Here is a 64,892-nt window from a genome sequence, read left to right on the forward strand (position 1 = left end):
AACTTTGTCTGAGCCTTATACATTCTAAGAATCGAAGGGTGGGTGAGCTTACATCAGGTATAAGCCTGCAGCAAAGCATCTCTTGTCCAAAGCATAAAAACTAACCTAAGGTGTTACGACATGAACTAAAAGCCATGGAGTACTTTGAACAGTCAATCACTTATTTTTTCTAAAAAGAACCGTCAAATATCTGGTGAATTAGTAAATTTTCTCCCCTGAACAACTTTCCTGACCTTCTCGTGAAAACCCAAAATCCTTTGGTTAAAATAAACTTTTTGTACAGCAGAACTATGACCTTAACATGTATATTTTAGGGTGCTAGACACTTCGAAAGAGTGACTTAATCAATTCAAACACAATATGTAATCAGTTGATAATAAAACTACAAACTGGACCATGTCATGCCCAATTGAATCATATCATTTATGTTTGACACGTACAAATCATCCAATTTTTTATTTTTTTTTTGTTTATTTTATTTTATTTCATAGTCGTCCAAAATGGAGACCATGAACTTGGACAAAGAATCCATTTATCAACAAATTAACATAATATTTATCATAATATTTTATAACGCAACATTATATACTACGACATGTGTTTGAAAACTACTTAATAGGGAGTAAATTGTACATGTCTCCCTGTGCATGCTCCACAAAATCGAGATTCCATTGAGTTACTCTCTGCATTGCGGCGTATCCTCCAATTGCAAAGGCTCTAAGGAGATTCAAAGTCGCAACAGATTGGCAGTATGCCACCAACCTATGAGGATCTGGGGTCCTATCCTTCTCAGTAAAAGCATCCCCATTTATATTATCCCCTCTGTAACTTGGTAGCTTAACTCCATCCCTGTCCTCAAAATTATCTGATCTCGGCATCGCAAATTGCCCAACCATTCTCCCAACCTAAAATAGAATTACCTCAAATTACAAAACATCTTCCATCTAAAACGATCAATGAAATTTGTAAACGTAACATTTAAGTCAACCTTAATTAAAGTTTCACTTGAACAATGTACTAAATATGGTAAAAATTCAACTCTTAATTGAATAAACATAAGGTAAACATCAACCTATACTCTTACAAAAAGAATTGAGATTAACTATCTAGTAAGACTCAAACTTAAATGCAACCGAATAATATATCATATCGGTAATTAAGGTGAATGATCCGGAAGTAAAATCATTTATAGAGAAGTATTTACTCCCTGCAAATTCGAGTTCACCAACATGCAAAGTTCTTGAGCGTTTGAAGCTTAGTGAGATACTGAGATCTATCATGCTGATATTGATAGAAAAAAGGAACCACTTGCGATCATTTTAGTTAGGTAATCAGAGAAAAGCACCACCGTGGAGATGAGAGGGAGGGAGTGAAGAAATATGGGTTTTTAGTATGTGGGGTTTCTCTGTTTCATTCTGTCCGCAGAGAGGACTCTTAGTCTTGCGTTCTTCAACTATATCCCTAAGTTTCGGAGTTTTGGAGTTTTTGTTGGAGACATGTATCGCAGACGCAGACTCGTAGTTTTTCTCTCCTGATTTTCTGTAATCCCCCTATCGACGTGGACACCCTCAGAGCGCTCTAAAGGGGACTGCTATTATATATATATAAAGATTTGCAACTATTAAATGGTAGAGTACAGAGTGGAACTCTTTTGACTGGTAATATCCTTATGCAACATGAGAGGACAATTTCTGCATACAATTAGATAAATAGCTATTGGCGAGCAGTAGGGCAAACAGTGAGCCTATAAGTCGTATATTATCGTTTATAAAGACAATTTGGAATTCCATTCTACGCTAATTTGTGTTGGGATTCTTCCAATGTGAGTTTTGAGCATATCTATTATAGCCAAACCTGGGGAATATCATTTAAAAGGGAACTGGATTAAGAGGTTCTTTTTTATATTCTAAAGAACTCAAAAACTTGTAGCACGATTTCGTACCTTGCTCAAAAATTTGTAGGCTTGGTCCATTGATTCTATATCACCTCTCTTTGAACCTTCTATGCTTAGGAGAGTCTATGCTGGCTACGTGAAGAAAAAAAAAACCATCACTGTCATCGAATGGGGTTGGGTAATTGGAGTTGGCGGTTAGTGTTTTGAGGTTTTGTGGATTATGATAATATGAAGAGACATTTTTTAGAATTGGCAGAGATATCTCGTACGAACATAAGGGTTCGGAGACGAAAGGGAAGAGAGGGTGTAAACCCAAAATATAGTTTCGGTGGGGTTAAATTTTGTGGGACTCTTTAGTTTCGCAGTTTTTTTCTGCCCCTTTCTCGTAATCCCCCTGTCGACATGGATACCCTCACAGCGCTCCAAAAGGGAATGCTATCATATCAGAATAGATTATTGATGTACTACCACCTGATGCTATGAGAATACTTAATCGAATCCTTAAGTAAGTCTTTAAGAAATAAAAATCATCAAAAGATGAACAGGAAGAAATCCATGGCAAAAAAAAAATTGATGTATCTATCAATGAGGTTGGCAGAGTCATAATAATCTAAGATTTCATTGTTGTAATGAGAAAAACATGGCCCATTGGCAAATCAAGACCTACTATCACTACCTGATGATCAATCGCCCGCATCACAAATTTTTCATGTGTGTTGTTCACGATTATGATTATCCAACCACTAGAATATTAACAGGAGTAGAGTATATCATATCAGAATAGATTATTGATGTACTACCACCTGATGCTATGGGAATACTTAATTGAATCCTTAAGTAAGTCTTTAAGAAATAAAAATCATCAAAAGATGAATAGAAAGAAATCCATGGCAATAAAAAAAAAAATAATGTATCCATAGCAAGTAGAATCCTTGATTTGCAGTTATTCTAGAATCAAACAACTCAATTCATGAAATTGTAATACCACCAATAAATAACATTAGAAACCTTTATCAATAGACAACATTGACTATATTATTACAATTGTACCAGTCTTTGATTGCTTCTCGCCATTTGCATTCCTTAGTAATGACATTAATGCTGGATTTTCCATCGATTTCCCTTGGGGAAAAAATGAGGGATTTTTTCAACAAAAGAAACCTGTGATCAGGAACTTTTTATCAATGATTTGCTGAATTTTGAAGAATGCAAAGAGGGCACAAAAAAGTAAATGGATATAAGTATGGGAGCGTTTAATGACTTTGCTATAAATGAGTAGATAGGAAACTTCAGTTATTTCAGGTTTGTATTGTACTTAACTCCGATTTGGAAGAATAGAGCTAGAAGCATAAATGAATTACCGGGGAAGGGACGAATTCATGAAATTGCAAACCGCCTCGGAAGAAAACAGCATGACTGGCAGAGCAACTAACAGAAGTGGAAGAGAAGAATATCTTAGCGCTTCCATTATGAGAGAACATTGATTGTCTGGTTCCTTAACCAAGCAGAATAAGGCAATAGTTCATGCTTAAGAGTTCTACATACCCGAACTGTGTAATCCATTGGCTTAGCCAATATATCAACATTTGTCTAAGTAAGTCTATATTAGCTCAGTGGACCTCTGGTACAATTGGAATGGTCACCAATAGAATATTAATAGTGTAATACCTCACATTTGGGATAAGATGTGAATTTGCTGTACATTGTACTTCAACAGTACAATAGAAATGAATATTTTGAATACTAAAATATGGTCTTGTTTAGAGAGCATCTTTACTTAAAGTCAAAATCATTATCCCGGTGAACAAAAAGCATTTGCCATAGAAAGATACCATGTCAATTAGACAATTAGTCAAATGCGTCTTAGAAATAAAAGTATTAACATTTGAACTAATGATTTCATACTAACTCCGAGATAAAATCAAACAGTAAAACCCCAAATGACAAAACAAACAAAGAACGATTCAATAAAAGCAATACAACATTAATCTAGAGATTAGAATCATGTTTTTTTTAATCATTAATAGAACATTTGAAAATAAGAAGATGGCACAAACTATATAGGAATCTATATTGTCTAAAGTATTAAACCACTAAAAAAAAAAAAAAATCCTTGTACCTTGATCGATATTGATTTCATCTCAATGGGTGAGGATGAAGAATCTTCGCAATATCAAAGAACACGTGGAATTAATGTACTTGGGGATAAGAAAAGATAAAACCAAACACACTATATTGCATTTTAAAATGGTAACTTATAATTAAAAATAGCATCGAAATCCCGAGGAGATCAAAGGAACTTCAGCAAGAAAGGATTGAGTCCGAGGAGATTGTTTTCTAAATAATTTTCTCGGTGTTGTGAGAATGAGAGAAGGGAAGCTTTTGGGTTTCGAGTGAAATGAAATCAACATGCGATAGAAGCTTTATTGTTTCATGGAGGTGATTGCTTTGCCAAAAAAAATTTGGTGTTTTGAAAAGCTAAAATTTGGAGAAGAAAGTACGAAAATTTTACAATTGTTATCAAATGAACTAAAATGGATTAAAACAAAAAGTGAAAACTAAAAACCAAATGAAGAACCAACATACCTCAGCTTCTAGTGATGTTCCAGAATCCCCCTTGGTGCCACATAAATCAGCAAAAAGAGTAGCCCACTTGACTGCCTTCCTCAGTCTACCAATAAGGTGCCTTGGCGTGCATTTGGCCCATCTGGCAACTGTCTTTTCTCCATGGCATGACTCCAAGCCCTCTCTGACGATGGATATACCTATTTCAAAACTTAAAAGATTAAGTACATCAAGATCAAGCATTGTGACAAAGAAAGCACATGACCACTGAAGAACCATGACTTTAAACGAATGACTGACTTTCCATAATACTATTGCAATTTTGTGTTGAACTATCTAGCAATAATGTAAACGCGTTCAATGTATGTAAGCTTTCCACTTCAAAAAAACAAAGATGAACATGGAATAAACCAACCCATTATCTGAAGATGGATTTCACTGGGAAAAAAATGAAAAATAAAAAATAAAAATAAAAAATAACAATAAAAATTCGGCTAACCTGCCTGTGTTTGTCCAAAGAAGAGAGAGAAAGTTATGGGAAGAGAATCCAAGCAATGGATAAGAATCGCAGAGGTTCTTATGTCAGAAAAACTGACTTATAAATATTCATCACAATTAGATTTCCCTTAAATCCAACTCTAATAGGTACAAACCACACTGGTGCATAAACCCTTGAACAGGACGACATATGACGATTCGGGCTTCTGGCGATTTGTGGGAGGAAGATACAAAACATAGGGTTCCACACGTCTCAGATTAACAGTTTGGTTCGTCTGGGTAGAGAATCTCAAGAGTTGTTTTTAATTTTAGTCGTGGGTTTTTCTTTTTTTTTTGGGAACAGTCGTGGGTTTTTGAGGTGGGGTTTCCATTTTAAGTGGGAGACATCTATCGCAGTTTTTTTCTCCACTTTTCTCGTAATCCCCCTGTCGACGTGGATAGCCTAAAAAACCTTGAAAAGGGACAGTCCCTTTTTCTGGTATGTGAGGGTGTCCACGTCGACAAATTTTAAGTACCCTCTTTACTCACTAGAAATCAGGAGCAACCCCGCAATTTAAACCCCGCGATTTAAAGTTCGAAAAATCAGGATAACTAAATAACCCCACGAGTCCCCCAAATCCTTCTTTTCTCCACCTCTAAAGAGAAGTTGAGTACTTCTAAAATCTCCACCTCTAAGGAGAAGTTGAGTACTTCTGAAAGACATTTCAGAACGGGCTGCAGGCAAGGGAAGCTTTAGCTATAGCCGTTTCTTTGCAATTGGCCTGTTCCATTTTCTTGAGTTGGCAAATGCAACAGAGCCTACCGTCTTAGAAAAGGTTAGATCTCTTGCTTTCTTCTAAGCAATTTGAACGACTTATGGTTTTGATGCTATTGATTAAACTTACACTTATTCTCCTAGAAAATAACTTTATCAGTTATCACTCTGATATCTTAGTTTTAACTTCATGGCACATATTTATCAGGTGAGCCAGTGAAAGTCTCATTAATTTCCTGAAAGGCAACACATTTTTGGTGTTTATTCTTCCTGCTTTTTGTTTTGTTCTCTCACATGCATCAGTGTGGAAAAAAAAATGTTCGTTGATGGCCACATAAAATGAATTTTGAACTTCATGGCAATCCGTTGATGCTTCTCTGAGGTGATGTCCATGTTGGACTGGGATGTCAGGAGGTTATCCCGTGAAATTACTGTACAAAGAAATAATTGATCAAACAAAAAGGCTTTAATTGAGAAGAGTTGACTGAGTGATTTTAACTTACTGATATTCATCCTTGTGAGATGAGTCCTCAAGCAACATAGATAAAGGTTGCAGATTTTCACTTTTATTGCATGTTTCTTTCACCCGTATCTCAGTTTCTTCAACAATACATTCTATTTGCATAGCGTCAGTAATTTCTATGCATGTAGCTTCATGTTCAAGACCTATAAAGTGCCGCAGATGTCAGTATTAGATCGTAATGTGTTCAGGCGTAACAAGACATGGAATGCAAAAGACATTTAGAAATCTTTATATATATATATATATATATAATAGCAGTCCCATAGGCAAATTTTAAGTACCCACTTTACTCACGCGAAATCAGGAGAGGGAAAACTAGTCACGGGAAATAAGGAGAGAAAAAATAAATTATACCCCGCAAATAAGATTCTAAACCCCACGAGTCCCCCAAAACCTTCTTTCTCCGCCTCCTTCCCTAGGAACAAAAACGCTAAATGCATATTTAATCACCCTGTTTATGGTGATGCCTATACCATGAACATCCCGGAACTAGCAGGTGCATTTATCCGCGATGCCAAACATGGGTGGTTGGTAATGTCACAGCCTAAGCTTTTAGATGAGAAACAAACTACTATATATAAGAGAGCGGTTGACAAGAACTATCACTTAAAGATGAAAGCTTCAAAATTTATCTTTAGCGAAATAAGTTAGAAATTCCCCATCATGCCATTTATTGCAAGGTTAGCAAACTTCTTATTAATTTTGTGGTAGAGTTATTCTTGCTGTGTTTTGATTTTTGTATTCTTTTCCTTGACCAAGGTTTTGCAATTTCCAATCAGGGCTTTGGAAGAGAAGCGAGCTCGCTTGGGATTGGTTGAATGTGTGAACCATGACCTTTTGCAGCCATATCCTATTCTTCAAGAGAAACCTGGTAAGCATGAAAAGATAGATTGAGGTGATGGCATGAAAAGATAGATTGAGGTGATAAACATGGTTCTGCACAACTATTATACATTTCAAACACACTTGAAGCTTTTTGTGTCTTCTTTCAGGTGACTTTGTTGCCCATATAAAATTCAGTGTTGTTAATGCCAAATGGGTCAGATCATATTACATCTCATGCTCTGCAGGAGTTCTGACCACTAAAAGCAATGACGAATGACCCGTAAATCAAGGCAAGGCCATCTCTGGGGACAAAAATCAAGAAGAAAGGTGGTGGCAAGAAGAAGAAAGGTGAGATAAAACTCTAAACCTTTCAAAGAACTGAAATTTCTAGCATTCAAAAGAGCTAGCAGTGTTTCCTCGATCCACTCCACCAAATTTAGGATATAATTATGGTGGAAATGGATAAAGGGATAATTGTGTAGCTTTTCATCATGTTCAGCCTATGAATTCTCATAATTTTTTGCATCAGTCAAGTCCCAATAACAATTTCAAAAAGTGTTTGTGTGGCAGGTAAGAAGGGTGACAAGGCTGACGAGATTGCTGACACTATCCATGTTTTATAGGGTTAACATTGTAGGTTCATAGAACACTTTGTTAGACTTGAGTGGAGCACATTACCTCTACCAGTGTTACATTCAAGGATCAATTAATTTCATTTTTGGTAATGCAAAATCACTCTATGAGGTAAGGTCCCAAACCTTCATATGACTGAAAAATTTAAATGCATATCTCATATCTCAGTGTTGTATTATCCCAAATCCTTTTCCAATGCTCATCATCAATGTTGGTAATGGTTTTAGGTTTATCCGACATTGCAAGTGGATAGATATAGTTGAAATGGGTAAGAAGTATGGAGAATATTAAGCATTAATTACTGTGACAATGGCTATTGGATGCTTCTTACACGAACAATTCAAGCAATTAGTTAATTGCTTATCGATAGCTTAGATCGAAACCGGTTAGTAAAGAATGCACATCACTCCTGTAAGTGAGTTTTTATTTAAATTTCTTATCAGTATTTGTATATCTATACAGTAGGTTATTCAACTTCGATTTATTTTTTACTATGCCTTGGAATGATTTCTTTAGGTATTACAGAAGTTGGAAACCTACCATTACCAAATATTTTTATACAAAACACATATCATTTTAACACCAAATCGTTTGATTTATGGTGTCTAGGTCTAGGAAAGTATGTGCGTCATTATTATATATTATTGAATTGGTTTCCACGTTACATGTTAGCCTGAGGTGGCACCATTGGACTCTTCTCTTTAACTGAATGTTGGTTTTAATGCTTAAGCATCACAAGTAGTTTTACCGAGTACTTGCCTGATTTACTTGAGAAATCAGCAATTTTAGGACATTATGAACAAATTTTTTTTGTATTTCGTTCTTATGTAAGTGAGGCTTCGAGAAGAGGTGTTAAAGTTGTTCATAAGTACATGGGAATTTCTGCAAATTGGTGCATAGACGCACTTAAATGCTTAGCACTCTAACTTAAATCATTCATTTTGAATAGATTTAATGCCTTTTGTGATTTCCTTGAGTTGGAGCTGGACAATTGTTTGATAAGTTACAAGGCTTGGATCTTTTATTTATCTTAAGTGATTGTAAATCATCAAAACTCATATCCATTTTTTGCTGATTTGTGTGCTTCATATTGGTCTTTTTAACTACAAATAAGAACTACACGTAGTTTTCATTATCTATTACCCTAGTAAACTTTCCTCCAGTTTTGTTTTTTTGATAAGACCGACAACAACTAGAACATGAGCAAGATGGCCATGTACAGTGGCAGCACTTTGGGTTCCACTTAAAACAAGAGCAAGATAGACAAGTACAGTGGCACGCTCGAGTATGCTTAGAGTAAGAGCAGGATAGCCATGTACAATAGGAGCGGATGCTCGGCAAGAACTAGAACAATTCTGGATTGCCGTGAACGCCTCTCCTTTCGGCAAAACACAAAGGTATTTTCCTCTTGGTTGAAGCTCTGTTGGAGTTAGACCAACTTTAAAACTATGTTGGAGTTAGACCGACTTGGTTGAAGCTTTGATAGATCACCTAATGTAGCTAGCTGCAAAAAACCCTTTAGCATAGCTCACGTTATATCGAGTTTAAACACAATACTATGCAAGCGGGGGAATCGAATCAACCCGAACTTATAATAGGCGTGAGTAGTGGGGGTGTAAACAATTTGGTTTTTTATGAACAGGGGAAAAGTCTACGGGGGACGGTTGGAAGTCCATTTTATATAGCCCCGAGGTATTAGCTGGGGCTACAACCAAGCTGGCCTGATGTCCGGAGTCTTTGGGGTTATTCTTTACATTCTTTCGGTGGGATGCCACCATTTTGGGGAAGACTAAGTTGAGGATTTTCGATTCTATCGGGGCTGCCAATTTGCGGTTTCCATCGATAACATATCTGCATCCGCCAAGGACTTGATCACTGGAATGCTCAGATCGATCCCACCCAACGCCTCACCGCTTCGAAAGTTCTAGGTATGTCATGTCTTAACTGCCTATTACGATGTAGTATCTGTTATAGTGGATTCATATCTTAGATTCTGAAATTCTACTTTGGATTCCAAGAGAATTGAACTTGCTTACCTGTATTTAGTTTTTCACCTCTTGCACGAAGTAATCAAATGAATATCTATCTGTAAGAACTTCACTTGGACTATAGTGAATTAGTGATTGTTTGATTGGCCTTCATTTTGGTATCTTCTCTCCTATGTGTTAGGCCGATTGGTCCTTTATTTAGTCATTTTTAATCAATACTAAAAAATATACTTTGCCTTCTTATACTCAAAAATAGATGAACAAATTAAAGAGAAACAACCAATTACTACGGTATAAGACAATTTGACATCTTATTCGTTCGAACTTATATTTCCATTGGTTTTGTGTTTTTAAACATAGTGTTTGCTTCTTGGATTATCAAGTTCTTATACACTTGCGTTTTCGATATCACATTTTTTATTCATAGACCGTTTTAATTTTATTTCATTTGTCAATGATGATATTGTAGCGAGGATTGAGGACCGTATTTCTGGGTGGATTTTTCTTCCTAAAGGTATTGTGCTTTTGTCAGTCTCTTCAGATTCTAGGCCTCAATTTCATTTTGTTATACCGTTGTTGCCTTTGATCGTGTACATGTACATATGAAAAGATGTTTGTACACTTTACAGAGAATAGTGAGGCTGTGCAAATTATGCATTATGTTCATGAAGATACTAGAGAGTGTCTTGATTACTATTGTGATAAAGCTAGACTGGGATTTGACGAGTCATTGATGGCAACAGTAGTGTTGTATCTATCAAATGTCTCTCATGGTGGCGAGACTCTCTTCCGTAAACCAGAGGTATGTGATTGGAAGGATATTCCTCAACACTACTATTTACTTATTGGCTATTATTCCAATTATAATTTCTAAATGGCACAATCAGTATATTCTCTTTGTCGGCCTAAAAATAGCCAACTGAAGGAAGATACATGGTCTGAGTGTGCAAGGACAGGTTATGCCATCAAACCACTTAAAGGGAATGCTCTTCTCGATGTGCCACTAAATACTTCTACCTAAGGGCTATTGACAGAATGAAGATCTCATTGAAATCAGACAGGGACGAATGCACTGATGAAGAAGATAGTTGTCCAGATTGGGCTGCCTAGGAGAATGCAATAGGAATCCCATATACATGATAGGTACTCCTCATTATTACGGAACCTTTCTTCTGCGTCCAAAACCTTTGTCTCATGTTTTTAAGAGTGAACTTTTTTTTGTAATTGCACTATTAGTAAATTAAGTATTTATTTGCCTTCTATCACAGACCACATTCCACATTTGTCTATGATGGTTTTCAAATATTAAACCATGAAGAGGAGTACCTGATTATCATGCTCATTCTTTCAAAACCCATATCAGACTTATTGAATATCTGATTTCCTATTTCTGTTTGTTTGTGTGATTGCCCTCATTCGTCTGGAACGTGGATACCAATTATTATTATCCTCTTCGAAAGAACGATGATGCTAGAGACAACTAAAGAATTTGGAAGGTCAACTTGCCTTATGAGTGGAGAGTTTTCCTATGGCAATTCAAGGCTAGAGTTGTGTCTATAACTGACCGCTTTACTTCTCATAGCTATCATCGATAATGCTTGCTACTGAGAAATTCAGAAGGTACATTCATCATTTCAACCACTATTTATGGATATTAAAGAGATTTGTAGTCAATCAAGAGAGTTAACATTAACTATTTTATTCTAATCTCCTTCTTAAGCATCTTCTATTTTTCTGCCTTTGCTGATGATGGCAAGGTAACACTTTGCTTTGTCCTCCACTCCTCCCTAATAAGCCATTTGGTTTTTCCTTTTTTATTGACACACTTGGTGAGAGGCTATATGAAGGGTGCGACCAGGCTTACATCCTCGAATTCAATAGGGAGACAACCATCTGTAGACTGCCTAGTGAACCACAATTGTTAGAAGGGAAAATTGCTGCAGATTAGAAGACTGTAGCAGTTGTAAGAGGTGTCATTGTTGATAGTACTTACACGTCAATAGGGGTATTACAAAAAAAGAGGAGAAAAAATGAGAAAAAAATGAGAAAAACTTGCCGAGAGAAAAACTGCTTCAACTCAAAATGGAAGCCCAACAAAACCCACGACTAAAAACTTAAAAACTAAAAAAACCCTACTTATTCAAACCCAGACGAAACTCTATTATCTCAAATCCAAACCCTGCGCTAATTGATTCCTCACCTGAAATCAAAACTCTATTCATTGTTGATCAACACAATACATACGTTTTTTATCGTTTAAAGAGTAATTTTTATTTTTTTAGGTCTTTGTACGGGTTTTATTTATATGAAAATCGCCATTCTAAAATTTTGTTTGTATGGGTTTTCTTTATATGAAAGTACACTTCTGAATTCATTTTTTTATTACATTCGGGTGTATTTGGGGCTTTCTAGCTTCCCATCTTCGCATTGCTCGGTGTTTGAGAATATCTCGACAACACTATTTATTTTGATGGATTTTAGAAAATGGTTGTTAGGATATTGTCATTATTGTTGAGAGTCATAGTTTGTTTGATCTGTAACAGGTCTAATATTCTTCTCCAATACTATCGATGTTTATCATTTGAAATTTGGTTATACTGCTACGTTGTTTAATTTACCGTTTTACCACTGGCGAGAATAGTTGATGAACACGGATGGAAATTTATTTCAGGCAATATTCTTACAAATCATGGAATCCTATGGGATCTTATACAAGGAGGACTGGAGCATGCTCAAATATCATAGGAAGCTTAAACTCATTCAACGTGGAATCCTATGGGATCTTATAGAAAGGTGTTGTTCCTCTGGCAGCAGTAGTGTGTAGTTTTAAGCAGCAGTAATCAGAAATATGTCAGTAGCAGTTTTTTTTTGGTTGAAAATGTAATATGACTTTAGAAACTTTTGTTGCAAGTCTTCAGGATTGCATAATTTTTTTTTGTCAGTTGAACAAAGAATTGTCTATCTAATGGTGATCATATTGTAATGCTTCTTATTTCAAAGTCTTAAGGTTCTGAGTCATTCTACTTATTATATAAATTCGATTTTGAAAATTAGCGATATTGGACCATCATAGATAATACGTACAAACATTTTCCACGCTATTTCATTAATTAAAAAGGTAATGGCCTTCATCCTCCTATTCCACTCACAGGTATTTGCATTTTATTTATTTTACTCTACAGTACGACATACTTCACACATTGCAGTCAAGTTTTCTGAGTTCCTGAAAAATTGATAGGCGTTCTGGAAAGGAGTTGGAGAATGAGTTCAAGTTTTTGAACAATGGTGATGCAGGGTTTGTGGAGATAGCGCAGGCTATGCTCACCTCTCACCTATTCTCCTGACTCATTATTCTTCTTTATAGGTTTCGTTACTTTTAGGTAGTTGTTGCCGGAAATTCTTAGCATTTTTTCGATAACCTAGAGCGCATATTTATCTCGCGGATCGGGCTGTATCAAATCTTATTCATTAGGCAAGGAAGTAGAGTAAATGCAAGATCAAGAACACTAAGATTGAATGAAGCATTATTAAATAAGCAGAACTGGGATCAACAAATATAGATAGCATAATAAAGCCATTGGCCGAGTACATAACTCATGGTTAATGTGTAAATTAGCATTTAAAATTTTTATGTCCACTCAAAATTTGACATGACTGATCATCTGGAAGTATTCTTCCCACTTTAGCATCCATATTCCATAATATTAAGATACAAAGAAAAAATATCCAAAATTATAGAAGAACCATACCGTGAAGGACAACCGTATCATCGCGAAATAAACATGTAGAAGATGATATCAACCAAAACTATAAATCATATATAGAAGCAACCATTCATATAATTTCAAATAACAGGAGGTAGCCAGAACATATCTATACAACTCCAATTTAAGATGGGAGTTCTCCTTATCAGAATGCATTACTAGCCCAGACAGTCTTTCCAATTCAAGCTCTTCTCTTGGGAAAAATCCTCTCCTACCAGGTAAATGAGAAACAACCTTTGATCCAAATGAGAAGTTTCCCTTCCAAAATTTAAACCTTGAAATGTGTAAGAGCAGAGTTCCCATCAAGTCCTTTTGTATCGTAGTATGCAACAAAGTCTTTCAATGTAGTTTCTCTATAGATTGCAGGATTCTCTTGCGATAATAACTCTTTGATTGGCCCATACGTTTTTGTTAATGGACCAAGATTTGTGATGAAACAAGCCGCAGATACCCTTGGACCTATATGATTCGCCAACACTCTGTGCTCAACACTAACGAACTTATCATTGGATATAAGCTGCAAGATTCAGAGAAACAAGTTTAGAAGACAAGTAAATTAGTTTTGTGGAAATGCACACACCTATAGAAGTTCAATGTGCTATGGTCTTGCCTGCAGAAGGTCTCCAATATTAACTACTAGAGCTCCAGGGTCCCAATTAATTATGTTTCTTTGAAGAGTTTTAATTTAGTTTCCTAATCTATACACAATTTGAAGAGTCATAATTTAGCTTTCTAATTTATTATGATAAATATTACAGACACAAATTAGGAGAAAAAAACTGCGAGCAATTCTTGAACTTCTAAATATCCCATATTATCGAGTTATTTCTACAAGTCTTCTTTTAGTGAGTTCTCTTAGCAACTTCACATTAACGATGAACGGCCTTATCTCTTTCACACCAACATGATTTTGAGTTCTTACTAGGTAGCTATGTCTACAAGAAAGCGATGGTCACCAACAACGATGCACCTTCAGATACTTGAAAGTGCATTTAATCAAAAGAGATTATATTATACTAAGGAAGAAATCAAACTTTTGACAACTTCGCCTATCGATTACATGGTCAAATTTCGGAAGATAACATAAAGAATTGGTTCAAGAATCGTCGAATTAAATTCAGAAAAGATCAACACGGTTCAAATCATAATGACAATACCTCTATTCGAGACATAAAAAGATCTACTATTGAATATCCCATAAGTATAAGTCTTTTCTTTTAAAAAAAAATAATTAATTATTAATGGACAAGTAACCAAATAATCCTTTCTTCTTCCATTATAATATTGTTTAATTTTGTCAACAGATGCTACATCCACTCAACATCAACTTGATGGTTTTTTTTCTTTCACAGCCGTTTCCTAATGAACTTGGTAAGACATTCTTCATTGTTTTACTTGGCTTTGAGTTGTACTTAACATGTTTTATTCTTATACAGTGGATGGACCGCAGTCAAATAATGAAAAAGCCAAAAATAGTCGATATAAAAGAAGACGTATATTGAGTAATAGAGAAATCCAACCAGTTGAAACTCATGGTTATGTTAATTGTGATGGTGAAACAAGCGATGACAACCATTATTCCCGAAAAATTCACCTATATCAACCGGACGATGTTGGAGAAAGTGACGATGACTACGATTATCAAATCATTGGGAATGATTCAAAAGTAGAAGATGAAAACGATACAAATGACCATATGGAAGTTGAAGCTTCCCATGAGAAACCAAGTGAAGTTTTGCATGAAAGTTAGTATTATATTAGTTATATTATTAGTTATAGTTTTTAATATTATTTTATTTTTTATATTATTAGTTATAGTTTTTAATATTCATTTTAATTCAGGGCGTTGTTTCCAACCATTGGATTTTGGAGAACCAACATCGGTGTGTCCTTACTGTGATGCCATTGTTTAGTATGAAGAAAGGAATGACCGGACGAAAAATCCTAAAAATCCAAAGTTCTCTATATGTTGCTTCTCAGTGTCTACTTGGAATATTTTAGAAAAATAGATTAATGTGGGAACCTCTGACGTCCATGACAGCAGCCTTATCTTTTATCATAACAATTTGGTGAAGTACAAACTGTTGAGATATTTGTTTATGGTGAACAATCTTATCGTCAACACACTCTATACTGCAATATGTATTTGCAACTCAGGCATCTGCAGAGTCTTTCTACGTGAACAAACTATTTTGAACAAACTCTAGAGAACAAACTGACGTGGCAAGCAGAGAGACCTTGATTGCAGTACTCTTTGGAGCAATACACACGCACCCTTGCTTGATGAGTGCCACATCAGTTTGTTCAAGAGAGTTTGTTCAAAAGAGTTTGTTCATATAGAATTTTTGTAATATATAAAGCTCCCACAAAGGGTATTTTTCTAGCTCTCTTAAAATTCCACCTCATCAACTCCTATTAAAATGGGAATTCCTCTTCTATTGAAAAGAAAAATTTTAGCACTTCTAATTAAAACAAGAATCTTTCTCCTATTATAATGAAAATTCCTTCCCTATAGAAAAAGAAAAATATAACACTTCTAATTAAAACGGAAATTATTCTCATATTAAAAACGGGAATCACACTTTTAAATTAAAACGGGATCCCTCCCCCAATTAAAAAACAGGTTTTTAAAATTTAATTAAACCAATTTGTTAGGAAATTAAAACGGGTTAGCGACAAAAACATGAATAATGATTTGTTAGAAAATTTATATATGTATAGTTATGATTATTGAACAAATTTTTTAAAAGATCCGGTGCGTATGCACGGGTCTACTTTCTAGTCTTATAATTAAAGCTCCCACAAAGGATATTTTTCGAGCTCTATTAAAATTCTACATCATCTCCTATTAAAACGGGAATTTCTTTCCTATTTGAAAAATAGAAATTCCTCTTCTATTATAACGAGAATTCTTATCTTATTAAAACAAATTCTAACACTTCTAATTAAAGCGGGAATCCTTCTCATATTAAAACAAAATCTCTTTTCCAATTGAAAAAATGGGTTTTTAAAACTTAATTAAAACTTTATTTAAAACAATTTGTTAAAAAATTATAACGGGTTAGCAACTAAAACAGTAGTCAATGGGTTAGAAAAAAAAATTTAAATGTTTTCAAAAGAGCCGGTGCGTATGCACGGGCCTACAAGCTAGTTTTAATATTAAAGCTCCCACAAGGGGTATTTTTCGAGTTCTATTAAAATTCCACATTATCTCCTATTAAAACATAAATTTCTCTCCTATTTGAAAAATGGAAATCTTTTTTTACAACGGGAATTTCTCTCCTATTATAACGGGAATTACTCTTCTATTAAAACAAATTCTAGCACTTCTAATTAAAGCGGAAATCTTTATCTTATTAAAACAGAATCTCTCTCCCAATTGAAAAAATGGGTTTTTAAAACTTAATTAAAACTTCATTAAAAACAATTTGTTAGAAAATTAAAACGGGTTAGCGACTAAAACAGTAGTCCCAATTTTCTAAAAAAAATCTAAATGTTTCAAAAGAACCCAATTTTCTAAAAAAAATCTAAATGTTTCAAAAGAACAAGTGCGTATGCAACGGGCCTACAAGCTAGTCTTAATATTAAAGCTCCCACAAGGGGTATTTTTCTAGCTCTCTTAAAATTCTACATCATCAACTCCTATTAAAACGGAAATTACTCTCCTATTGAAAATAGAAATTCTAGTACTTCTAATTAAAATGGGAATTTTTCTCCTATTATAATGGGAATTCATCCCTTCTTGAAAAAGAAAAATCTAACACTTCTAATTAAAACGAGAATCCTTCTCCTATTAAAAACGAAAAATCACATTTCTAAATTAAAACGGGATCCCTACCCCAATTAAAAAATGGGTTTTTAAAACTTAATTAAAACAATTTGTTAAGAAATTAAAACGGACTTTTAAGATTTGATTAAAACAATTTGTTAGAAAATTAAAACGGGTTAGCAACGAAAACTGGAATCGCGATTTGTTAGAAATTTTTTATATGTATAGTTATGATTGTTGAGCAAGTTTTAAAAATAGCCGGTGCGTATGCACGGATCTACTAAAATTAAAGCTCCCACAAAGGGTGTTTTTCAAGATCTATTAAAACATCACCATTTAATAAACCAACATAAAACGGGAATCTCTTTTTTCTTTTAAGAAACCAACTTAAAACAGGAATCTATTCTTTTCTTCAAAACTCCTAATAAAACGGGAATTCCTCTTTTATATTGAAAAGAGAATTCTAACACTTCCAATTAAAATGGAAATTATTCTCATATTAAAACGAGAATCACACTTTTAAATTAAGTCAACTTTTATAACCATATTATTTTCCCAACTAAAAACGGGTTTTTAAAACACAATTAAAACAATTTGTTAGGAAATCAAAACGGGTTAACAACTAAAACGGGGATGTCTTCCCCTAATAAAACGATTTGCTATGAAATTTCTATATGTATAGACGTATAGTAATGATTATTGAGCAAGTTTTCAAAAAAGCCTGTGCGTATGCACGGCCTACAAACTAGTTATTATTGTAATGTTTTAAGACGGAAAATTTATGGGTTAACTAGTATTACCCCCTACTAGATGAGCCAATTAGGATTTCCTCCAACTAGATGGAGAAATTAGGGTCTCCCCCCTGAGTACACACAAAAAAAAAGTCAACTTGGCTCATCTAGTAGGGGGTAATACTAAAAAATCCAAAATTTATTTCAAGATATAGCTGTACATCAGTTATGTAGCTGTACACTAAAACAAATAGTAATGCAGGGGAATCACTCGCTCACAATTCACACACATATATGAATGAAACAAAAAGAGTACAACAAAAGAAGATTGTTGTGCTGGTCCTCTCATCTAAATCTTTCCATATCGTTCTGACCAACTTAAGCTATATAGAGGCATGAGTTCTATCACTTGTATTGGTGAAGCATCTAAGCAAACGCGGCTCACTTCTTGTCTGTTCTTCATTCTCATTCTCCTCTAAGGACCTTCCCATAGTTTCACGTGTGAACAAGTATGTCAATATCATTCCCAAAACACATACCCCTCCAAGCATCATTAGTGAACTACCCTTGCCAATCTCTTTGTGATTAGTATCAGCATTCTTCTTCTTATCCGGAGAAACCAAATAATAATACCCAATTGAACCTATGATTGCTCCAATCTTTCCAACAGCGCCTGAGATCCCATGACAAGTAGATCGAAACCTTGCTGGGAAGAGTTCGGCCGGCACAATGAATGTGGTGGTATTTGGTCCAAAATTAGAGAAGAAAAATATGAAACCATAGAGAACATAGAACCACCACACATTGGAATTACCTCTGTAATAACAAATAGCAACCGCAAACGAGCTTATGGCCATACCAAAAAAGCCCATAATTTGGATTTTGACTCGTCCTACTCGATCGATGAAAAACACAGTGGCCCAGTATCCAGGTAGTGCAGAACAAACTGCAAAGATGGCTTGTAATTCTGCTATGTCAAATGTTTCTTGGTAGATATTCTTTGGTTCTGCATTGTCATCATCACCCTTAAAAATTTTAGATAAAAATAGGTTGCTGCTATAAAAGACAACATCAACGAGGAACCATGAAGAAGCACAAGCAAAGAGATCCCGTCCATGTAACATAAGAAATTTCTTGGAGCCGAGTCCATAAGATGGTGGCACAGGTACATCGACAAACTCTTCTGCTATCTCATCAACTGACACAGCTAGTACCTTCTCCATGTCCTTCACTGCTTGACTAATATTTTGCTCCACTAAAGCCGTATATCTGGAAGTACAAGATAACTTATTGTGACCAAATCTCATCATTAAGCAAAGTATAACGTATTTCTCTATTTTATACTAGACACATATTCAAATGACTAAACAGAGGTGATTCAGTATAACTTTTGCCATAGGAATAGATATGATTCAGCTAACTTGACAGTCCAGTGATTAAATATGTGCTTTGCGTTGCACCTCACTGGTCTTCAACTAGCAAAAACCTGAGGGCGAAACATACGATGACTTAACACATGCATTGACTTTCAATTAATGATCAAATACCAGCAAACACACTTTACTAATTTACTAATCTATGGACAGTTGGCAAAGCTCTAGGGATTGCAGACAACTATTGGGTTGAGTGTTGTGCAATTATTGAAGGTGCAGAAATAGCAATTGACAGAGGATGGCTTAACATGTGGATTGAGTCCAATTCAGCAGCAGTAGCCACAGCGTATAGGAATGGCTCCATGCCGTGGAAACTAAAAGGAAGATGGGAGTGTTGTTTGAGGAGAGCTCAATCCATTTTCGTGTCACACATATGGAGAGAAACTAATCTTGTATCAAACGTAGTAGCTAAGAAAGCATCAAGTATGCCTATAGGTGGATTAGTGGATATTTTGAACACATGGTCAACCCCCCATGGGTGTATAAATGGGAGGTTCCATATCATATTTACCACAGGCTTTTTTGATGTGGGAATGCATTCTTGCATTCTCCTTTTCCTTGTAATTTCTTTTTTTTCATTCTCTTTAATACAATTTTTAACTTACCAAGCAAAAAAAAACAATCTGGTTGCCTAGAACAATATGGAGTTCTTATCAAGTGATAATTACTCTTCCCAATTCAAATATAAACTTCAAGGCATAGTTGAAAAGTGGTTATGATATATATCAATTGATTGTGTGTAAGAATAGATAAGTTCACTAAGTTGAAAAAACATCACTCTATCTCATGGCACCAACTGACTGACAGGTTAGGATTATTCATGCATACCTAGCAGTTTCCGGCATCATCATCCGCCAGTAGTAGGTAAGCCCAGCCGGGATAGCACCAACCATTAAAATCAACCGCCAAACCAAATCTGCCTCATCCGGTGTTGCACCACTTGATGCTTTCGAAGCAGCTTTAAAAGCTGAACAAAACACCATAGTAACAACTGAGCTCATGATGATTCCCAAGCCTTGCATCGAGAAAACTGCAGCTATAAATGAGCCTCGTGTCTTCTTATTAGAAAACTCAGACATGATTGTAGCTGAAATTGGATAGTCCCCTCCTATCCCAACACCAAGCAAGAACCGGAAGAAACAAAGACTTAATATTACACAAGGTGTAGTTCGGCAGATAGAGAAACCACAGCCTATAGAACTTGAAACCATGAGCATGAGAGAGAGTCCATAGACTCTTTTTCTACCAATTCTATCACCAAGCCAGCCAAACACAAGTTGTCCTATTACTGCACCTAATAACGCAATTGTGATCGATATGGAGATCACTGTAGGAGGAACTTCTCCTGGTTTATGGTTGGGCGATTCATAGTCGTAGTAAATTCTTCCAATTAATTTCATTATGGGCGGAATACAGAAAAGATCATATGCGTCGGTGAATAGCCCCATGCCGGCTATTACGATTGCTTTGAAATGGTAATACTGAGTTGTTGCAGTATCAAGAGCTGATAGTACCTTCAAAGCCATTATTACGCTAGAGGGATTTCAAAACACAAGTTTGAGTACTGAATGACCAACTTGTACTAAGAATCAGGATTATTACTTATGGAAGTCAGAGTCTATGCATGGATGTTGAACTGATATGGAAATTGTTAGAATCTGGACTTGGAGGATCTTGATTCCATGAATATACCAGTCTTCTACGTGTTAACTTTTGCTGTCCCCTAGCGGCAGAGACCTCTATAAGTCACAATGAACAACTAAGTCTTCATCGAATTAGTTAGAGGTTTGATGTTGAAGTGTTGATATTTGAGACTTGATGATTGATGTTTATTTTGTTGCTGTGTATTTGTAGGATTGTAGTTGTTTGTATTTGAGAAACAATATTGTTGGATTAATATATTTGCTTGTACACATCACTCCGCAATGTTATCCAAGAATTGTGTGCATGGCACCGTGTGGCCATGTCTGATCACTTGATGAATGCAACCATGCGCTTCCCTAGGTGTAAGTAGAGTATACTTGAACCTAGGGTATCAGGAACGAGTTACTAACCAAAAGAACTTTTCTTCTCAAATGATAAGAGAACAAATGGGACCAGTTGCATCGGTATGTATAATAAAGAGAGCTAAGAAAAACTGTGGTGGATTTGTTAATTCTGCTGCTCAATTAAGATTTGCTTCTTAATTAATAGCATTACTCATATGGAAAAAGATCGATGTGAAGTTCGGAGTGTCCTATATATGAAGCTGCGACGAACTTGTCAGCCGAAACAAGCTAAGTTTGACATGTGTACCTATTCCGCGTGAGCACTGGTCAAATGAAAATGACAAGTTAGAGTACTGATCGAAATATCACTATTAGATAGAAGATATGGACTTTGTAGACTTCTGAAGCATCGAAGAAGTTTCTATTTTTCTCAGTTGAAAAGTATAGCTTGCCTACAGCCTGCAATTGTAAAAGTGCATTTCAACATTAGCCTTTGCTAGCACTTAATTCTATTTTTAATAGACTGGTTAGTTGATCAGCAAAAATCTCTTCATTTTGTACTACATCAGACTTATGTAGTTACATAAAAATATAACAAGTGAAAATTTGTCAACTATCTGGAGGTAATGTCAAGAGTTTGTTTACTTAGTTGAAAGCCCAGTGCACACACTGCATTCTATCATTAGCAATACCCTGTACTGACAGCACCATAGGCAAGGTCACCGAAAAGTTTCCGTGGACCACTTTAGAAGTGAGGCAATTAAGTCTCCTGAGGTGATTAATATTGTCGTATCTATATATCTATACGAAGAAATTATCAAGCGGAAAAGCTTTTCTATTAAATCATAATGATTAAAAAATATTGCAAATGTAATACCACATACAAAACACATTGGCGAGGAAGGACGACAGCTCTGATGGACTTTACAGTCAAGTCTCTTCTCGTGGAACTTGGCTAAATCAACCCAATTAATGAGGTTTTATATTATTCACATGGTGGAGGAATCTGTGTCCCACTATAGTTTGCTTGAACATTTTGGCACAATGATTTGGCAATAGTTCCACCTCCTGAGAGGTCCAAGTGTACATCTTCAAGGTTTACATTTCGACATGGAGCTCGTTTGCTACATTCCAAAGTCACTGCAACAGGCGACAATGATGTTCCTCTTATATTCTTGAAGAAAATATCACTTAGCTTCACACTAGAGGGTACCTACATATATACAAGGACATTCAGATCAATAATCTGGTTTAGCGTAAAAACTTAAATGAGCTTTTATTTACTTACCAAGGAAGAACAAGAGGAGTAAGGGCAATATGTCTGGTCTATTATAATTGGATTAGTTACATTAGTCATGGAAATATCCTCAAATGTCATATTGGAAGCAGCACTAGGGTGTGAGTTTGCCCAGGTCTTGATCCGAATACCATTTGATGTCCCTGATAGAGTGCAGTCTTTAATAAGAAGTCCTTTTACATCACCTTCGTTTGGATATCTTCCCAAGCTTCCCACACTATAAAAATAAACTCTAAAAAGTAAGTTGACAACCATCCAGTCCCTGTTATATATATATATATATATATATATAGAACTTAATGAACGATACTCTACACTGACCTTATGCCGTGGCCAGGTCCACAAGTGATGCCAGTTATGGTAACATGAGAATTGCCTTGTCCAATGGAAATACAGTCATCACCTGTGCCGATGACTGAGTTTGAAATTAAAACACCTGTTGACCTCTCAATGTGAATCCCATCTGTGTTAGGACTGTTGGCTGGAGCACTGATTTTGATCCCTGTTCCATGGAAGTCCTTACAATCTAGTAGCACAATGTGGAAGAACTTGCTGTTCATAGACGTTATCCCTCTCAATCTCGTTTTTGTCATTGATACAAACTTCACATTCTGGAACCATGACAAAGTATTTCAAAAACTAATCTATAGCTAGATGAAAACATCATTTTCAAATTATAGCTAGTACCAAGACTGGAGGACTAGCTAACTAATAACTGCCAACTCAGAACTGAAAATGAACAACTACCAAGTTATTATATATCCAGCTAAACCCAAGCTGCCAGCAGTCTAATGTCTACTTGATTCTTACCTTAGCCAGCCAGTTTAACAGTAAGTTTAAGCTATGAGCAGATTCTTGGCTGTTCACATAAAAAATCATGTTCAAACTACGTCTCATTTTACCTGATAGTCATGTGTAGCTCAGTAGGCATTCTCCCAATTCTCTCTAGGTAAAAACTTAAGAATCAATTCTTATTTACGGCATACTTACACTTGGAAGAAGTTTGCAGTTTTTGTTGGTTGAGCAATTGTTGAGGGGCCAAGATGAGGCACCTTGACCATCAAATGTCCCACCTCCTGTCAAGGTCAAGCCTTCCACCCATCCAAACTCAATCCAATCAGACGAAGATCCAAAACTCCTCAAGCCATTTGGTGCCTTCAGTAAACCCTACAGATTCCAAGCAAATTAGTCAAACCGGAATAGGATGAGATCATCCATTTTATACAAATCAAGATATTGCAGGGTTGTATGTGAAAGTTAAAGCTTGCCTGCATTTGAATAGTTAGGGAATTCAAACTCTCGCAGGGCCCCAAAAATTGGATTGGTCCGATTGAATATGTGCCGCCTTTAGGTATCAAAAGAGTCACATCACCAGTAGACTCACACGCTGCTTTCCAAGCCGATGTGAAGGCCTAAATTCAAAACCCCCAAAGCATTGTTAGACAGTGAATTGTATCAAACAACTGGAGAAGGAAATAGAGCAGCCTTGGAACTGCTTTTATTATGCATATAAATATGATGTATTGATTTACATAGGGGAACTGAACCTTTTTTGTCCTAGTGCACTTGGACCCTGGTGTGTTTATCAGTGGTTTGTGACTCAAGACTACTCTGTTGCTAATTGCTACTACTTGTGTGAGCCTCGTTGCTGATTAAGATGGTAATCGCATCAAATAATCATATTATCAATGAGAGGAAATCACCATGAAAATGACCAAGAAATAATAATGAGTTCAGCAAAAACCTTGCCATGCTAAATCATTGAAAACTGCAATTTAAAAGTGCAAGCAAAAATGAAAAGAAAACTATAGCGCCGTTATTAAATATTAACTACGTTTGTACCATGAAAGGATTATTCCATCTTAGGTCATAATAATGAACACGTCTACGCATTTATTTCCAATGTGAAATTATGTTTTCTAGTTAGTCTGTCTAGGAAGAAAATATGACATATCCATTATGGTTAAACCTATCAAAAATATAAATGGAGGAGTGAAATCATAACTAACATTGCTATCGTCTTTCCTTCCATCCCCGCAAGCACCAAAGCTCTTCACGTCGAACGTCCTGGAGCCACATTGCTTAAGTGATGAACCTACACATCCTCCTGCACCCCTATGCTTGTTCTCCACCACCTCTTTCTGTCTCAACGAGGCAGTACTTCTTTCTCCTCCCATTGCATTTTCGCTTAGTCCTCTCCCTCTAATTAAATGCACTTCTCTTCCTACTCTCCCTTGTACAACGACAAAACCAACACAAAAGAAACAAAGCAAGAAACAGAATTTTATCTTGCCTTCAAATCTCATGTTATTAATTACTCTCTTTACAATCTTCTTCTCTGTTTAAGAAGTGTTCTGAAGTGCAATATTTAGTAGAAGTGTTTCTTTTCTTGTTTCATTTGAATTGTTGGAAGTGAGAGTTTTGAAGTTGTTTGTTAACTGCCCGTAACTCCCCCCACTAGGCCACTAACTTGTTCGTTCTCTCCCGTACCCGTGTCATCATCCCTTAAACATGTCTAACTTTTAATTTAATCATGTGTTTAGTGCCCCAATTATTGGTGCTTTGTTTTTTTACACTATCATTACGATCAGGCAGCTTGTTATCTGATGAACCGCCACTCCATCAGTCATGCCCCAAAGAAGTTGTGCCAAAAAAAGGGGCAGCCTTGGCTGGTTGCGTAGTTCTAAGATTATTCAATTTTTTATTCAATTTTTAGGGTACAATTGAGCATTGATATCACAAGTAAAGGATGCTTTAAATTTTCAATTGCTAAGGTGAATCTTGTGCTGTAGAAAATATGGGCAACAGTCTCCAGAAAACAGAATTTTCAGTAGTAGTTTGTATTATTGGTAAACCAACCTCAATTAGGGAATTGCCCTCGAATTCCAAAAGTTGAAAATCTACTGGTGGGAAGTTGCAAGAGAATTTTTTTTTTTTTTGTTTCTAATCAGTAACATATATATTTATCGGATGAAGAAATCCTCCATATGCACTTCAACCACATGACCCGATCATCAGTATTCTTAAGAAAACTGTACATATGGGAACCATCAAACATGGAAAGTTTTGCCTAGACAAATATCAAAAGAAATGCATTTCATTAATTTAAACCCCATCCAATCCCTTGAAACTTGAAAGTAAGAAGTTTAGACCTCAAGGCCTTCTGACAAGTACAATCTGTAAAGAAAATTCATAAGCCAACTCAATGTTTATTGATCAGTTATGTTTCAATACCACAGCCTCAAACAAACCATCATCTTTGAATTCACATTCAAAAGATCTGGGATCAACCTGCCCAGGCAGATCAAATGAAATTGTGAATTCCCCGCGAGGGGCTAAACTCTTAGTCTTCATCTTGAAGAGACGTGAACGTCTGAGGATGAATTGTTCACCTGTCTTTGTGAAGCCCTTTAGATTGATCTTTCCACAGCGCTCAACTTCACAACTCAATTTACCTGCTATATGAAAAATTACGTACTTGTCAACTTAACAATAAAAGAAACCATAATATGGACATATAAATCAAGTAATGATATCGTATATATTCAGGGATGTGGAGGCGTGGAGAAACGAATTGAATAAACTTCCTTAGAAAAAATAAAAATAAAATAAGCATAATTAAGTGGAGGAGAAAAATAAGTGGATAACAATCGTACTAACCTGCATCCTTCTCCACCCCAGGTAGAGAGACTCGGAAAAAATAAGCGTCATCACTTATGCCGATGTCAAGTTGACCAATAGATGGTCCAATTCTCCATTCTCTTGCCGTTCCACTATAGACAATAGATGGTGCCAAGGTACAAACCGAATCAAGTACCATTGAGCGATGTGTTAACCTTGTTGTGGAGGAGTCACTTATATTGGTGGTTTTCTCTGCATATGTCTTGGGAAAACCTGAATCCAGCCTGTGCTTTGAGGCATTCATCAGCCTCACTGTGGAGGGGCTACCCATATCAGTGTCTTTCCTGGTATCCGCCCAATCAGGAAAAGATGGATCTGCCTTTGAAGTTTGCATTGGCCTCAATGTGGAGGGGGCATTCAACTCATTGGGTTTCCCACTACCTGCTGAGCCAGCAGGAAAACTTGGATCAACCTTTGAGTTATGCATTGGCCTCATTTTAGACGGGGGCCTCATTGTGTAGTAGGGGTGATACAACTCATTGGCTTTCCGAGTTTCTGCCCACTCAGGAAAACTTGGATCCACTTTTCTGGTGTGTACGCCACCCCTATCAGTGGCTTTCCCAGTATAAACCCAATCAGGAAAATCTAGATCAACCCTATGCTTTGGTGGCCTCATTTTGGAGGGGCCATTCTCGGCCTTCCCAACATGCGCCCAATTATCTGGGTAGCATGTAGACAAAGGAGCTACAGAAATGGGTATCCCAATATCCGCCGTGCCATCAGGAAAACCAGGATAAACCATTGAGTTATGCCTTGGCCTCATTTGAGAGGGGGGTCTCATTGCAGAGGGGATATCCGACTCAATGGCTTTCCCAGTATGTGCCGCCTCAGGAACATCTGGTTCCACTTTTGTGGTGTGTATACCTCCCATATCAGTGGCTTTCCCAGTATCAGGAGAACCTTGATGCACCGTATGTGTTGGTGGCCTCATTGGAGAGGGGCCATCCAACTCATCGACTTTCCTAGTGTCAGCCCAGTTAGTAATATCTGGATAGCAAATAGACAAAGGAGCTACATTAACAGGCCGCATTATTTGCAGTGGCTCCGACCAACAAATCGCATTTGCATTAGCATGGTCCTTACGCCGTTTCCTGTTCTTTTCATCTCTGACAATTTGTTTGGTGAGGCAGTAGCTTTCAAACTCCTCCTTATCTATCTTAACTTCATTTCGACCGCTAAGTAACTTGAACCTCTTGAAAGCATCAGGTTTGATGTGTGAAGTATCTGGATTGTCAATTAGGACGATTCCCTGGAACATTTTAGAGTTTCGTCCACGTATTTCTTGTGCGTGTCGCTCAGCTGGGAAGAAATGTCGAAACTGTCTCACATCATTAACTAAACCAGACTTTGGAAAGTGAAGCTTGTTGTTAAAATACTGTTGGAGAGGGGTATCTTTAAGGAGTGCACTTGGACGAGCATTTTTCAAGATAAATCCATACAAGCACTCCATTTGGTGAAGAAGAAGAAACGAAGAGCCCAAATCAGTGCACTCATATTGTGGCAGACCTTCCTCTACCCTCTGCAAGATTGATCGCCTTGGAACATCAGATAACACATCAGGCCCCAAATAGTTCCCTGTTATAAAATTCGCCAAGAATCTCTGATCATCAGCAGTTGCTTCAGTTACCTGTCCTTGAGCATCACCATTATTCGCTGGAAAAGCCATTTGCTTCCTTTTCAGAATGCTTCGAAGTTCAACTTCCTAAAAAGTCAAAAACAAACACACACCACATTCAGACACATATTGGAAGATGATGGATACAAGAAAATTTCAAATCTCAATAGACAAGTTTTTTTTTTTTTTCCATTCGTAATAACTAATAAAAGCAAAATGGAGTTGGACAGACCTAGCAAACCAATAGTACATTCCTTTTCCACTATCAATTACATAAAGCTTGAAACTAATTACGTAAAATCGCAAATGTTAGGGTCCAAAGCAGTACAAAATCACAAACACGTTGTTCTGCTAACGACGTGAATACGTAAATAGAAAAATTAAACCACCAAATTTACAAAACCCTACAAATTTAAGATCTTACAACTCCAAAAACCAAATGTTATCTTCCCTAATGTCTATATAAGTAAACAGCATAGCATCCACTATCCAACATAACAAAAAATCCCTCTACTAAAAATCCTATCAATTAGTACTAAAATCTAATGAAGAACTCACGTGGCTTTTTTATGAAATCCGTCAACCTCAAGATTATTTCATAAGAAAAATACGAGAAAATAATACATATGGTCTTATTTCCTAAAAACTGTCAGATCAACATAAAACTCGAGACATGCAACAAACGAGAAAACAGTAGTAAACATTAAAACGAATTATCACCTGAAGAATCAGAGTTTCGTTGCCTAGATGGCTAGATTTGACGAACTAACAGACACCAATCTTATTCAAGTAAACCTCTCTCTCAAAAGCTTTTGGATTAGGAAACCGAAATAAATAGTTTTCTCTCTTTGCTTTGAAGCGACACACACTCTTTTCCCACTCTTTTTTTCATGATTTGCATCGTTTCACTGGGGTGGTATTTATACACGTTGGAAAAATGGACCAAGTAACCTGTATCTGGACGAGATTACTGTTTTGACCTTGGATAACCGTGTGTAAAATTTGTTCTTTACGGCTAGAATAGGCAATGCATTTATGTTTCAGATTGGTTTTTGTTGGACTTCCTAATTTTGCTCATTTTTAGCAAATTTAGAGATTTCATTATAAAAAAAAAGGCTAATTTAGAGATTAAAAAAAAGGCTAATTTAGAGATGTAGTAAAGATTGGGTAATTAATTTTTGGCTCCAATGACAAAAAAGTAATGTAGTTTTGGAAATTAATTTGGGAAATTGAAAGTAATTCAATGTACTGTGTTCAAGGTTTAGGGATCAATTTTCTTCAAAATGTCCAATAGACACAATTTTCTGTTTCTAACTTTCCAAGTACTGTATTAAGCCGTTAGTAGAATTCATTCTATGGACGCTTTACATTTTTCTTCAAAGTAAATCATAGCATCGAACTTTTGGACTATACAAATCAATGTTGATTCATGAAATCTCAGCAATGCCTTCCCCTCCACCCCCACACAACTCGGTTCCTCGTCCATACTTGTGCCACTCGTGCCTTACAAGTGCCCAATTTCGGCTCAAGGTGGAAACCCAGAAAAGCAAAGCCCTCGGTACATTTCCGCGCAGTTTTACGGTCACCACTCACCAAGGTTGTGCCCAAAAGTTTCTTGGGCTTAGAATGCAACAATCGCCAAGTCTGTCGCCCAAAAGTTTATTGGGCTTAATAGTTGTGGGTCAGGCCGAGGGAAAAGCCCAAGACTTGGCTTGACTAGTTGACTGAAAAAGGTGTCACGCTGAGGATAAACTTGTCATTTCGGCAAAACCCTAAATCGCTTCAAAACACACATCTATATGTCTATATATCACCTTCAGCCCCTTTTTCAATCCCTAATCTTCGTCTCTCACACAAATATTAACCCTTTTCATTTTTTAATATTTTCTGTCATAGTTTTTGAACATTTTATGTAGTTTAATTAGAAGAAAATAAAGCTGGATTAGAGGTGTCAGGATGCGTAACCCAAACCGTGTCAATGACACGGCTCTGTGTACGCTATGATAGGCAATGCTTGTTAAGACCAGCAAAATAAACATTCGATCATCTGACTGAGTGGGTTCTTCTTTTTCATAACGAATTCTCTCTTGTCTCGATCTGATACATTATTATTCTTAGTTTTGATAATTTTTTTGTAAAACCAGATTTAAGTCATGTGTCCATCTATTTAAAAAAAATGGTGGTAACACAGTTACAAATCTGGGATAAAAAAAAAACAGTACTCATCGTTGCATATGTGTTAATGCTTTCACGCTCACATTTGCTCCATGTGGGCACTACATTGTATTAAACTTTAATCTAACAATCATTGCAAAACGTTTGTTTTTTTCATTCGCTATTAGTTTCAAAATACAAAAGAGTTTGTGTATTCGTTACATACACTATATGCTAGAATTAACGAACCCAATCTCCGTCCGGTACTTTTGTCCAATGTTGGGGTGGGGAATTTTTTGAGGACTTTGGGGATTACCTATGTCCAATGTTTGGGTTGGGAATGGGAAATTGGTGACTGCCTTAGAACCTCTTAACCTTATAGCAGCATTGTCGTAGGCTATTGCTGCTTCTTCAGCTGTAGCGAATGTGCCTAGCCAGAATCGTTTACCTTGAGCCAAATCACGTATTTCTGCAGCCCAAGTACCCCATCTCCTCTTACTCACACCTATGTATTTTGAAGTCTTCATTTTCTTCTCACCCACTGGTTTTTTGGGTTGTTTGCCTTTTTCTTTAAAGTTTATTTCGCTGACGTATGTTTTAACTCTCCTTTCAAATTCTTCTTCGGAATCACTAGATGAATCAGTTGCGTTGGCATCAGTGCAGCTGAATCTCACTACTTTATGCTTGATATTTCTTCCAATTTGACCACTGTTGACTAGTTTTGAAGATTTGAGAACCTGTTCCGAGTATTTCATGATAGGTTTCAACTTCTCATCATAGAGAATGCATTTCTTTTGCTCTATACCATTTCTGCATGGAAAAGAAATGTATTTTTCTAGCTGGGGTTTGGTGGAAATCATGGAAAGAAAAAGAATTGAACAAGTTTGTTTGAATTTTTGAACTGATAAATAGACAGTGGCGAAATATACTCGGGTCTTCTTGCACAGAAAGAAATTGGACTCTTTGTACAGTTGTACTATACGAGTATATGACCACATGTCCACGTTGGACTGGAAGTCAAAATCAAAAGTATGAACTAATCTACCAATGAGATACTTTTGCAATGGTTACAACATAGCTGACTAGCCCCAAGGCAAACACAGCAGAATGACATTGTTCATGACAAAAGCAAATACCATTATACCACAGCAGAAGTTTAACTAAATGTCAAGCGGACCAAAATAACTGTTTCATGCAACAATAATATATAGATGTTTGAATTCAACACGTGGGCTAAGACTTAATATGAATTAGCAAACGTTTTTCACTAATACTGGAGACAAAATTAGATAAAGATGAGTTTTTTTGCTAACATGCGTATGCTTCTTGTATGTGTAAGGGGTAACTACCTCGCCCAACCTGTACTGCTACCCAATGTGAGGGTGGGGAAATTTGTAACTGCATTAGGGCCTCTCAACCTAACAGCAGCATCGTCGTACGCAATTGCGGCTTCTTCAGCTGTATTGTATGTGCCTAGCCATACTATTTTATCCCCATCGCGTATCTCTGCGGCCCAACGTCCTAAACTTCGCTGCCTCACACCTTTGAATTCTTTCGCTTTGTTGTTCTTCTTCTCACTGCACGATTTAGCATTCAATTTTTCTTCTTGGTCTTCTAGCTTCAGGTTGATTGTTTTAACTCTGCTTGCAAACTTTATGTCCTCGTCGCTTGATGAATCTGTTGTGTCGGAATCGTTGTACCTGAATGTCACCTTTTTTGGCCTGATCTGTCCAGTTTCACCACCTTTAACTAGTTTTGAAGTTTTTAGGACTTGCTTTGGATACTTAATAGGTGCAAACTCCTCATCATACATAATACCCTTATTCTGCTCCATAACTTTTCTACCTGCTGTTTCACCTGTTTGTAATCTTGCATTGGAAACAAAAAGAAGAGATGAATAAACTATATAGTGTGAACTCTGAAGGATGAAGACAGTATCCAAATTCCAAGAGGAAGTGGATTGCCTGTCCGTTTGGATTTATGACTTTTGCTCTGAAGTAGTCGAGTAGATATCCGACATTGAGATCTTATTACATAAGGTTTTCCTGGTCCAATCCTAATTCCTAACCATAGTTTGATACTTCTTCGGATGCAATACGAGATTACAAACTCTAATTGATATATCCACATCATTACAGGGAAAACAAAACAATTATCGTTACAAGTCTGTTTTAATTTATATACAATCATACAGACAATCTCTATCTCAGAGATGAACTTAACCTTTTCTGGAGCGTGGAAATGGATGGACTTCTTGTACCATATGACCTCATCTTACATTCTTATAGTTATAGAAGAGTTAAGTGCTTGCTTGTACTCTCGATGATAAAAGCGAAGATCACAATGCTGAAGTTGGCTGAAGACTAATAAAAATGTTGAACTATTGCCAATGACCACATCATCTCCTGTTGCATCCATAACTCAATAGTCAATTCTGACTCCTTTAAATGACTCCCTGTCTCCATCCCAAACTGGACACCATTGATTTTTATAACACATCAATTTTTATGAGACTGATTTTAAGTAACTCGGTTTCTTTACTAACCTTAAATTTGTAATTTGAACTTCGGAAGTATGATTGCAAACGTGAATGCAAATGGATCTGCTCTTGGAAAAGACGTATTCAAAGAACCCTGCTAAGCGCCTAAGTTACGTTGTAGTTACTGGTCTGCCATACTTGTGGTTTGTGCTAAGGCGTATTCTGAATTGTGGACAATAATATCCAAAGCCACCACAATGTCTCATACTCTCACCACTTGATGTCTTGATGATGTTTCATCCAACCTCTTCACAGTCTTCTCACACTTCACTAAGTTGATACCAACTTGATCTTGTGTTTGGCCTAATTCAATGTGTTGCCATCAATAACTTTAATCAAGTTGGAGATTTCCAAATGCAGCAGCATCAGAGGTCTCAGCTGACCTCCACTTAAGAACCTTTAATCAATACAAAGTGGGTTTTCACACTGGCACTTTTAATATGATATATACTGATATGGTAACCTGCCTAAAGGTTAACGATATCAACTGAGCGAAATTATACGTGTAAGTAATACATTAACATGTTATTCGAGTTATAGAACATACCTCTTGTCCAGCGGAAGAAACCCGAAGTCAAAGAATAATAACCTTGTGAGTTGTTACTAGCCTTGTCTCTTGAGAAGGATTGTTACTAGAATCAATCCCCTTTGTATCCACACCTTAAGCCCACCCCTTTGGTGAGTGGAGAAAGAAGAGAGTCGAGAATTGTTTTCTTTTTCCTTCTGCTTGTTGTTTTTCTAATACCTTCGTAAGGTATATAAAACCAACCAAGCATATAGCTAACTCCCACGACTCTTGCGCAACAAGAGATTCATGATAGATTATATTCTATCTAGTGTATATTCTATCCAGTAGGACTACGATCCTACGATCCAGGGAGTAGCTTAAATAGGGGATGGATCCTTGATCCATGTGGGCAGACCTAAGTGGTCGAACCCACTTACATCCCACTCGCCCACATAGGGCAAATCTCAATATCTCTATTACTCATCTTTGCATATAGGGAATAAGGTGTGCGACCTCACGAGAAGAACAAAGAGCAACCGGAGCGATATTATTAAGTTTTCACCCAACTAATAAAAATGCATCACCCAGAAGCATCTCGTATATGCCTTAGACATTGTTGATTACACTGGAATCAGCACTCTTAATCCCTCGTTTAAAGCAGTGCTACATCCCCTCCTTGTTTTGTACTCATGACATATTAAAATATGGTCGCGGGCCCGCTATGAGTCACAAAATAGATGTAATATCAAAAAGTCTTCCCTAAACATTCATGCCATTTCAATTATATTTAGTCGCTTTCCTAGAAATGCCCCGTAATACGGTAAATCTCGTCTTACTTAGGAAGCACACTAAAATAGCGTCACCAAATATTCTCTTCATGACATAACCTTAGGTTAAGAAAGGCATACTATGGGAAAAAGTTTCAATTATCCCAGTGGCTCACATAACAATGAAGAAGGGATTCATTCATTATTCTCACTATTGGTCGGCAAAGCACATACAATATGTTATGTATGCTATGGTGTTATCCCATAAAAATGGGTATGTCACTTGCAAAACTGTAACACCATACGAATCTTAGTCTAGTCGCTAAACAAGCGCCTAACTTGAGTTTTATCCAAATCACTCTCTAGCGCCTGTTAAGAAAAACACTCATTTTCGGCTTAACTACAGGCTCCATAAAATTGTGGATAAATTTTATGTTCGACCTTTATTTTATAAGGTATCATCTTAGTTCTAACTAAGGCAACATTCAAAAAATTTAAAAATATTCTTTTCGCTCATCTAGCGCCAAGAATATAGATGTCTCATCTTGCTCGCTCTCTCCAAGCACCAAGGTGAATCACCCATGTGAGTAGGTCGATTCATGCCCGGTGACAAAAATCAAATCAAGAATGTGTAATTAAAAGAATATTCCAAAAAATATGAATTAATGAAATATATCATAAACAATGTCAATTACATAAAAGATGTCCAAACATATCAAATCCTACGAAGTCCCATACTCCTAACATGAGATTTAAACGCATCTCGTGCAATAGGTTTAGTCATGGGATCAGCTAACATGTTAAGCATGGAGATATGTTTCAAGACCACTTCTCCTGTTGCAACCTTATCTCGAATGTAGTGAAAACGAGTCTCTATGTGTTTGGCCTTCCCATGATACTTAGGATCCTTTGCAAATGCCAGAGCTGCAGTGCTATCACTATAAAGTAATACTGCATCCTCTGCATGAGCTGTGATATCTAAGTGTATCAAGAATTTCCTTAGCCAAACAGCTTCTTGGATTGCAGCTGAGCAAGCAACATACTCTGACTCCATTGTAAACAAAGAAACACATTTTTGCTTCTGACTACACCAAGTAATAATTCCACCTCCGAGCATAAAAGCATAACCCGAAGTGGCACTACACCAGAATTTAAGAATTAGGACACACTTTTGGGACTATATAACCCGTCTCAAATTAGGAACACTAGCTACCGTCTTAAATTGTTTGACCCCGTCGTAGTTGGGTTTTAGGTTGACTTGGGGTGACTAAAGGACACAAGCATTCGTCCCAAATTAGAGACGAGACATTTTGTGCTCTTCCAGTTTTGGTGACCGTCGTAGATGATTTTATTGCCCTTGTTTTTTGCCCGCCCAATATTTCACTAATAATTGATTACCCCGCCCAATATTTCTTTCTTTCTTTCACTAACCCTAACCCTAGTATAAGAAGAAAGTGAGGCTTTTGTGGGAGGGCTCTGACAGTAAATCTTTGGTGGTAGTGGTTTGACAGTACGTAAGCTTCAAATCTCTCTCAAAATCGACAAGAGTCGGTACATCTCTCTCTCCCCTTCAAGTTTTGGTAACCCACTCTCTCCCTCTCTCTCTTTCATCAATCTTCGTTTTTTTTAAGTGCCTCAATTGTTGAACCTCAATTTTCAATCTAGGGTTGTGTTTTTTTTTTTTAATTGGCTCAATTTCTTAAATTTTTGGATTTATTGTGTTTTTAACATTGTCCAGGGTTTCTTCATTCCACTCCTTAAAATGTAAAAGCTTATGTTTTTTGTTGTAGTATTTTGATGTGATTGTACTGTTGGCATGATTTTATTATCCGACCTAATTAAAATTGTCATGGGTTTTGTAAGAATAATAATTGAATGTTAAAGATACTTTTCAAAGATACTTTTCTTAGATATCGAAACCGATAATACAAGCTTGCGAGCTGATTTGCTTTTTAGTGGTCTTTATATAATATAGAAATTTGCATTGCACTTTTAGTTCAGTTTCACTTTGAAGGAATGAGTGGTCGTGTTGTTAGACTGCCCAGATTTAATGCATGAAGTCCAGAAGCTTTGCTGTTCAAATTTAAAATGTGTCTGTTTGGTATCTAAAACATGGTCAGGCTTTTAAAAATTCCAAAATTCCAAAATCTCAATTGTGAAAATTTATGGTTTCTGTGCATTTTTTTTTTTAATAAGTAAACTTTATTAGAATGGGGTGCAAAAGTACATCAAGTACAACTAGTGAGCGAGTACCTCAATTGTATCAGTATGACTACGTAGAAAGAAAACAAAAGAACAAAGAAATAACTCCCTATTACAAGAGTCTCCCACCCTCGTGGTCCCCTAATGACCTTAGTCCGATCTAAAAGCAAATCTTTGAAGTGGAAGTTTTTTTGGCTATATTTGGAATATTTTGATAAAATAGATGACATTAGATGTACAAATGGTTATCTACTAATCATTTGTTAATTGATTTGCAGGTTCATGTGGGTATGATACAAATAAGGTATATTAAGGTATATAACTTCTTTCTTCATAGTAATGGTATATTTTCTTTAACTTCCTCATATCTTATCTTTGTTAACTTCAATATGTAAAATGGTATTAATATAATTCATCATGTCTTCATAACTTCATCATTACATTTGATCTATTACAATTTATTAATTTAACCTTCACCGGTTAAAAAAAAAATAACTTCATCATTATATTTTTTGGATTCGGATCGATGGACTACCACTACCATAATATTTATAGTTAACTTAAAATGTTGGCGCTGCTATTTTGAGGCTCTGTTATATAGCATTCAGGATTCTTAATTCTTTGTTTCTTTTCGATTTGATATTTAACCGTGTAATTTTCTTTGGTGAGTATCTCTAGGTCTTTATTGGTGCGTGGATGATTAGTTAGGCCCGTGACTTTACCAACTAAGCTAGCTGCCATTTTGGTGACTATTGAGTTCATGCGTTAGAAAAACATAATTGTTATAGATGTTGTTTCTAGGAAACATTTCCTTGTCCTCTGTTGTAAGGGAAAGCTTCTCATCTTGTGGTTTCCTTTTTTGTTGTTCCAGAAAACCGGGGGTATGCAAGTTAAAACATTCAAATCTATTAAGACAGTATCAACTTCTTTCTTCTGGTGTCGCTATAACTCCTTATAACAAGCACAGTGTTATCTAGATGTACCTTACTAAGATTCTAGTTTTGATAGATTAGTTGTTATCTATAACTCCTTCTTGGCCGGGTGTCATTGCTGCCGCCATGGACTCTTGGTGCTTGTTCTTCGGGTGTTCTTCCTTGCCGGTGCTCGCTTCTTCTTTCGGTGCCGCCGCCATGGCCATGGACCGCCTCGGTATCTTTGGTATGGCTGCCATGGACTATGCAGGACAACACCATTAGCTGGATCTTCAGCGAGGTGCCATTGTGCGTGCCGTTATTGCCTCCGGATGCAGCATGAAAGAGGCCCTTGAAGCTACCAAAGTTCTCATTTGAAGAATGTCGGCTTTAGAGGGACTGCATTTTAAGCCTCGGGGTATATATAATACTAGATTATTGATTTCTTAAAATCTTGATTTTTGCTATTGAATATGGTCTGCGCTGGTATTAATGCATATCTAAAACTAGACTTATTTTTATTCTTGAAGTTGTGTACCCAAAATCCCTCGGGTACATTACTTGTGTTAGCACCCTAACAGTGCATTTGATGCATATTTACCGATTTTTCTTATCTTCGAGTTGTTCGATGAATATTACTTTGAAATTACCATATAAACTAAGATTTGTCCATGCAGTACCATTTCTTTGACCAGTCTTATATGTCTTAAAGATGATTAAACATGATTAAACATTATATGTCTTAAGATGATTAAACATTATATGTCTTAAGCTCTTGAATTGTTGTTGTAACATCCCCAATTTTTATCACATGGTTATTTATTTTAAATGGTTAGGAAATAATCTAGAAATAAATAGATTGAAATATATTTATACTTTATTGCTAACATTGTGGGGGAGAAGGAGAAGAAGAGTGAGGTAAGAAGAAGCTAGGAGAGAAACGCTTGTGAGAGAGCCTTGCTTAGGACCGAGGATATTGTTGTTACTCGTGAAGAACAACCCCTCATTTGATTCTTCTTGCGTGAAACTAGTGAGTACTTAGTAATTTGTTTATATTAACTATGTGTATGATTTATTTTTATCTTATGATGCTTTTCTATTCGTCATAACATATATGTGTAGGAAGATGAATTGATAATATAGTATGTAAGCAGTAGTTTTCTTGGTTTAGTTTTCTGGGGTCGGTTCAGAAGAGTCCTGAAAAATCATGCTTGGGAATGAGGTCTTGGGGCTTGAATAAGATTTTTAGATCTGCAAGTCTTTTTTCCAATACAGTTGGATTCACCTCGTTTCAATATCTACACAGTAAGTTAAGACTGTTTTAATACAGAGAGGTCCGTCAGGATTTTTCTGACCAAGTTCTGTGTTTGGTCGCGTTCTGTGAATTTTCTGTTAAGAACCTGTTTTCATGGTCTAAACGTTAGTTGTAGGTAATTTAATTATGTTTCAAACCCAATTTACATTGTACTAATCCAAGTTATACAAAGGAAGTTACGATAGTTTTAGTGAAGAAAGGTCAATCAGGATTTTTCCTGATAACCTTCGGTTTACAATCAGGTCAAGTGAATTTCTGAGTGGGAATTAGGTTTTTGGGTATGAACAAACATTGTAGAGATTGGAGTGTAGTTTCTGACCCCTTTGGATTTGTGTCAATCCAACTTATATAGAGAAAATTAGGACTGTTTTAGTAGAGTGTGGTTAAACATGGTTTTAATCTTGGTTATTATAAATATACTTAACCGATTGATTGATGAATATTTTCCTATATAATACAATGTCTATTTGATTATTATTTTAAATTGTGGCTGAAATTCATATTCTTGACATAATGATATTTGCTTAGAATGCATGATCTTAAGCTTGATTATTATATGTTGAGATTTGCTTGAAATATCGTATTGTTATTGATTTGAAACTTTGTTACGTGGATAAGGACAAAAATGAAAGGTGTATACATAGTCTGATTAGGTTATAACTACCAGAACTCCTTGATGTTTATTTTACCCCTCCGAAAGGAAACTAAATGTCTTAGTGCCGATGTCCTGAGGAGTAGGGCCTTCCACTTCTGCAAGGTAATGAACTAAGTGCCTTTGTGGCGATGCCCAGAAGAAGTGGAAGTTTATTGTTAGCCCTTGTGTGGCAGATTGATTATATTTTCTCCGTCTTTATTAGAAGCGTTGAGGTGTGCACTTGTTAGCCAGTTGAGGCTCTTTTTGGACTCACATAGTCTGGGCTTCCGTGCAGCCATATTCAAGGCTGATGTCCCACTAGAATATGGCTAACGGAGTAGTTCCCATTATATGAGGGAGGCGTACGGGCATTGTACGATCGGCACATGGGTATGTGCGATCGTGGTAGGTTCTAAACAACTAAATTAGGTCCACAATAATTATGCAAAACACTATGGGAAGTACGGAATATAATTAGTATCAAAATCTTAATTTTGTTCTCGATTGATGTAATGAATGATGGTTCGGTTAATTAATTGTATTGTTTCTAGTTATTTATTTGGGTAAGCAACTACTACTCGAAAGAGTTAAACTAATTAAAGATATTCTCTTTTTGAACCTATTATATTTTGTGTACCAATTTTGATGTTTGAAGTCGATCGTATAAAGAGACACTTGGACTTGGAGTAGGACAGAGCAAGATCTTTTTCTGTATTTTCTGGGTAGACAATTCTATGAAACTAATCTGTCTATGTTCTTAGCTGAATGGTCATCCTGTGGTCAAGTGTTTAAGAGGAATTAGTGAACCCGTTGTAACAAAGAGTCAGGAGGTATTTGCAACTTAATAATTTCTATTTAGTTTGCGACTTTTCCTTTCTATGTTTAGATTTACTTAAAACTTTTAGCTGCCTGTACAACCATTATGCCTTTCGTGGCAAGTCATTTTTTTTCAAAAAGAAAAGAACGAGAAAATATCACAGTTTATTTCGCTTGTTGTTGAGAAGGCAATGTTGGGCAGTGTTTTTATTTGATAAGATATTGTTCCGTTATTACTTATACATTCCTGTGTTTACGGGTTGCATTGAATCTTTACAGTTTGTAGAGGACGTACATGAACAATGGGAGGCAAGTGACAGCTTTGTTATTCACAAAATCCAAGAGTATGTAATCCGAGTCAAACTCCTTAATATTTACCTTTGCAATTGTCTGAACAAAATCAATCCAAGATTTGTGTCTTTGAGTACAAACTTGGTCTCTACTTTGACAGTCCTAAATGAAACTGGTTTTGGAGAAACACATCTTCGCACTAACTTTCAAGGAAATATGTCGAATAGACCCATAAGAGAGAATCTCTTTTTTTCCCTCCTCGATCTTCTTTCTTAATTATGTCTCAAGTTATTTTAATGTTTTTTTGAACCTTTGAAGGGATGTTGATTTTCTAATAGACACCAAGAAATATGATTCAATTCTAATCATTAACATTTGAGTCTAAAAGTGTTTTCTAGTTAACCAACTTTTTGGAGGTTCGAGGAACTTTCCATTGAGAAGTAGAAGTGAAATCTGTTCTAACCTTTGTAGTGTCAGTACACACTATGAATCCACTGAAAAGTTTGTAGATGATGAATCCACTGAAGAAGCAAAAACTCGACGAGTAAATGGAAAACGTTCTAGAGAGGCAGCGGTAGCACAACAGAGATCTGGAAGAAAAGGTTCAGCCAGAATTGCTCATGAATTGGTAATATCATGCAACTGTTGTGTCATTTTTCTTTAGTGTCATTCTCAGGTTGCACATTTGGCATGTTTTGGTGGTTTGATTCTATGCAAGAACATGTCTAGTTGTGCATTGTTCTCTAGGTTCCTTGCCTACCAATTTAAATTAATGGCAGTACATAACAAGTGAGTTTGTACAAGGCTAAAGTCTAGCTAAATGTTTTCGTAATTTGATTTTTTGGACTTGTGAAGTTATCTAAATGTTTAGGTCCTAACAAACTAGTTCAATACAATAATAATTGACAACCTGTTGGTCCTAGTTCAACGCAGTTTGTCGCTAGGCTGCTGATCTCGGAAAGCCATTGGTTTTAGGATAGTGTTCAGCACAACCTCACTGACTGCTGAATATTTGGTTGTGTGGTTCATAACTCCTCTTTGTAGTTTAGTTAGACATATATCACTCATCTTTTACGGTTTAGGAATAAAGTGAATCTCTGCTTTTCAGCTAAGATAAGAACAGAAGTGCACTACTTTGTAGTAAGTCAGCTAAGCCAGGGTCTAATCGGACGGGTCTAAAGCTAAGTCGATCCCGGAATATAAAATCTTACTTTGTTTCCTCGGGCTTTTCATATCAAAATTAGTTCGCATCCTATTTTCAATAAGTCATACTAGAGTTAAGTTCGAAACTCAACTATATGAGGTTTCGCTTACTTCAGAAAGAACGCGTAAGAAGCCTACTTTCCTGGCAGAAGACAGCTGACTTTTCTAAGCAATTGCCTATCCAATACAAAGGAATCTATAGTATAAAAGAGGATGAGAGCCAATAAAGTTCAAAGCTTAAGTGGTGATGTATAGCTTTCCGTCACCAGCAATTTAATGCAATGGTCGGTGAGCAAAACCCCAGAAGGGGCGTGCTAATGTTCACTGCCACTAACAATAGGATTGACATGACCAGATCGAGCGATTGAGTAGGTTCACTTCTTGAACCTTGATAAAATATTTCTTAACTTCACTTTTTAAAATTAAATTTTATGTTTAGTTGGCGCATGAGTAGTATGCATATATCCGTTTTAACTTTGAGATTACCGTATGCTATAATCCCTTTTCATCTTTTGTGGCAGTTTTTCCTTGGAGATTACCGTCCCCTTATCCAAGATACACATGGAAATGTTCGGATCAGGTTAGCTTCTGTCCATTATAGTTAGTGAACTCGATTGATTTTATCTTCTCTGCTTTGTACTTAGTACTACCCCAATGCTTGATCTGTGTTTTATGCTAAAGGTTATCGTGAAAGATGCAGAAATTGTAATTTTTTTTTTTGACCTCCTCTAGTATTAATTTGACCGACAATAAACCAATTAACAGAAAAAGACAAGCAACAAAGAAGGAAATGAAGTTGTCCTTACAAGCTTGTTGATATATATTGAGACATTGATTACAATACATTGTTCCACTTGCCTCACCTCTCAATGCCGTGCCTTGATCACATTATAATGTTATATTGTTGATCCATTCTTGAAGCGTGTCCTTACATCTATTGGAAAATGCGACATGTGTCTGAAATACTGATCTGATGTTATATAATAAAATGTCATAATAGAAGCATTATTCTGTCAGGTACTGATAGAAGATATAGAAAATACTTTCTGCATGTATTGTCGGAATCTCGTTCTTCAAATTTCTATGTCTAGAATCTATGAAAACTGAAGCTTGTAAGACAGGTCTCGCTAATCGCAATCTTTGGTACTAATAAACGAAAATAGTCATGTATATGTACACTCATTCACATGTGGTGGATATGTATCAATTACCAATTAAGTCATTTAGAGAAATATTATCAATTCGTATGTTGTACTTGCATGGACGAATATGAGCTTGTCGTAAATAGGTTTAGTATGTTTCATTCAGTACTCAGTTGTCCTCGTATGCTATACAAAGAGGCAGTAAAATTCCAATTTTAGCAACCCTATTTCAGAATAACTTGTTTTAAATATTTGTAATGGTCGGTAAAGTTTTATGCAAGTCAAGAAATCCTCCAAATCGAAGTTGTATGTCCGGTTCAGAAATGCTTCACGCAGACCATCGGGGGTCAAGGGCAAAATGCATCAAACAGAGGCCGAAGTTCCATTTTCCAAGGCGAGAGGGTTGAACCACATTATCTTAGCTCGTCTATTTTCTATGGAGCTCAAGACGCGTCTATTCTAATCAATCAACTGCCGGTCATCGGTCATCTGTACCAAACTCAAGTGTGAGTATATATAAACATTGATATGTTTATGCAGACGCGTCACTAAGTAATTTAACTAACCTAAGAGGGGAGGGTTGCCACATACCGTCTGGGGTCATAGGCATTGGCTCAAGCGGTGAAGGGTTCTTGATTGATAAGATGATAAAACAAGCCTAAAAATGACCCCGGGCTTAGCCCTATAATGAATGAGCTCAAGCATTTGGTTCCTTTTAATTCCAGCCCCGCATGAAAGACAACCCATCGGGCTTTTGTGTTTCGGGTTTATTCGACGGTGACATAGAGGAGAAGTTTCATATAGATCATTCTTTGTAATTGCACGGAGAATAACTCTTCATTAAATAGGTATATTCTAATATTCATTATTCTGTGGTTCACCAGTACAAGAAAGATGGTGAAAATGATGATCCTTATGGAAGTGCCTCGAGAGGAAATTGGCGGCAAGGTATTATATACATATTGTAGACGATGATAAAATAGCATTATCTTCACCAAAAGTTTGACTTGGGAAGAATATTCTAACATAATGAAGCCTTTGATTTCTCTTTCGACAGGATCCCTGTATTACTAGGTCTTGTATACCAATCCTTTTGGACTATAGGATTAGATAATAAGGTATTTTAATTATCTTAAGGCAATTTCTAGCTAGCTCTCTTTTTTTCCCTTCAGATGTCATACCGTTTTGACTTTGTTTTGACTTTTCATGCATACGCTACTTTTACTTTATTCCTTCCTGTTGAACAAGGATACGATCTGAAGTTTTCATGTACCACTTTTAACGAAGTTAAGAACTGAACAATCCATATCCAACTTATGCATATGGCTAATAAAAACATTTCCTATGGTTTGCAGATTGATAAGAGTAGAGGCGATAAGGGAGGATTTTCGTCTATGCAGTCTGGGTTCAAGTAGAATAGCTTCAACGATATGAGCATATCTAATAGTGGAGGTGGTTTTCCATTATGTTCTTATTATGACTTGTGTACTTTAAAAGCCTAGTTATTACTCAAAAACATTGTAAATTTTGGAAAACCAATTTATAATATATCAATTTTTGAAATGTGTTGTTTTAGTATGTTGTTTGTGTAATTGATTTTATGATCTGAGAATGAGAATTAGGTAGTATTTAGTATCGATGTCAAGGAAATATAGGTTCTACCAAAAAAACATTAATTATTAAAAAAACATTAATTTAAACAAACACGACGGGGCATAGTGTCGTTAAATGACTTTCCAACAACAATATATCACGGAAATGTGTGTCCTAAATTTAGGGTATAAATTTCGACGGTAGTAAACGCGTTTTAGATTTGAAAATATATAGTTCCGTAGAAAGGAGATTTGCGACGGTTTTGAATGTCCTAAAATTAACGACGGCATTAAATGTCTCACACCCGTCGTATTTCTAATTCAAGTTACCACATATTTTCCCGTCGTTAATATTAACGACAAGGCCATTCGCGACGAACTCTGGGACACCATTTTCCGTCGTAAATCTCGATTTAGGATGGCAATTACCGTCATTTTTTGCCTTTTTCTGGTGTAGTGTGGACTTACGCTCATCTTTATCACCAGCCCAGTCTGCATCAGTGTAACCTTTCAGTTTCAAGTCTCCACCATGGTAACTTAGGACAAAATCAGCAGTCCCTTGTAGATATATATCTGAGTATCCTTTTCACAGCTTTCCAATGAGCTGAACCAGGATTACTCTGATAACGATTGACTAACCCGACTGCAAAACTGATATCTGGTCGAGTACACATCATGGCATACATCAGACTACCAATTGCAGCCGCATATGGCACATTGGACATTTGATTCTTTTCTTCTTTAGTTTTGGGACATTGATCAAGGTTTAAGTCACATCCTTTTTCCAATGGGGTGTCTATTGGTTTGGAGTTTTGCATACGGAAACGCTCAAGAATTTTTCTAATGTAAGTCTCCTGAGACAAACCAAGAAATTTCTTTTTGCGATCTCTCGTGATCTTAACTCCTAACACATAGTCTGCTTCACCCATATCCTTCATTTCAAAATTGGATGAGGACAACCACTTCTTAGTGGCAACAATGGAATCCATATCATTCCTAGCTAAAAGAATGTCATCAACATACAACGAAAGGATAAGAAAACTCTTTCTGGATCGTTTAGTGTACACGCAGTGATCTTCTTCAATCATCTCAAAACCAATTGAGGTAATGGAATTGTGAAATCTGAGATACCATTGCCTAGACGACTGTTTAAGGCCATATATAGAACGTTTTAGGCAGCAAACTTTGCGCTCTTGTCCTTGGACCTCAAAACCAATCGGTTGAGCCATATAGATCTCTTCCTTTAATTCTCCATTGAGAAATGCGGTCTTAACATCCATTTGAAAAAGTTCTAAATCCTGTTGTGCAACAATAGCTAGAATGAGGCGAATTGAAGCGAATCTCACCACAGGGGAGAATGTCTCTTCATAGTCTATACCTTGTTGTTGGGTATAACCTTTCGCCACAAAGCGTGCTTTATGCTTGTCAATTGAACTATCTGCCTTGTGTTTAACTTTAAAAATCCATTTATTTTCAACAGTTTTACGCCCAGGCGGAAGATTAACTAACTCCCAGACCTCGTTTTTACCCATTGAGCTCATCTCATCTTGCATAGCAGCCATCCACTTGTCTCTAGCAGGAGAAGAAATTGCTTCTTTGAAAGAAGTAGGTTCTTCCTCATCTAATGGAGTACACATAAAAATATCTCCTTCAATCTCGAAATGACGACGGGGAATATTTCCACGTTTACTCCTACGCACTTGAGGATCTTGTGGAGAATCTAGTGGTACACTCCCACTGTCTGGTACACTCCCACTAGATTGAAACCCACTCCCACTATCTTCAGCGATTACAGGATGAGAAATTAATTCCCCACCCTCGCTTGAAGATGGTAGGATGTCTTCATACTCCTCTATCTCATAGAGGTCAAGATCTTTCTTTGCATTACTTATGCTAGGAAAATCATTCTCAATGAAATCTATATCGCGAGACTCTATTTCTGTCATTCCTCCATCAGGATGTTCACCATACATAACATAACCTTTTAAGCTATCAGAATACCTTACAAAGATACACTTTTTAGCTCTAGGGCCTAGTTTCCCATACTTATGGGAGATGTTGTGAACAAAACCTGCTGAACCCCATGGGCGCAAATGCTCCAAACGGGGCTTTTCGCCTTTCCAAAGTTCATAAGGTGTTGAAGGAACTGACTGAGAAGGCACTCGGTTAAGTATGTAGGCAAAGAATCAAAAGTGCATCCCCAAAATGATATAGGGAGATTACTTTGCGCCATCATTGATCTAACCATATCTAAAAGAGTTCTATTTCTTCTCTCCGCTACACCATTTTGTTGCGGAGTATAAAGAATAGTTAATTGTCCAGCGTATCCCTTTTTTCTCACATAATTCCTTTGAACCGATCGGATAAGTATTCACGTCCTCGGTCAGTTCGAAAAGTTTTTAAGCTCCTCTCTTTCTGTGTCTCAACCTCTGCTATAAAGCGTTTAAAACAATTCAAAGCTTCATAGCGGTGAGCTATCAGATAGACATAACCATATCGTGAGTAATCATCTATAAGAGTGAGAAAATAATAAGGCCATGACGTGCCTTAACATTCATAGGCCCACAAATATCTGAGTGGATTAGCTCAAGCGGCTGAGTAGCTCTTACTGCCTTTCCAAAAGGCTTTCTACATGCTTTACCAGCTAAACATGGTTCACATATATGACCTATTTGACCTTAGCGAGTGGGCCCAATAGGCCTTCTCTAGCTAGTCTGGTCATCCTATCTTGTCCTATATGACCTAGTCTAGCATGCCAATTCAAGTAATAGAATCAATATTTCTACTTGCACTAGCCATGTAAGATAATGAAGAAACAGAATCATTCAATTCAACTTTAAAGAAATTATTCATAAGGAATCCATGTCCAAAAACAATACCATCCAACTTAATATCCAACCTATCAGCCTTAAAATCAAAAGAATATCCAAAAGAAAGAAGTGCTAAAATAGAAAACAGATTATGCTGAATTCTAGGAACATAAAGCACATCATGTAGAAGAAGTACGCGCCCAGTGCGTAATGAGAGTTGGTATGTACCAATTCCTAATGCATCTTCACTAGTGCCATTTCCCATATAAAGCCTTTGGGTGTTTTCTGGAATTCGACGATAATCTACAAACCCTACTCGCTCTCGAGCTACATGCCTAGTTGCTCCTGTATCTACAATCCATTCAGGGAGAGAATGAGCAACTAAAACATGGGTACATACTCTTATGTGATGAGAGTCAGGGGAAATGGATACCTGCTTCGGCTCAGTGCAATCACGAGCGAAGTGTCCCATCTGCTTACAGTTGTAGCATTTCACTTTGGTCATATCAATTTCTTTCTTTCCACCACGCTTGCCTCTGTGGCGCTTGGCTATGCTTGCCTTAGGAGCCAACTTATTTGCCCCTCCTTGTTTCTTGGGTTTGTTATTACCCTTGCGCTTAGACCCATTTGTCTTGCGCTCGCCAGATGCGATTAGGGCAGAAGCATTACGGTTCGCATCATGGCGCTCCGCCTCAAGCTCACAATGTCGAGAAATATCAAAAAAATTCTTAATACTCTCATTGTGAGTCATGATTTGCTTCATGTGCATCCAAGAATCAGGGAGAGATCTTATCACAGCTTGGACTTGCTGCTCATCAGTAAGGACATTTCCTGCAGCCTTTAGCTCGCGAATCATGCTTGATAACACCCTTAGGTGTTCAGGCATGGTTGCCTTAGGATCTTTCCTGAACATCTCAAACTTTAAAACTAAACTTCTAAGTCTAGTAGTTGATGTTCCACCGAAAGCAAATTTCAGTTGATCCCACATGTCCTTAGCTGTGGAGAATGTCTCATATTCTCCAATCAGATCATCATGCATGCTGCTCAACACAATGTAGCACGCACGACGATCTGACTTGGTCCATGCTTGAAAAATCTCAAGGTCACGACGATTTTGGGCTGTAGTCCCAGTCCCAATCTCAGGTTGGGCCATTGAAATGGTTAAGTGTTCCTGGAGTTCTTGCTCATTCAAGAGGTATTGAATTTTCCTATGCCATATATCATAGTTTGTCCCATCAAGTTTAGTTCCATGGTTAAGGTCTGCTACTACGGTCTTGGTGGCCATCACTACATTCAGATTTTTAAGGATTGACATATGTCAAAGAACTAAGTTTTATGTATCCATTTTCTACATATATGCAATGGTGGATATAACATTGATCTATACACATTCTTTTAAATTTATTCCAAAAAAAAATCCAATCCAAGAAAATATTATCTTATTCCACATATTGGGATCGAAAATTTGCAAAGCTCATAATCATCTCCCAATAATGTAAATATAGAGTATATCTTCCAATTGATTTTTGAACAAATTCCATATTAGGAGGAACAAAACCTCTACTAATCATATTCCACTTAATACGATAAATAAAAAAATATGCCAAACATAAACAAAGAATAATATCTATCATTTTATGGCATAAATAATCATATAATTCTACTGTAACTATATGTTAAGCTCAGAATCATGACCTGGGATCTATCCCAATGGATTCAGAAGTGTCAAAAACCCATGTATTCAAAAAAACAGATCATTTGGCCGTCTCCAAAAGCCTGAACCGGCTCATAAACATTATACCGGTTCATCTAAGATATACTGTCACAGCAACTTATACCTGGAATTTCGATCAACCAATGATTTCAATAGATTCAGAAGGGTCAAAAAACCCTTGGGTACGAAATTTCAGGTTAATTAGTTTTCAATAAAGGCCTGAAGCAGACCAAAAACTATAACCGGTTCACACTTAACCGGATAGAACCGGGTTCGATGGTGGGTTGGTTCGGGTGCAAAAACGAAGTCGAAAAAAAACAAAGAACTGAGTCAACTCAACCTATTACACTGATTTGAAAAAGCTCTGACCGAGTCAACTCATGAGCTAACTCGGTCATCTTCTTCAGTAAACTCGCAGAAATTTATGGCAAGGTAAGCATGTTTAGAAACGTGTATCTATCACATTATAGATCCAAAAGAAACATACTTTATACTGTTACAAAGATCTCACAACATAGATTACTAACATGCAAATATTAAGCATTAATAAGATCTGTAATTCGATCAAAAAATAGTTCAAAGTTCTGAAAAAACCACAAAAAAACAGTTTTTATCAAAAACTTTGATTTGAGTTTTCTCTCATTCTACTCAACGGTTTTCCATGAAATTTTGGGAAAACGTTCCTCTCACTAAGAGCAACAAACCCTACTAATTAGTTTTTAAAAACTCATGACATGTAGAGATCGAAAATCAACAGATTGTTTATTAATGGTTTTTGAGAAAAACTGACAAAACTTGATTTTTATCAATGCATGTTACAATGGCGAATCAACAAACATAAACAGCTCCGATACCAATGTAAGTAATACATTAACATGTTATTCGAGTTATAGAACATACCTCTTGTCCAGCGGAAGAAACCCGAAGTCAAAGAATAATAACCTTGTGAGTTGTTACTAGCCTTGTCTCTTGAGAAGGATTGTTACTAGAATCAATCCCCTTTGTATTCACACCTTAAGCCCACCCCTTTGGTGAATGGAGAAAGAAGAGAGTCGAGAATTGTTTTCTTTTTCCTTCTGCTTGTTGTTTTTCTAATACCTTCGTAAGGTATATAAAACCAACCAAGCATATAGCTAACTCCCACGACTCTTGCGCAACAAGAGATTCATGATAGATTATATTCTATCCAGTGTATATTCTATCCAATAGGACTACGATCCTACGATCCAGGGAGTAGCTTAAATAGGGGATGGATCCTTGATCCATGTGGGCGGACCTAAGTGGTCGAACCCACTTACAATACGAATGGATCCCAACTCAAACTTTGGCTCGGGAAGTTAAGAAACTGCTTGTGAATGCCCTAAACAAGCAAAATTACTGTTTTTTTTAGATGGATCATTGTTTTATCTCGACCTTGCTTTTGTCAAATTCTTCTGGTGCATAAGCGAATAAACAAACTTATAAGTTATATAACCTAACATCTTAATGGTCCGACTCAAAGAGGAATATAACCTAACAAAATTCTTTTCTTCGGCCGACCTTGCTTATAGCCATGGTATTTACATTCATTTACCCCCACTCCAATGTTCGAAAATAACAATAATTCTAATTAAACATGTTCATAATGAAGAAATGATTTTGTGCTAGATGTGTCCACACTCTGCGTAGTTGTAATTTTTTTTTTTTCGATTCTCGTATTTCTAAGATGTTTCCTACCTAAAACCTTTGGAAGAATGATCGGGGTTAGATATATAGAAAAATTCCACCAAGTAAAGGAATAATTCCAACCGAAAAACATATACAAAACAAAGATGCATTCTTGCACATTTGAGAGTGCATAATGTGTTTCAAATTTTGTTGGTTTTGTAATTTTATTACTATTATTGTGATGTGAGGACGCGTGTGAAACTAATGAGAGGAGTTCTTCATGTAAAGTATAAGAATGATATTTAGGGGGTGTTTGTTTAGTACTTTAGTGTAAGTGCTAGACTGGTGTTTTAATTAGCAACTGAATGTGAATGTAATAATGTAGTGTCTACTATGATTCTTAGTGCATTGTATAACTATATAAGAGTGTTGCTATTTTGTTTTGAACCTTTTTTGGGAAAATTTGAGAAGTGATTGATTTCTTTGTGTCATATGCGTAGGTTTCGTTGTATTTGAGTGAAGTGGATAAGAAGAACAATTGATATTAGTGACATTTGTTTTCTTAGCGTGCAATGACTTCCTAAATATTTACTATTGGTGATGTGGCTATGATGGATCATGAGAAGATTATTTTTTACCAGCTTCCTTCCTCTCATGACAATGGTGTTTTGTTCGAAAATTTAAATGGAACTGCTGATAGTGATAAGGAAATTTCGGGACAATCTGAAGAGAGTGGAACTGCTTACGTCTCGCCGATAGAGGTTGTTGAGATATCAGAGAATCCTGAGGGGAGGAATCATTTGACTGTATCGAAGGTGTGCAATGTTTGACCCTGTTTGGTTGGATGAGTTTGCTTTTAGTTTTTTATCATTTGAAACTCTTCTCAGTGTTGATCCTACCTTTTACGAATCAGGAGACAAAGGTTTTGATCAGATGGATAATTCCATGACGCAAGCGGGTCATACAGAGGTTGAAAGTGGGAAACCTTCAAGCTCTGAATGTGTTGGTGCTACTTTAGACAAGCAGAAGGAAGATTGCAAACCTGCAGACGGGATAGTTGCTTCTGTAAATAATTCTGTGGTGACTACCTCACATTCCAAGAAACCTTGGCACATTTGCAAACCAGCGTGAGGTCTTCGATGAAAAGTGTCGTGTGAAAATACCGAAGGAAGACCGATTCAAGCAGCAAACTAAATCACCTGCGACCGAGTATTAAGGAAATATATGATGAAAGTCGGTCCAATGGTCAAGCCGCATAACAAATCCAAGGACAACACCTAACTAATCATGCCAGCTCAGATGATTTAGTAACTAATTCTTGTTAAGCTTTTGTAACTAACTAAGAGTAGTATATAAATGTAAGAAAAACTAACAATTGATTAAGAATGAAATCATTTTTTTTTCACAAGTCTTAACATGGTATCGGAGTGGATCACCAACTGGTGCTCGATCCATCAAACCCTAAATTGAGGAAGTTCCTCATTTCTCAAAATTTTCTCAAATCTTCACTTGCTAATTTCAAGGAAGAAAATCATAGCATCAATCGATCATGACAAGAACAAATCAAACAACTCAACCTTCAACAATGTCGATCAATCAAGATAATGATGATGTTCATCTTGAAAACCCAAGTGAGAATCTTTATCACTCAAATTCCAAAGAATTTTACTTCAATTAATGAGGTTCAATCTCCAAATTCAATCTTGAATACCCAATCTTTACCAAATTCGATTCATTCTACAGATTTCAATACTAATTCAGGTCAATTCTTTACTCAAATACCAAATATTCAAGCGCAAACTCAAAACCAACATCAGATTCCAATTTTCAATGTTTTTCAACAACCAAATCTGTTCTATTCATCATCAAATCAGATGAATTCACCTTTTTTACCTCAAAATCAGGTTTATCAAGGATCTTTTTCACCAAATATGTTACCAATGGCGGTTCCACCATCAAATACCTCATACTCATTTCATAATATTTGTAACATGGTCACGGTAAAGCTTTCTAGAGAAAATTTTCATCTATGGAGGACGCTGTTCAGATATGTTCTTACAACTTATGATCTTACAGGACTTATTGAAGGTACTGATTTATGTCCACCTAAATTTCTTGTTGATAACTGTGGTAACATTACTACACAAGTGAATCCTCATTATGTTCGTGGATCAAAAGAGATCAAATGTTATTAATGCGGATTAGTGCTACTTTGTCTCAAGATCTTCTTCCTTATGTTGTTGGTTTAACCACATCCAAAGCTCTATGGGATGCATTAGAATCACGACTTGATACGATATCTAGGTCTCATGTGATTCAACTCAAAGGAAAGTTCTGGGATATCAAGAAGGGTGGTTCCACAATGACTGAATATCTTTATAAGATCAAACAAATATCGATTCTTTAGTCCGCTTCTGGGTGCCCTGTTGATGAAGGGGATCTTGTTTTTCATGTAATTGAAAGGTTTAGGAAATGAATATCTTTGCTTTCAAAACTTCGTTAGAGTTCGATCCAAAATGATCCCTGATTCAAATTGATGAGTTACACAACTTGTTGTTAAGTGAAGAATTACATTTAGTGGATTCAATTGTTAACTCCAATTCGGACAAGCCTTTTATCTTTGGACAATCATCCAATTTCGGTGCTAGCTATAACAATGGTTATTATAACAATTCGGAAATTCGGATATAACAACTCCAACAAGATTTTCGAGGAAATGGAAGAAATAATTATAGAGGCAATAACAGAGGAAGAGGTTCTAACAACAGATGTAGAGGTTTCAATGGTTACAATGGCAGAGGTAATAACTCAGGTGGTTACAATGGAAATACTAGCTCTTATGATGGTGCCAGTTCATCAGCTAATGCAAGACCACAATGTCAAATCTGTAATAAATTTGGTCATCTTGCAATAGACTGCCACAATAGGATGAATCACTCATATGTGGGTCGAATACCTCCAGCCAAACTAGCTATGTTGGCCAGTATGAATGAGGATTGCTCAGATCAAACTGCTTCCTGCTCATCTAATCAAAAGGACTCTCTCTGGTATGCTGACACTGGTGCTACCAATCACCTCACTTCAGACCTTTCAAATCTATCCATGCATACTGATTATAAAGGATCAGACAAGATACTTGTTGGGAATGGACAAGGTCTGCCTATACAACACTCAGGTTCATCCTTATTAACTCCTTTACATTCCAATCATCAGTTTAAAATGCAAAACATACTTCATGTACCTCATATCACACACAATCTTCTAAGTGTAAATAAGTTTGTTACAGACAATCATTGTGTTCTAATTTTTGCTCCCATTTATGTTAAGGACATTGTCTCGGGGAAGATGCTTTTCCAAGGTCAAATTGAAAATGGTTTATATCCTATTCATCTTCATCATCAATCTCAACATCCTACTTCAACTGCCTTCATTTCCACTAAGGCTTCAGCTACAACTTGGCACAACAGGCTTGGCCACCCTGCTCCTACTGTCTTGCATAAACTCATTCAAGCTAAGAGCATTGATATACAAGGCTCTTCAAGCTCTCAATTCTCAGATTGTGCTTTAGGAAAAAGTACTAAACTTCCCTTTGTGCTTTCACCTTTAAAAAAGTACTTTTCAATTACTTCATATGGATTTATGGGGTCCATCTCCAATTTTATCAATAAATGGGATGAGATTTTATGCAAGCATTGTCGATGACTTCTCCAAATACTGTTGGATTTTTCCACTTACTTTGAAATCTGATTTTTTTTTTAGCATTTAAAACTTTCAAATCTGCTATTGAAAACACCTTTACTGTGAAACTCAAATGTATTAGAACTGATGCTGGTGGTGAGTTCACAAGTACTATATTTGAAAATTTCTTAAAAGATCATGGCATTGTTCATCAATTTTCTTGTCCACATACACCAGAACAAAATGGTGTAGTGGAAAGAAAACATAGACACATTTTAGACATGTCTAGAACCTTACTATCTCAGTCTCACATTCCTACTAAATATTGGGAAGAACTTTTCTCCACTTCGGTTTATCTTATAAACATACTTCCCTCTTCATCTCTTCTCCATTTGTCACCTTGGCAAAAGCTTTACACCAATCCACCTCAGTATCTTTCTCTCAAAAGTTTTGGTTGTAGGTGTTACCCTTGGTTAAGACCTTATACATCAAATAAATTAGAACTTCGATCTAAATCATGTGTTTTCATAGGGTATAGCTTACACCACAAAGGCTACAAATGTCTTGATAGTACAACTGGAGAATTTATCTTTCTAGGCATGTCATCTTCAATGAGGAAGAGTTTCCTTTTAAAACATTAACCACTCCTACTTCCATTGATACTTTTATAACTTCTTCTTTCTGTACTCCACCTGAAATCTTATCTGATTCACCTTCTACTGATTCTTCTATATCATTAAATACAAGTTCCTCTCCTGTATCAACTTCTATCAATTCAAACAATACAGTAACTCCTTCTCATTCAATGATCACAAGATCCAGGTATGGCATTTTTAAACCTAAATCTCTTTTATCAACTAAACATCCTATTTCTTATGATCTTCATACATCTCTTTCATCTTTACCTATTACTCCAACATGTTATTCTCAAGCCATCAAAGATCCACACTGGAGAGAAGCCATGGCCCAGAATTCAATGCCTTAATCAAACCGAAACCCGGATTTTAGTTCCCATTTCACCAAGAATGAACATTGTGGAAAACAAATGGGTTTTCAGTGCTTAAACAGAAACAAGATGGTTCACTTGATAAGTTTAAGGCTAGGTTAGTAGCCAAAGGGTTTCATCGAAGAGTAGTTTAGACTACCAAGAGACATTCAGTCTCAGAGCAAAACCCGCTAGCTAGCATCAAAATTATATTGTCACTGGCAGTGCATTTCAACTGGGATATTAGGCAATTGGATGTGTCAAATGCCTTCCTTCATGGCCATTTGAAAGAAGAAGTGTATATGTCTCAGCCTAAAGGTTTTGAAGATCCTCAAAAGCCTACGCATGTGTGTAAACTTATGAAATCACTGTATGGATTGAAACAAGCTCCTAGAGCTTGGTATGAGGAACTCTATCAAGCTCTACTCAGTTTTGGATTTACTACATCAGATGCTGATCATTCTCTCTTCATACTTAAAGATTCAACATCTTTGACATATGTCCTAGTATATGTAAATGACATTCTCATTACAGGAAGTTGTCCTACAACTTACAAAAGGATCATCTCTCAACTCAGCTCTTTATTTGCTATGAAGGATCTTGGTTCAATACATTATTTTCTTGGTCTTGAAGTTAAAAGACAATCAAATGGATTATTTCTTTCTCACACCAAGTATGTCTATGATCTTCTCAGCAAAGCCAACATGATTCATGTCAAACCATGTTCTACTCCCATCTCTAGCAGTTGTAAACTTGATGCTCATACTGGTGAATATCTCTTGGATCCTACAGAGTATAGGTCTCTTGTTGGTGGCTTACAATACCTCACTTGGACTAGGCCAGACATATCATTTGCTGTAAATCTTGTGTGTCAGTTTATGCACAATCCAAGGTCACCTCATTTAAGTCAGATCAAAAAAGAATATTAAGGTATATGAAAGGTACCATCACTCATGGATTATTGTTTACAAAAGGTTCTTTACATTTAAATGCTTTCACAGATGCTGACTGGGCTGGTTGTCTAGTGGACAGAAGAAGCATCACTGGATTTGTTGTGTTCTTAGGATCAAATCCGATCTCTTGGTCAGCAAAGAAGCAACCCACTGTGGCAAGATCATCTACGTATGAATCACGTGAGCTCTTGCCCATACCGCTACGTAAATTTATTGGCTCGCAAGTTATTTAAAGATCTTCATATTTCTTTGCCCAGATGTCCTCTTCTACACTGTGACAACATCAGTGCAATATCCTTGGTGCATAATCCTGTTTTTCATGCAAGGACCAACCACGTAGAAATTGATTACCATTATGTCAGAGAGTTAGTCACTTCAAAATTTCTAGATGTCCAAGATTTATGCACTAAGGATCAACTGGCGCAGATAACTTCACAAAAGTGGTTGTCTACTCAACGATTTGGATGCTCCTATCCAAGCCGTCGGGGTTCAACAATCTCCCTTCAACTTGAAAGGGGTATTAAGGAAATATATGATGAAAGTCGGTCAATGCAGTCAAGCCGCATAACGGATAAGGACAACACCTAACTAATCATGCCAGCCCAGATGATTTAGTAACTAATTCTTGTTAAGCTTTTGTAACTAACTAAGAGTAGTGTATAAATGTAATAAGAACTAACAATTGATTAAGAATGAAATCATTTTCTTTCACAAGTCTTAACATGAGTACTACTTGGAATTCCCAGGTATGATTGTTGTCACCTTGGGGTTCTTTTCAAATCAGTGTCAGTTTTATTTGTTTTAATTTTCATTCGTTTCCATGTCTTGTATCTCGCGCTTAGTGATTTACATTTATTGTTGTTAACTGGGAAGTCTGGGGAAGTCTGTCTTAGGTTCTTTCAACTTGAATTTCTCACATTCTGACAATCTGAAGTAAGCTGTACTGACTTTTCTATCTTTCTTACTTACTTTCTACCGTCTCTCCTTTCTGTGTGGAGTTGAACACCTTATTTATTTCCATATTTTGCATATTTCATGTTTAATTCCGTCTTTAGGTAAAGGCATTGTTTTTTAACTACAAGTTGCAATCTAGATTTCGTGGAGGTTCTTGTTAGTTAGGACCTTTTATTGTGATATATTAATGTGTGTGATATGTTGTCGCTTGAGTTTGGGGACTGCCAAATAAAAATGGTTAAGGCACACATCGTATCCTTTACAAATGTTGAAATTATTTACTACTTCTAAGTTTCTCAAGACACTTTTCTCAGTGTTTTATGGTTCTCCACATCTTCTGTTTCCTTAAGGTCTTTGTAGAAGTCCTACTGCAGATTCCAAACCCCAGAGAGTAGGAACTCTCCCTTCCTATAACTTCAGCTTTAAGTGTGATGAACGAGCAGAGAAAAGAAAAGAGGTTAGTCTGGTTCATGACTAGTGAGCCAATTAGGACCCCCCCCCCCCCCCCCCCCTAGATGGGAAATTAGGGTAGAAATTGGGGGGAGACCCTAATTTCCCATCTAGGGGATGGGGGTAATACTAGTTAAACTATTCATTTGCATGGCCACCAGTCATTATAGATGATCATCTATAATTTTTGTGTTACACAGTTTTAGGGTCTTATAAGACCATGTGTTATAAGAGGGTCTTATAAGATGGTCTTATAAAGTGGTTTGTTTTTCATTTTAAGTTCCTCTTATAAGCACTTGTAAAAATAGAAAAAACAAATACATAACATCTTATAGATGGTTATTTGACAAATATAACCCTACTTTACATCACATTTAACATGAATAGATTAATTTGAAACAAAGATATAGTTTGATTTTCAATTTCAAATTAATTTTAATAATTATAATATCAATTTTAGGAAACTACTTTAATTGGCAGTGGTGGTAGTGGTCTTAATAGCACGGTGGTGGTAGTAGTGGAAGTGATGATATTGGTCTTAATAACACGGTGGTGGTAGTGGTAGTAGTAGTAGTAGTAGAAGTGGTAGATATCTTAATAGCACGGTGGTGGTGGTGGTGGTGGTGATAGTCTTAATAGTACGGTAGTAGTGGTGGTGATGGTAGTGGTAGTGGAGGTGATGATATTGGTCTTAATAGCACGGTGGTAGTGATGGTGGTGGTTTTAATAGTACGGTGGTGGTGGTGATAGTCTTAATAGTACGGTGATAGTGGTGGTGGAGGTGATGATGGTGGTGGTAATGATGGTGGTGGTAGTGGCGGCAGTGGTGGTGGTGGTAGTGGTGGTAGTGGCAGCAGTGGTGGTGGTGGTTTTAATAGTTTGGTGGTGGTGGTGGTGGTAACCGGTGGTGGATAGGGCAATGGAGTTATTTGGAGAAGAAGATAATGAAAAGGAAAGAAGAGATAAATGGGATTAGAAGTATATGAACGGGGGTGTTTGAGTCATTTTTCAAGTTATAAGACTTATAAAATTGAAGTAGATCTAATTTTGGTACTTATAGAATTGAAGCCTCTTATAAGACATTTCAGTAGAATAACGCCTCTTATAAGAAGCAAAAAAACAAACAAAAAATGGCAAAAATTTGGCCACATCTTATAAGAGGTTATAAGACCTCAAGGTCTTATAAGAAAAAAAACAAATGGCCCTTACTCAAAGTTTGATGAAAAGACTCATGCAAAGGAAATCGAGAAAACCACCTTGCACGCCAAATCCAAGGTTAAGCATCCTATTTCTTTAGGATAAAAACTTATTAGTTACACTGATACATCAATTGATGCAAAGAATTTATATTGCTCTTATTGACATTATGCTGGAAACATTGTCCAGGAAACTCTAGAAGCAGAAATTAAGCAACTTAAGAAGAACTTGACCTTTAAAGCAACTCCCATGCCAAGTTTTTACCAAGAACCTGCGACGCCTAAGGCAGAGTTGAAGAAGGTACATTCTGTTTTCTATTGTCCAAGCACGTGCGTTTTGTCTCTTTTCCTTGAAGCGTCTCTCTCCAGTCATCTTATTGGTATCTATTTGTCTAGAAAGGTTTATAATATGTCTAGTTCAGAACCTTTTAAGGTGATTAATGGAACTTGTTTTACTGGTCTAGGTTTTATATCATACATTTATAAACACTCACTAAGCAACAAAAACGGCAAACATAATGACGAGGAATGATTTAACCTGATACAACGGTAAAAGAAAAAGAAACCGAAACAAAGTATGCCCCACAGTAATTAAACCATTGCATCCATATTTTTGCGTGTTGCTAAAATGGAAATCTGAATCCCCGACTTCACGGTAAATAAATCACCAACAATCCAAAATATATCCATATTTTTGCGTGTTGCTAAAATGGAAATCTGAATCCCCGACTTCACGGTAAATAAATCACCAACAATCCAAAATATATTCAAGCCTTGTAATTAAGGAGATGTTTGAAATTCTGTTATGCTAATCTGATAGCTGTTATGCAAAAGAAGAGGTCCTTCAATGATCCTTCTCGTGGCGCTGGAGAAGGATTCAAGAATCTTAAAGATAGTCATTTCTCCTATGACTTGGGGCTCTGGACTGAGGTGGAAAAGGCAGAAATATTCTCTAAAGGCTGAGTGAAGCTGCATATCCTAAGAATGTATGTGATAATGTGAATGTCTTCCGCCTCAGTGCAACATTAGTAACATGGAAATATTTTCTTTTAAAATTATAAGTTGGCGAAGTTCTTCGTACAGACACATGCTTCTGTTGAGAAGCAATACTATTTGGAGTTACTATACCTGGACACAGCCATAATACGTGTCCCACCAGAAAACAAAAAAGGAACCTAGAAAAATCTTGACAGATAGAGAAAGGAGAGATCAGAGAAGACGAGAGAGAGCTGGCGAAGGAGATTCCTTTCTCTCGAATGGCCAAGATTTACAGATCTCTCCCCAAGTTCCCTTTCTCTGATCGAACTTCTCTAAATGGATTCTAGCTGTAATCCACCAATTAGATTTGATCAAATAGTCCTGATCCCTTAAAATGAAAGCAGTTTCTTGAGGCTTCCTGCTGGATTGGCTTTGACCTACGTTAAAGTGTTTTTTTCCCCTGACTTAACTCAATGAAATACCAAGAAAATTTTCAGATTATCGCATATATTCTAAATATTTATATTAATCATCCGTACCCATATGCCGTACCTGTGTCCTAACATTTCTAAAAAGCCGTACCTTGTACCTGTGTCACGTATCTGACCTGTTCCGTATCATCTGAGTTTTGAACTTGAGAACTTCTCAAATTGGTTTATTACATTGTAAAATTTCTAATCAAATTTAATGATGTGCTTTCTCTGTTATTACATTTATTTTTGTGTTAAATCATTTTGGCATATATTAATACTTATGTTAATTGCTTATGCAGGGTTCCTAGTGTTGTTAAAGTGATGAAAGAGCAAGAAGCAGATAGGTGTATCATGTTCTGGGATACGCTTAGGTACAAAACGGAATCTTTTCAACTGAATGGATGAGTTAGTGATTGGTGAAATTTCATAGTGCGCGACTAAAATGTTGCACACTGGTTCCGTTGGTGTAGCACCTTTAATGGCCAAGTAGTATGCTAGTTTGTCAAATGGTATTAGGCAGCACGTTTGTATATGTGTAAACTGCACTACAAGAAAGCTGATTGTTAGCCACGGACGAAAACTGTGGGTAAATGTCTTTAGCCACGGCTATCGACTGTCGCAAGTCCGTGGGGTTTTGACCTGTCGGGAAAAGTTTAGCTACAGCTAATGACCGTAGGTAACTGCGACGGTCTATGCTACAGCTCAAGCCGTAGGAACTTCCCACTGAGAATGACCGTGGCAAAGCCGTAGCAAGTGCCCACAGAAGATGGCCGTGGGAAGAGCCGTAGCAACTACCACAGTTCGTTGCCGTGGCATAAGCCGTAGCAAGTTCCACTGAGAACAACCGTGGCATAAGCCGTGGCAATCATTTCTATGAGGGATAATAGCCGTAGCAATTTCCGTAGCTTTGCCACACATATCTTTTTGTTATCTACGGATATTAGCCGTGGCTAAAACATTTCAGATTTAAAAAAAAAATTAAAAATTAAAAAAAAAAAAAAAAATCTATATATATATATATCCTAGGTCCGCTTTTGCCTTTCAATCAAACTAATAATTTATCTATCATATTAACAATACTACAAAGAGCTGAAAGAAGCCACATTCTCAATCAATATTTCTTTGGAATTAATATTCATACAAGTATAAAATAATAATAATTAAAAAAATTAATCCATAGCATTTATGATCACAAGCTCAATATAATATGAATTTTCAAATATTTTTCAATACAATTCATCACCCCGTAAAAGTAATAATGTCTTAGTTCACCACGCGCATGTTTCTCCGTTACGTTTTATCATTCCCTTGCATTTCAATACCTTTGAAAAATGATTTGAAGCCTTAACCTTTTCACGAGCATCCACCTACATCCAAATGAATCATAAGGAAATTATATTAAAGTTAAAATCCCATAAGTCTAAAAGTCAGGACCTAGCTTAATGGTAAAAGCCATAACACATAGCAAGATCATTTCTACGTGCTTGTGCAATTAAAACTTAATAAACTAGTCTGCAATGGGGGCGTGAGCGTACTCTATTATTTGTTTCCCATACATATGATCCTAACAATCTTAGAAGCAAAGATGTAAAAGTTAAAACTTGTGGATCATCAATTGTGAGTAATAATTATGATGTCAAATTATGATGTCAGGATGCAACTTGAACAAAGGATGTGAAAAAGGAATGATACACTTTAAACGGTGCTGCAAGAAGAATTATCACGAATAGACTTCTGAAGGGTGCTTCCATAAAAACAGACACTTCTTATTCTAATCCTCAACTGATGTAGCATAACCGCTTGTCCGAACAAAACAGAGCCAAGGTGCGGGTGATCAACCATTGAACCGGGTGAAACCAATATAAATAATCAAGTATATATTAGAAGGGAAAATTACACATAGCTAAAAACATGGGGGTTCAAACTAAAACATCAAACTCAATACTATATCCTAGTGCAAGATTAGGCCACACTTCAACATGGGGGTCTACTTGTAAAACAATACTTAAAGAAAAAATCGACACACCACAGAAAAACATTCTTGATCAATATTTGTTTAACCAATATGTCATCTAAGAAAACTACATTATACGTCACAAAAATTTCAAAGCATTGCATGCCTAGAAAGTTATTTGAAAAGAACTAAAGGCGGACTAATGCACCAGCAGAAAACATGTTGATGCGACACTAATGATTTATCCATAAATAAAAAAGAAAGTCAGATTTGAATCCACATAGGAAAATGTAGCAGTTACAAGCTCCACGGACGAAAGAAACACAACTAAGGATTATTGAACTCCCCAACCAACACAGAGCTTTCGTTTTTCTAACTTATATAATTTGTTTCTCCTAGAAGTAGGAAGGTGACCAAGAATCCCAAAGTGAACCAATTGACACACAACTACCTCGGCTTAACCACACCCACAAGCTTCGACGGACAAATTGTTGATGCTATATCGCTTCACGCCTCGACCAAGAGCATCACAGCAATGCTTATACACAATATCCCACTTAAATAGATTCTGAAAATGAGATATTCATAAACTGAAATGGACCTTTGTGATAAAGGAAACAACTCACTACTCGGTTTGCCTAAATAACAATGCCGATTAATGCACTACACGTCTCATTGCTAAGATTTGTTAAGTTGCTTTTACTTTGAAAGTCTACTCTAAAATCTGAAAATGACAAGAACTCTATTCCCACCAAAAAAAGATAAAAACAGGTAACTCACGCTCATGCTATTTACAAGGTGGTCTCGATCATAATATCGACTATCAATGTAGAACTAAATGGATGCACATACCGCACTGGAGTCGGATTCGATCTCGGTACTATGCAACATTGCAACATTGCGAAAGCCGAGAATGCGATGATGAATCCACAAATTGTTGATGCTATATCGCTCACGCTTTGACCAGAATAATCCTATAAGAAAATTTAGACACTTGATAAGCATTTAGCCATTTTACTGTTGAGCGATTGCCTAATCAACTCGCGACCGTAGTACCTTTCATTAACACTCGACCGCTGTTCACGGTTTCGCGGTCGATAACCCTATTTGCTCAAGATACCATTGCCCATGTAGCCATATAGGTATATACACCACGTTATCTTATTTATCCTATTAAACATATTTATTCTTTGCTTGTTGCTCCATATTTTTTGTTAGACACTACGCGATCCTAATGGGAAGCTCTCCCCGTGAACTCTTTTACTTGGTTGAAGGACACATCAAAAATTCCACCTCCAAAGTTCTTACCGGTATCTAGGAGTTACATTATAAAAGACAAGTCGACCAACAAGTCGCATGTCTCCCACATCACTACTAGTTTAAAATCTGGGCACCAACGATCTCACCCTCCTGATTTCCTTTTTAGACATTACCCCTCACATGTTAAAATGAGAATTCTTACCAAGGTCATGGAGAACACTAATAGCTCAAGTACTTCATGGGCCTGTGAAGAAGGTATGAAGAGATGGCCTTGATTCCTTGCATCATAGAATCAATAATCATGGAAAACCGCTGACACTCGGAATGACCATCAAAACTCTCAAATCGTAAAAGTTGCAACTTGATTCACTGCTAAAAACAATAACAATACACAATCACTCAGTTTACAACTAAACAAAGCAAAAAATGGATATATAACAGATGCATGAAAGTTATGGCATTGCATTTTTTTCAACAGCCAGAAATGGGTCCAAAATTTGAAGAAAAGGTGCCAACCTTGTTTAAATAGTTCAACTGAGTGATGATACAACTGAGTGAAATCATTGCAAATATCCGTGTCTGGAAATATGAGAGTTGGTTCACACCCTCCAATGTCAGTTTTATTGCAATCCCTATGGCTTTTATGCTCATGACCTGCAAAAGAATATAAAGTAGTTGGGTTTAGGGGGCAAATTGCTTTTTCTGGCGCACAAACATATGCCACTTAGAAATCGGACATATCGAGTGAATACACCAATAAAAATTACAACGCTTATCACAAAGATGTAGAAATACTCAATAGGATACAATACTTCAAGGTGTTGTTATAATGAACTTCATAATTGGTTGATGTATGAATACCCAAACTAAATTTACATCATTTTGAGTTCATTGTAACATCATATGATTCCCCGATAAGTAACTTCGACACGCACGAGAAAAGGTCAAACAGATAAGTTATAACTACTTACAAGAAAAGATTAAAAAATGGAGCATATGCCAATATAAACCATTATGTTTGTATGCCCATAACGTGGAGCACAATGCAGTGTCAAGACGAAAGCACGAAGCTACCGCCAATGCCGCGGTACACAAGAGAATTTGGACTCAGATTAAACCTTATCAAGCCAACACGGATTGCATCTCCTAATGAACCGAAATGAAAGGTGGCCAAACTACGGTTTTTCTTTTAAAAGGGACTTTCCCTTGTTTTACTATTAAAACTTCGATGCCTACGCTTCCATCAAAACACATAAAAATACACTAAATCACAGAAACCCATTTACAAAATTTTAACCTTATTTTAAACTCTATTTCCAGTTTTAGCTCACCCTAATCTCATAGAATCAAATGTGTCAATTTAAATGACTCCAAAGCTAACATACAAAGCACACAAAACAAGCTAAAATAGGAACGATTTCATACAATAATACATCTGAAATGATAAGAAAGAAGAATACTAACCGAATTGTTCACCGGATGTCCCCGGCCTTTTCGGCAAAGTTAAACTCTTTCGTCGCATTTTCCTACTTGATAAGAAAGAAGAATGCAAATGAGATGAAGCTTTTGAATGAGCTTACCATTGTCGAAAGGGAACAATTCTAAATCATTCACCGAACAGGAATGCAAATGACTAAGTGGAACCCTCCAGAGCTTACAAAGGCGAGAGGAATCACGAGGATTTTGCAATGACTATCTCCTTGTCATGCTCCGGTCAATCTAACCAAAACTTAGACGGACAAGAACGAAGCTTTAGGAAGTGAAAGTAGTTTTAGGGTGCAAGCTTTGAAGTAGCGGCGCTACCCGCT

General features: G+C 36.6%; 4 protein-coding genes, 2 long non-coding RNA genes and 1 pseudogene across 9 annotated transcripts; 3 read left to right on the plus strand and 4 right to left on the minus strand.

Annotated features, from left to right (window-relative positions):
- Nucleotides 1–5,575: 5,575 nt before the first annotated feature.
- LOC147519345 (uncharacterized) lies at nucleotides 5,576–7,309 on the plus strand. 3 transcript variants are annotated; one of them, XR_015214211.1, is made up of 3 exons: nucleotides 5,576–5,772; nucleotides 7,014–7,105; nucleotides 7,227–7,309. It is a non-coding gene; the product is annotated as an uncharacterized LOC147519345 (long non-coding RNA). The 3 variants fall into 3 exon arrangements; XR_015214210.1 differs by lacking the exon at nucleotides 5,576–5,772 and adding an exon at nucleotides 6,736–6,914 and having other exon boundaries at nucleotides 6,994–7,105; XR_015214212.1 differs by lacking the exon at nucleotides 5,576–5,772 and adding an exon at nucleotides 6,736–6,914.
- Nucleotides 7,310–7,956: 647 nt separating this feature from the next.
- Nucleotides 7,957–10,942, plus strand: LOC147519346 (putative prolyl 4-hydroxylase 6; annotated as a pseudogene).
- A 7,180-nt stretch (nucleotides 10,943–18,122) lies between these two features.
- On the minus strand, nucleotides 18,123–21,223 carry LOC147519347 (putative inorganic phosphate transporter 1-9). Its single transcript, XM_086590961.1, has 2 exons — nucleotides 20,206–21,223; nucleotides 18,123–19,213 (listed from the first exon to the last, which is right to left on the minus strand). Exons 1-2 carry the CDS (start codon nucleotides 20,901–20,903, stop codon nucleotides 18,328–18,330), a joined length of 1,584 nt encoding a protein of 527 aa, XP_086447087.1. The 5' UTR covers nucleotides 20,904–21,223; the 3' UTR covers nucleotides 18,123–18,327.
- Nucleotides 21,224–22,184: 961 nt separating this feature from the next.
- LOC147519348 (exopolygalacturonase-like) lies at nucleotides 22,185–25,066 on the minus strand. The gene is made up of 6 exons (XM_086594851.1): nucleotides 24,672–25,066; nucleotides 23,931–24,074; nucleotides 23,653–23,829; nucleotides 22,984–23,273; nucleotides 22,654–22,879; nucleotides 22,185–22,578 (listed from the first exon to the last, which is right to left on the minus strand). The coding sequence occupies exons 1-6, from the start codon at nucleotides 24,966–24,968 to the stop codon at nucleotides 22,351–22,353; spliced, it is 1,362 nt and encodes a 453-aa protein (XP_086450977.1). The 5' UTR covers nucleotides 24,969–25,066; the 3' UTR covers nucleotides 22,185–22,350.
- Nucleotides 25,067–25,743: 677 nt separating this feature from the next.
- LOC147519349 (increased DNA methylation 3-like) lies at nucleotides 25,744–28,037 on the minus strand. Of its 2 annotated transcripts, none has more exons than XM_086594854.1 (2): nucleotides 26,323–28,037; nucleotides 25,744–26,117 (listed from the first exon to the last, which is right to left on the minus strand). In XM_086594854.1, the coding sequence occupies exons 1-2, from the start codon at nucleotides 28,007–28,009 to the stop codon at nucleotides 25,879–25,881; spliced, it is 1,926 nt and encodes a 641-aa protein (XP_086450980.1). In that variant the 5' UTR covers nucleotides 28,010–28,037; the 3' UTR covers nucleotides 25,744–25,878. The 2 variants fall into 2 exon arrangements, with proteins under 2 accessions (XP_086450980.1, XP_086450978.1); XM_086594852.1 differs by having other exon boundaries at nucleotides 25,744–26,120.
- Nucleotides 28,038–30,339: 2,302 nt separating this feature from the next.
- On the minus strand, nucleotides 30,340–31,946 carry LOC147519350 (uncharacterized). Its single transcript, XM_086594120.1, has 2 exons — nucleotides 31,462–31,946; nucleotides 30,340–30,922 (listed from the first exon to the last, which is right to left on the minus strand). Exons 1-2 carry the CDS (start codon nucleotides 31,944–31,946, stop codon nucleotides 30,340–30,342), a joined length of 1,068 nt encoding a protein of 355 aa, XP_086450246.1.
- A 25,083-nt stretch (nucleotides 31,947–57,029) lies between these two features.
- LOC147519351 (uncharacterized) lies at nucleotides 57,030–60,407 on the plus strand. Its single transcript, XR_015214213.1, has 4 exons — nucleotides 57,030–57,230; nucleotides 58,439–58,498; nucleotides 58,610–58,720; nucleotides 60,170–60,407. It is a non-coding gene; the product is annotated as an uncharacterized LOC147519351 (long non-coding RNA).
- The last annotated feature ends 4,485 nt before the right edge of the window (nucleotides 60,408–64,892 follow it).

The sequence above is a fragment of the Coptis chinensis genome, chromosome 2 (genome assembly GCF_015680905.1).
Source record: "Coptis chinensis isolate HL-2020 chromosome 2, ASM1568090v1, whole genome shotgun sequence".
In the NCBI taxonomy this organism is placed as follows: domain Eukaryota; kingdom Viridiplantae; phylum Streptophyta; class Magnoliopsida; order Ranunculales; family Ranunculaceae; genus Coptis; species Coptis chinensis.

Bases quoted from the DNA above. Each gene is read 5' to 3' on its own strand.
- LOC147519347 (XM_086590961.1), bottom strand. From the start codon at position 20,903: ATGGCTTTGAAGGTACTATCAGCTCTTGATACTGCAACAACTCAGTAT. The intron at 19,214-20,205 runs GTATGCATGAAT...TTGTACTTCCAG, and splicing joins ATGATGCCGGAAACTGCTAG to ATATACGGCTTTAGTGGAGC.
- LOC147519348 (XM_086594851.1), bottom strand. From the start codon at position 24,968: ATGAGATTTGAAGGCAAGATAAAATTCTGTTTCTTGCTTTGTTTCTTT. The intron at 23,830-23,930 runs GCAAGCTTTAAC...TGGAATCTGTAG, and splicing joins CCCTAACTATTCAAATGCAG to GGTTTACTGAAGGCACCAAA. The intron at 22,880-22,983 runs GTCAGTGTAGAG...TTATTTTTATAG, and splicing joins GGACCTGGCCACGGCATAAG to TGTGGGAAGCTTGGGAAGAT.
- LOC147519349 (XM_086594852.1), bottom strand. From the start codon at position 28,009: ATGGCTTTTCCAGCGAATAATGGTGATGCTCAAGGACAGGTAACTGAA. The intron at 26,121-26,322 runs GTTAGTACGATT...TTTTTCATATAG, and splicing joins TGGGGTGGAGAAGGATGCAG to CAGGTAAATTGAGTTGTGAA.
- LOC147519350 (XM_086594120.1), bottom strand. From the start codon at position 31,946: ATGGAGCAGAATAAGGGTATTATGTATGATGAGGAGTTTGCACCTATT. The intron at 30,923-31,461 runs GTAGTTACCCCT...TTTTCCATGCAG, and splicing joins AGCAGTACAGGTTGGGCGAG to AAATGGTATAGAGCAAAAGA.